This window comes from Dipodomys spectabilis, unplaced genomic scaffold (genome assembly GCF_019054845.1).
Source record: "Dipodomys spectabilis isolate Male_0828 unplaced genomic scaffold, ASM1905484v1 ptg000230l, whole genome shotgun sequence".
Taxonomy (NCBI): domain Eukaryota; kingdom Metazoa; phylum Chordata; class Mammalia; order Rodentia; family Heteromyidae; genus Dipodomys; species Dipodomys spectabilis.
The window spans coordinates 4080031-4148928 of NW_024870907.1; the positions used below are offsets into that span (position 1 = coordinate 4080031).

At 55.9% G+C, this 68898-nt stretch overlaps 3 protein-coding genes across 5 annotated transcripts; 1 reads left to right on the top strand and 2 right to left on the bottom strand.

Moving 5' to 3' along the window:
* Positions 1-9621: 9621 nt before the first annotated feature.
* Creld2 (cysteine rich with EGF like domains 2) lies at positions 9622-19223 on the bottom strand. Of its 2 annotated transcripts, none has more exons than XM_042698068.1 (10): positions 18990-19223; positions 18453-18535; positions 17601-17711; positions 16717-16803; positions 15658-15839; positions 13862-13957; positions 12486-12569; positions 11416-11511; positions 10909-11049; positions 9622-9877 (listed from the first exon to the last, which is right to left on the bottom strand). In XM_042698068.1, exons 1-10 carry the CDS (start codon positions 19113-19115, stop codon positions 9828-9830), a joined length of 1056 nt encoding a protein of 351 aa, XP_042554002.1. In that variant the 5' UTR covers positions 19116-19223; the 3' UTR covers positions 9622-9827. The 2 variants fall into 2 exon arrangements, with proteins under 2 accessions (XP_042554002.1, XP_042554001.1); XM_042698067.1 differs by having other exon boundaries at positions 15658-15834; positions 16712-16803; positions 18990-19222.
* A 342-nt stretch (positions 19224-19565) lies between these two features.
* Positions 19566-29306, top strand: Alg12 (ALG12 alpha-1,6-mannosyltransferase). Of its 2 annotated transcripts, XM_042698053.1 has the most exons (10): positions 19566-19611; positions 20871-21060; positions 21138-21270; positions 23707-23880; positions 24120-24314; positions 25262-25365; positions 27309-27532; positions 28024-28238; positions 28413-28488; positions 28639-29306. In XM_042698053.1, exons 2-10 carry the CDS (start codon positions 20896-20898, stop codon positions 28868-28870), a joined length of 1518 nt encoding a protein of 505 aa, XP_042553987.1. In that variant the 5' UTR covers positions 19566-19611; positions 20871-20895; the 3' UTR covers positions 28871-29306. The 2 variants fall into 2 exon arrangements, with proteins under 2 accessions (XP_042553987.1, XP_042553988.1); XM_042698054.1 differs by lacking the exon at positions 19566-19611 and having other exon boundaries at positions 20766-21060; positions 28069-28238.
* Positions 29307-33104: 3798 nt separating this feature from the next.
* Zbed4 (zinc finger BED-type containing 4) lies at positions 33105-60210 on the bottom strand. The gene is made up of 2 exons (XM_042698032.1): positions 60171-60210; positions 33105-38106 (listed from the first exon to the last, which is right to left on the bottom strand). The coding sequence occupies exon 2, from the start codon at positions 37760-37762 to the stop codon at positions 34304-34306; it is 3459 nt and encodes a 1152-aa protein (XP_042553966.1). The 5' UTR covers positions 37763-38106; positions 60171-60210; the 3' UTR covers positions 33105-34303.
* Positions 60211-68898: the final 8688 nt, after the last annotated feature.

Sequence of the window (68898 nt, forward strand, 5' to 3'; positions counted from 1 at the left end):
TGCCTGGGGCTCTGCCGGAGACACTGGGGGCTGGCACTGGCCTGGCGCGGGCTGCGGGACAAGGGAGGCCGTTGTGTGTCGGCAGCTGAGCTGGGTGGCACGGTTCACCTGGGGCAGCAGGCTGGTGGCCGGCGCTGCCACGGCCCGGGAGGGAGGGCAGGGGACAGGACGCGGCAGGGGGCTAGGCCACGTTGGGGGGGGTGGGGGAGGCCGTGGGGTGGCACTGTGACTTACAGCCATTTGCTCTTCGGAAAACAAGCATTGTTGTTTGCCAGTAGTGGTTTCCATGGAAGGACCCAGGGGAGCTCATGTGGAGTGCAAGACAGCCAGGTGTCCAGGCCGTACACTGGAGACCCCAGGGGAAGGTGGCTGAGCCTGAGCAAGGGTGAATAGGATGCAGCCTCAGCCCCTCAGCCCTCAGCCCTCAGCCCCTCAGCCCTCAGCCCTCAGCTCTCAGCCCCTTATCCCTCAGCCCACAGCCCCTCAGCCCCTCAGCCCTCAGCCCACAGCCCTCAGCCCCTCAGCCCTCAGCCCTCAGCCCCTCAGCCCTCAGCCCCTCAGCCCACAGCCCTCAGCCCTCAGCCCTCAGCCCTCAGCCCCTCAGCCCTCAGCCCCTCAGCCCTCAGCCCACAGCCCTTTAGCCCCTCAGCCCTCAGCCCACAGCCCTCAGCCCCTCAGCCCTCAGCCCACAGCCCTCAGCCCCTCAGCCCTCAGCCCCTCAGCCCTCAGCACCTCAGCCCACAGCCCCTCAGCCCTCAGCCCACAGCCCTTTAGCCCACAGCACTCAACCCTCAGTCCCTCAGCCCTCAGCCCCTCAGCCTTCAGCCCTCAGCCCCTCAGCCCTAAGCCCCTCAGCCCTCAGCCCCTCAGCCCACAGCCCCTCAGCCCTCAGTTCCTCAGCCCACAGCCCTTTAGCCCCTCAGCCCTCAGCCCCTCAGCCCACAGCCCTCAGCCCCTCAGCCCACAGCCCCTCAGCCCTCAGCCCCTCAGTCTTCAGCCCACAGCCCTCAGCCCCTCAGCCCACAGCCCCTCAGCCCTCAGCCCCTCAGTCCTCAGCCCACAGCCCTCAGCCCCTCAGCCCACAGCCCCTCAGCCCTCAGCCCACAGCCCTTCAGCCCCTCAGCCCACAGCCCCTCAGCCCTCAGCCCTCAGCCCTCAGCCCTCAGCCCACAGTCCTCAGCCCACAGTCCTCAGCCCACAGCCCTCAGCCCTCAGCCCACAGTCCTCAGCCCACAGCCCTTTAGCCCACAGCCCCTCAGCCCTCAGCCCACAGCCCTCAGCCCCTCAGCCCTCAGCCCCTCAGCCCACAGCCCCTCAGCCCTCAGCCCCTCAGCCCACAGCCCCTCAGCCCTCAGCCCTCAGCCCACAGCCCTTCAGCCCCTCAGCCCACAGCCCTCAGCCCACAGCCCTCAGCCCCTCAGCCCACAGCCCCTCAGCCCTCAGCTGCAACCTCTGCTCTGACTGCAGCTCATCCCTGGAATGTCAGAAACTTCAGAGCTCTGCTAGTGAAAGGTCAGACCCCTCCCCAGCCCACCAAGGAGGGGGTGGCAGCCGCCTGGTCTAGGCCCCAGCCCACCAAGGAGGAGGTGGCAGCTGCCTGGCCTCAGAGGGGACCCCCCATCCCCACGCATCGTCCGGGAGTCGGCCTGGACCTGACCAGGTGTGGACGTCCTAGACACCAGCCATCTGCAGGAGGTGCTTTCCAAGAAGACCACGGCCTGGCCATGGTGATCTCTCCCGGGAGGGGCTCAGGAGTCCGGGCAGGGGTCCCAACCTCACCCCACCCCACCCCACCCCTCCCCACCGATGTCCCCCCACAGCCAACCCTCCCACCAGCACCCCATCCCTCCCCACCCGCGTCCCCCCACAGCCCCACCACAGCCCCCACCCCACCCCTCCCCACCTGAGTCCCCCCAGAGCCCACCACAGCCTCCACCCCACCCCTCCCCACCCGAGTCCCCCCAGAGCCCACCACAGCCTCCACCCCATCCCTCCCCACCCATGTCCCCCCAGAGCCCCACCACAGACTCCACCCCACCCCTCCCCACCTGAGTCCCCCCACAGCCAACCTTCTCACCAGCACCCCATCCCTCCCCACCCATGTCCCCCCAGAGCCCACCACAGCCCCCACCCCACCCCTCCCCACCCATGTCCCCCCAGAGCCCACCACAGCCCCCACCCCACCCCTCCCCACCCGAGTCCCCCCAGAGTCCACCACAGCCCCCACCCCACCCCTCCCCACCCGAGTCCCCCCACAGCCAACCTTCCCACCAGCACCCCATCCCTCCCCACCCACGTCCCCCCACAGCCCCCACCCCACCCCTCCCCACCCGAGTCCCCCCAGAGCCCCACCACAGCCCCCACCCCACCCCTCCCCACCCGAGTCCTCCACAGCCCCTCACCAGCACCCCACTCCACCCCTCCCCACCTACATCTCCCCACAGTCCCCACTTCACCAGCACCCCACCCCTCCCTACCCGCGTCCCCCCCCCCCCGCGAGCTCTCACACCTCACCCACGTCTCCTCTACCTGCATCTTCTACCCCCTCCTCACTGAATGCCCCCAGAGTTCCCACCCATGTGCATCTCCCCAGAGACCCTTCTGCCCTGCCCACACCCTCACCCAAATCTCCCCACCCCACTCAGGTTTCCTCCCACTCCACCCACGTCCATCCCCCACCCACGGCATTTCCCTAGAGACCCCCCTGCCCTGCCCCATCCCCCACCTGCATCCCCCCAGATCCCCACCTCCAGGTCCCCCACCCCACCCCGCATTCCTCCTTGGGAAGCCTGCCAGAGCCTGGGCACCACCCCTTCCAGGAAGCCTGCCACAGTCCAGCACCACCCCTTCCCGGCAGCTCTGCCTGCTTCCCGCCCAGGGAGACCCAGGCTTGGCCCCGGGGTGGACAGCGTGCCCCCACTGGGCCAGATGGCCAGCAGCAAGCCTGTCCCAGCAGGGTGGCGGGCTGCAGAGAGGCCTCTGGATAGACACAGACGGGTGTGTGTGCGTGTGTGTGTGTGCATACATGCATGCGTGTGTGCAAGTGTGCTCACACATGTGCCTTTGTTTCCAAACTCAAGTGTGCTCACACATGTGTGCATGCACGGTGTGCTTGAATTCAGGGTCTCTCTTGCTTGGCTTTAAGTGCTCACGGCGAGCACGCTACCACTTGAGTCACAGCACCACTTTGGCTTTTTGCTGGTTGGTTGGAGATAACAGTCTCAGACTTGTCCACGCCTCTTCCGCCTGAGCTTGCTGGGGTTCCCCGTATCCTTGGGGGGCAGGGAGGAGGTCACGGGGGCAGGGGCAAGTGGTGCAGGCCCAGGGCCCCAGGCTGGTGCTGGGACAGGGAGGGACCTGAGGAGGACATGAGGAGCGTGTCTGGGACCCCCACGGGGCTGGACCTCAAAAGAGCCCCTGCGGAGGGGCCCCTGCCCTTTCTTGAGTACCTGTGGAGGTGTCAGCTCTGTCACAGCCTGGGACCCTTCCAAAGGACCCCATGGGGTCACTGCCATCGGGAGCTGGTCCAGAGCAGGCTGAGGCAGAGGGCCTGCGCTGTGGCCTAGCAGCTGTGAGGCGTAGCACTGTCCCTGAGGTGGCCGTGAGTGTGGGCAGGAGGGGGCGCTCTCTCCAGGAAGGGGAGACATGGTGCCTTCCCAGAAGGGCACACTCCTCCTCAAGGGCTCATGACCTGAAACTTCCCTCTGGGACATGCAGGGCTCTGGGTGATGACAGGGTTCCCCGTGCCGCCCAGGCTGGCCTGGGACTCAGACTTCTGCCTCTGCCTCCTGAGTGATGCAGGGCAGGCCTGCTGGGCTCCACCTGGCAAAGGTCCAGCCCTTCCCAATAGTGCCAAGCTGTGGACAAAACCTACAGCACCGGGCCGGCGCCAGTGGCTCACGCCTGTCATCCCAGCTACTCAGGAGGCTGAGATCTGAGGATCGTGGTTCAAAGCCAGCCCAGGCAGGAAAGTCCATGAAACTCTTTTTTTGGGGGGTGGGGGGTGGGGTCCGGTCGTGGGGCCTGAACTCTGGGCCTGGGCGCTGTCCCTCAGCTCTTCAGCTCAAGGTTAGCGCTCTCCCACTTGAGCCACAGTGCCACTTCCAGCTTTTTTTCCTGCTTATATGATGCTGAGGAATCAAACCTAGGGCTTCAAGCATGCAAGGCAAGTGTACCACTGAGCCACGTTCCCAGCCTCCTATGAAACTCTTTTTTTTTTTTTTGGGTCTGGTTGTGGGGCCTGAACTCTGGGCCTGGGCGCTGTCCCTCAGCTCTTCAGCTCAAGGCTAGCGCTCTACCACTTGAGCCACAGCGCCACTTCCGGCTTTTTTCTTTTTGCTTATGTGGTACTGAGGAATCGAACCCAGGGCCTCTGGCATGCAAGGCAAGCGCTCTACCACTGAGCCACCTTCCCAGCCCCTGTGAAACTCTTATCTCCAATAAACCACCAGAAAACCAGAAGTGGTGCTGTGGCTCAAGCGGTAGAGTGCTAGCCTTAAGCTGAAGAGCTAAGGGACAGCGCCCAGGCAGAGTTCAAGCCCCATGTGCGACAAAACAAAACAAAACAAAACAAAATCCTACAACACTGGGCCGTGGGGGACAAAGAACACGATCACAGTACACTGCGCGGTAAGGGCAGAGAGGCGTGGCCTCGGGCTGTGGAGGAGCTCTGGAAAAGATACTGAAAATAGGGGCAGACAGGCCAGAGAGCAAACATCTCTGCCCTGGAGAGCATACCACGGAGGGCATGCACGGAGGACACGCCACGGAGGACACGCCACGGAGGACATGCCACTGAGGACACGCCATGGAGGACATGCAGAGGACACGCCACGGAGGACACGCCATGGAGGACATGCATGGAGGACATGCAGAGGACACGCCATGGAGGACACGCCATGGAGGACACACCACGTAGGACATGCCACAGAGGACACGCCATGGAGGACATGCATGGAGGACACGCCATGGAGGACATGCATGGAGGACACACCACGGAGGACATGCCACGGAGGACATGCATGGAGGACATGCATGGAGGACACACCATGGAGGACACGTCACGGAGGACATGCATGGAGGACATGCATGGAGGACACACCATGGAGGACATGCATGGAGGACACACCACGGAGGACATGCCACGGAGGACATGCCACGGAGGACATGCATGGAGGACACACCATGGAGGACACGTCACGGAGGACATGCCACGGAGGACATGCATGGAGGACATACATGGAGGACATGCATGGAGGACATGCACGGAGGACACGCTATGGAGGACACGCCACGGAGGACATGCATGGAGGACACACCATGGAGGACACGCCATGGAGGACACGCCATGGAGGACACACCATGGAGGACACGTTATGGAGGACATGCATGGAGGACATGCATGGAGGACACAGCACAGAGGATGCACCACAGAGGACACACCACGGACCGGCGCCCAGGGAAGGTTCTTAGAGAGACGGAGGCAGGTGACTGGCGGTCATAGCCGATGTGGGAGTCTCAGGGCGGCTCTGTGACAGTGGTGTGGATGGACGTGGATGGAAGCACAGTGCCGCCCTGGCTGAGGGATGTGATGGCGAACAGCATTGACCTGGGACCACGCGGGCTGTGGAGAAGGTTTGCAGAACACAGTGTTCCTTGGAGCCGACACACGGCCAACCAGAGACCAGCCTACGGCATGGAAATTGAGGATGCGTGACGAGAGGCCAGGGCAGTCACCCGGGATGGAGACATGGCCCCTGCCCAGCTTCCAGACCCGAGCCTGGTCTCAGACCCAGAACCCCCAACTACAGAGGAGCCCACGTCCCTGGTCAAGTTTGGCTGGACAGAGGAACATGGGTGCTGGGCTTAAGCAGATGCTGATGTGCGCAGGCCTGGCGGATGGTAGCCTCCACCCAGCGGTGGAGAGCCAGTGCACCCGTGGTCATGCGGACATGCCCAGCCTCCGGACAGAGCAGCGCAGCCCTGTTGGTGGACTTTGACCGTAGCTGTCTTGACAAGGAGGTCCAGGCGGGTTCCTGAGAGGGCCTCATGGGGAGAGTGAGCCAGGTGTGCGCTGTCCTGGGGCAGCAGGGACGCGGTTGAGGGCCCAGAGGATGGGGGGGCCTGGGGTACCTCTGGTCATCCACTGATCTGACCACTGCAGACGGGGGAACGGGGGAGAGTCCACACCACAGAAACAGCCTCATCCGAGGGCAGGGTCCTGCTTTCCCCGCTCGGGGTCAGTGCACACACTGGGCATGTCCTCAGTGACCTGCAATCTGCAGGAAGGAGAGGGAGCGTGGTGCCTTGCCCCTCCACCCCACGGGTGCCCGGTGCTGGACGGCAGGTCAGCGAGCAGCGTGTGCCCACCCAGGAAGTCTGGGGCCTGAGAGGGCAGCTCGGAATGGGGCAGAGCCCAAGGGGGCACACCGGCTGCCACCCCGTGGATGGGAGGTCTCACGGCTCCGTGGCTGTGGACATCACCCATGTGGCATGGCCACTCGGCTCACAGGCCTGCTGAGAGCTGGTACAGGTCCAGCCAGGGTGGACACGACGTAGCTGGCAACAGGACACTCCAGGACTTTGTGCCTGGACGCGCCACCGGCCCTGGCTCTCGGACCTGTCCTGTTGTAAGGCCTCATCATCTCTAGCTGGGGCAGACCCAACTGGCATTGGCCCCAACACAGGGTGCCCGCCACTCACATCAGCAGTGCGTGGACCAGGCCAACAGCGCTCAGAGGCATGGCACGTGGGGAGGGCACCGTGGGCTCCCGCTCAGGTGGAAGGGGAAATGGACTTGTGGCAGGTGACGGGGCTGGCGGATGTGCGGGCTGGCAGGTGTGGGGAGGAGGAGGAGACGGAAGGGGGGGAGGGGGGAGGGGGGAGACAGCAGCGTGGACGTGGGCAGCCCAGTGGGAGAGGAAGCTGCACAGATGCAGTGGCTTGGCCACGTGACAGCAGCCCCACTGCGGCCGGCACGAGCAGCACGGGAAACACAGGCGGCAGGAGCCCTGGCCTGCCAGGCCCGAGCTGCGCCCAGCATGGCACCTCCGGGGCCGATCACAGCCCATCTCATGGAAGGACTGTGTGCCCTTCTATTTGGCTGAAGCCAGGCTGCCTGAGGGCATCTGCGTGGACCCTTAGGGTCCATCTGTGCCTGGCGTCCTGTCCTGGGCACAGGGCAGCGCCGCGGGGGCAGCCTGGCCTCACCCTCCCCACCGGCTCCCTTTGCCAGTCAGACATTGTGCTACCTACCGTGAGAGCCCAGAGCCGAGAGCCACCTGCAGTGCCCCACTCCGAAGGCAGGCGTCTGCAGTGGTCAGCGCTCTGTCCCCTGCTAGGGGCAGGGGGGCTGTGCTGGGCGTGCTGAGCCCAGAGAACCTTTTCACTCTGCAGGCCGGGCTTCCTCACGCTGGACAAAGGGCTCCTAGCTTGCGCCTGGCTCTCAAAGCAGCCTCCTCCCTTCCCCTCCGAGGCCCAGGAAGCTGAGGGGAGGCGGGGGCGGGGGGGGGGGGGGGGCGGCACATAGGGCCTTGAGGGCAGCTGAGGGCAGAAGCACCAGTCAGGTGAAGGTTCATCTGACCCAGGTGAGTCATCCCTTGGGCAGGGGCGTCCCAGCGGCCCGCAGCGCCCCCTGCTGGCAACACACCCTTGGCCAGGCCCCAGCTGGTGTCTGGGGCAGAAGGCAGGGCACATCCCAGCGCCAGGCGTGAGCGCGGCCGCCTGGACCCTGACCCACGGTGCCCCAGGTGCAGGTGTCCTGTGTCCCGCCCTCAGGGTGTGGGGGTCTTCGCCACCCCACCTGATGGGAAGGGCCGGCCCGGTCACCGCTGGGTCTCGCTGAGGCTCCCACCCTACCTGGTCAGGAGCGCCACAGCCCTCTGTGCTCTGCTCTGAGTGACGGGGCCGCAGGTGCACAGGCCCAGGTGGACACGCCGGCCTGCCTGGAGCTGTGTGGTCAGGGGAGCTAGGCTGTCTGTGCAGTGGCCTCCTTGTCCACCCAGGGCCCACGGCCAGTGTCCAGGAGCAAATGAGCACGAGAGTGGACAGCTGGAGGGGCGCCAAGCCCTCACGGGGACGGGTGCATGGTGGGGGTGGGGTGAGGGTGGCCAAGTAGGCCCTAGCACCTGCAGGGGACCCTGCAGGCCAGAGCCCTGTGGGACAGCGAGGAGCAACCATCAGCCAACCCTGGGGACAGGGAGGGGTGACGGTCAGCCCACCCTGCAGGCCAGAGCCCCGCGGGACAGGGAGGGGTGATGGTCACCCCACCCTGCAGGCCAGAGCCCCGCGGGACAGGGAGGGGTGATGGTCACCCCACCCTGCAGGCCAGAGCCCCGCGGGACAGGGAGGGGTGATGGTCAGCCCACCCTGCAGGCCAGAGCCCCGCGGGACAGGGAGGGGTGATGGTCACCCCACCCTGCAGGCCAGAGCCCCGCGGGACAGGGAGGGGTGATGGTCAGCCCACCCTGCAGGCCAGAGCCCCGCGGGACAGGGAGGGGTGATGGTCAGCCCACTGTGCAGGCCAGAGCCATGGGGGACAGGGAGGGGTGATGGTCAGCCCACCCTGCAGGCCAGAGCCCCGCGGGACAGGGAGGGGTGATGGTCAGCCCACCCTGCAGTCCAGAGCCCCACGGGACAGGGAGGGGTGACGGTCAGCCCACTGTGCAGGCCAGAGCCATGGGGGACAGGGAGGGGTGATGGTCAGCCTACTCTGCAGGCCAGAGCCCCGCGGGACAGGGAGGGGTGATGGTCAGCCTACTCTGCAGTCCAGAGCCCTGCGGGACAGCGAGGAGCAACCATCAGCCAACCCTGGGGACAGGGAGGGGTGATGGTCAGCCTACTCTGCAGGCCAGAGCCATGGGGGACAGGGAGGGGTGATGGTCACCCCACCCTGCAGGCCAGAGCCCTGCGGGACAGGGAGGGGTGACGGTCAGCCCACCGTGCAGGCCAGAGCCATGGGGGACAGGGAGGGGTGATGGTCACCCCACCCTGCAGGCCAGAGCCCCGCGGGACAGGGAGGGGTGATGGTCAGCCCACCCTGCAGGCCAGAGCCATGGGGGACAGGGAGGGGTGATGGTCAGCCCACCCTGCAGGCCAGAGCCCTGGGGACAGAGAGGGGCTGGAACAGGGTCCTGGAGATGCCCCCGAGTCGCAGCCTCTCTACTGTGGGAGACAACGCTGACCACGGTAGGCCTGCCTAGGCCTGCCTGTCAGCTGCTGCTTAAAAGAATCTGAGATAAGCAACGTGCGGGCAGTTGTGGGGTTTCCGTCCATGGCTGGTGGGCCCGCTGCGGGAAGCACACGGAAGGCTCATCTCATGGCCACAAGGGAGGAACGGGGAGCAAGGGGCCAGGGGCCAATGCCCCTGTGGGACTCTGCTGGACCAGTGAGTCCCGGCTCCGCCTCCGCCCAGCACCACAGCTGGAGCCCAGGCCTGTAATGCAAGCATCTTCTGCCTTCCCCACGGGCGGCCCGAGGTGGAGCCCCACAGGCAGGGCCCGCTGGCTGCCCGGTCCCTGCAGATTCGCTCCTTCTCCCAGTGCCCTGGGACTGGTGCAAGACCAACGGTGTGAAAAGCCCACCAGTTCTCAGTGAGACAAACGCAAGCGTCTCGTTCCTGACTACCTTCAACGGTCCATTTTATTATAAAGAACAGTAGCAAAATATACAAGTCTGTGTAACAACCAGGAAATGCAGCTTTTCCGAGGGCCGGTGGGGGTCAGCTGTTCAGGGCAGGCAGCCTCTCCTGAGGCGTCCACGGCTCCGCTTCCCACAGGAGGTCATCTCAATCATTTAGAGGGAGTCTGGCTTCTGAGCCTGGGAGGACATCACAGGTCCTCCCGAGAGGGTGGCTCTGTGGGATGTTCCTCGGTGACTTCTGTCGGAAGACACACAGGTCAGGAGTGACAGCACTGCAGCCGAGGGGAGGGCCTAGCTGGTGTCCTGAGACCCATCAGCGGGCCCACACCGTGGGGACTGCATCAGGCCTCCTCCGGACGCAGTGGCCTCCAAAGACAGCTCGGGACAAGCCCAGCACTCAGTCTCCCGCGGCGGAGGTGCCATGGCAGGGCCACAGCAGGGCCGAGGGGTAGGGTGGGCACCGCGGGCAGGGGAGGCAGGCGGGGCAGGAGGCAGCCAGCTGCTGAGCTTGCGAAGCCCCTCCCCAGCCCATGGCGCCCAGGTGGCATGTGGTTTCTAGAATCTATCTCCTCCGCATTTTTTTTTTTTTTGGTCTGTCATGGGGCTTGAATTTAGGGCCTAGGTGCTGTCCCTGAGGTTTTTTTTGCCCAAGGCCAGCACTCTACTACTTTGAGCCACAGCTCCACTTCGTTTTTTGTTTTGTTTTGTTGGGTTTTTCTGGTGGTTAACTGGAGGTAAGAGTCTCACTGGCTTTCCTGCTGGGCTGGCTTTGAACCACAATCCTTAGATCTCAGCCTCTTGAGTAGCTGGGATTACAGCGTGAGCTGTCGGTGCCCAGCTCATCTTATTCTTTTTGACAAACTCTGGCCACTATCCCTGTGGGCATCGCCCTGTCCCCTCACCACACCCCAGAACTTCTGCAAGATGTGTCCCAGAGATTAGCCCCGAGCTGGCAGCTGAAATGGGATCTCTGCAGGTGAGGAGGCGGATGGAGTGCCAGGTGGCCTTATGAAGGGGAGGCCGGCCAGAGACTGCGCAGCAGACCACGTGGATTGGGAGGGACGGCCGCCGGCTCACCCACCAAACGCTGGCCCATGCAGTGGGGCTTCTTGGCTTGCAAGTGCGCTGCACTCTGCACTCTGCCCCCTTCTGGACAAGCCAAGCACTCTCTCCACTGACTTTTCTTGGCATTTCCTAACCTGAGCAGCGGTGCCAGGCAGGCCCGGCCCTGGAAGGACAGGCTGCGTCCACCGGGAACATGCCACTCACCGCCCTCTGCCGTCCGCACACATGCATCTTTGGTCTCTTCAAACCCTTCAGGACACACGCAGACAAAACTCCCTGGAGTATTGTAGCAATTTTCATCTTTCCTCCTACATGCTTTTTCTGCTAGCGAGCACTCGTCTATATCTGAAATAAATACTAAAATTCAATAAACTGCTTCATTTAGCAAGCATGCCCATGACAGATTACAAATTCACTCATAATTCATTCACTGAAGCAGTGAGCTCAGGCTCGCATCAGAAAAAGGAGCGGAGGTGGGGCGACTCTGAGGGAGGGCCTCTTGTCTTCCAAGGCCGGGCGGCTAAGCGACAGAGCAGCAGGCTCAGGTGACCCTGCGCCATGGGGCTGAGGCCGGGGCTCCTGCGTGTGTCTGAGCCCGCACACAGAATCTGAGCTGACCCTTGCCCCCCGGGGAGATGGAGGCGCTGCAGCTGCACACAGAGCAGGACAGCCCCCGCTCGGAGGCGGCCACACCTCCATGTGCACACTGACCTGTACACTGTCCACTCTCCTTGGTGTAGCCGGCGACACATTCTTTACAATTGGCTGGGCCTTTCCCTGTGCAACCCACACAGGTGGAGTCACATTCTAGAGAGAGAGAGACAGACATCAGACCACCTTCCCTGCAGCAAGTGAGTCTGGAGTTGGGCTTCTCCGTTGTAAGCACTAGTACCCTCCAGCAGATGTGCCCACTTCACCGTCGACACAGGGTCCAGGAGTCAGGACAGGGCAGCTCTGCACCTGTCCTGTGGGGCGCACACTTCCTCAGAGCCACATCCAAAAGGCGGCAGCCCCAGCCTGGTCTGTGTCTGCACAGGGAGTATGGCAAGAACCCCGAGGGGGGGGCGGGGCTGCCTGAGGCCCTGGCCTGGGTCTCAGGCGCAGGGAGGTACAGAGGCAGCCACATCCCCTGCTGGGACAGGAGGGGGCCGGGACAGGAGAGGGGGGAGGGGGGCTCTCGACAGCAGCCCAAGAAACCAAGGTGAAAGCTGTACTGAGAAGGCAGTGAAGGTTTACGAGGGTGAAACGTTCAGTTGACTTAGATGCCCAACAACAGACTGCTCAAAAAAGTATGAAATCATGACATGCTCCAAAATCACTATTGTGATGAGAAAACCACGATGCACAGAGAGGTCTGCTTTTCCTGCAGCCAGTGTCTGTTACTTACATTTCCATATTCTTTTTTTTTTTTGGTGCCAGACCTAGGGCTTAAACTCAGGGCCTGGGCACTGAACCTGAGCTTTTGTGTTCAAGGCTGGTGTTCTACCACTTGAGCCACAGTCCACTTCCAGTTTTTGGGTAGTTAATTGGAGATAAGAGTCTCCTGGTCTTTCCTGCCTGGGCTGGCTTTGAACCTCTATCCCCAGATCTCAGCTTCCTGAGTAGTTGGGACCACAGGTGTGAGCACCAGCGTCCAGACACATGAAGTGTTAAGGTGGATAGAGTACTAGCATCTCTGCTGAGAAGCCACAGAGTTTAAGAAGGAAAACACAGAGCCCTCGCAGGCCGCACGAGCTCCCGCCCCAGAGCACGCGTGACAATGCACGCCGCGCCCAGGCCACCTTCACACGTGTAGGAGCCACTGACGTTCTCACAGTACTGCGCGTCGCCGCAGGGAGGTGTCTCAGCCGCACACTCATCCAGATCTGGAAGAGAAGAGCACAACTGCGAGTGAGGAGCACCTCAGACAGGAGGGAGGTCTCCACATGGAGGGCCGCCTTCCCCACCGGATGCTTCCCCACACCGTCCTCAGGGCACAGGCCAGGCGGGGCAGGACGGAGGGGCTGCAGTGAGGACCACGGCAAACAGCCGACACGCAAGCGCTCTGTGCTGCCACACAGCTCATGCCACAGCAGGGCCTGCCTGCCTTGCCCAAGATTGGAAGCCAGTTTGGGGCTGGGGGCCTGCCTGCCCGGCCTGAGATAGATAGGAAGCCAGTTTGGGGCTGGGTCCCGTATTTGCATAGCCTCCCCTGCCCCCCCTCCCCCGCACTGCTGAGGCTGAAACTACAACCAGCCCCAGATCAGCCACGAGCACCTGGGCCGCAAAGGCGGGGCCAGGCTCCTGCCAGCCCCACGGAGGGCCATAGCAGCAGCACCTTCAGGCAGAGGGCGCCACACAGAAGCAGGGGTGGAAGGACATGCAGCAGCCCAGCCAGCAGAGCCAGGGCAGGGCTGGGACTCCTGCCTGCAGCACGGGATTGGAGGCCAGCGCCTCCTGCAGGTGGAGGGCAGGTGACGGGCCTGGGCTTCCCTGGCCAGGCAGAGCCAGCCCCAAGGAGCTCAGAGTCAGGGTGTTGGCACCTTCACAACTACTAAAGTTCCTCCGCAACCACCTGCTGGCTCACAGTTCCCTGCAGAGAAGTGCCTCAGTTTACCTTGTGCACCAGGCACAAGGTAGATTTGGGTCCCCCCTTGAGACAGAGTGGGTTTTTGTTTGTTTTTGTGGTCACTTTTCCAGGGCAGCATAGACCGGCAGTCTCTAGCCACCTGGGCTCCCAACAAGGCCAGCTCTGATGAGGAGCCCGCTGGAGCAGCCCAGTCCTGCTGGGAGCCTGAGAATGGTTGGGGTACACATGGGCTACAGGCAGAGACAGAGCAATGGAAAGGAGCCAGCAGCACGCATGCAGCCCCCCCCACGCGGCGTTCCCACCGGTGCGGGTGCTCCCCACGCAGTCCCCCTCCACAGGAGGTGCCCTCCCCATGCAGTCCCCCTCCATAGAGGAGGTGCCCTCCCCACGAGGCCCCCCTCCCCACGCGGCGTCCTCACCCGTGCAAGTGCCCTCCCCACACAGTCCCCCTCCATAGGAGGTGCCCTCCCCACGCAGTCCCCCTCCCCACACAGCCCCCCTCCCCACGCAGCGTCCTCACCCGTGCAGGTGCCCTCCCCACGCAGGCCCCCTCCCCACGCAGCCCCCCTCCCCACGCGGCGTCCTCACCCGTGCAGGCGCCCTCTATGCGCAGCCAGCCCACTTCGCACTCGTGGCAGTCTCTGCTGGTCGGGCCTGAGCATGTCTTGCAGGACTCATGGCACGCTGTAGGCAAAGGTGGCTGCCTTAGGAAGGGCTCACGTTTCCCACAGAGAGACACTCAGTTTAGGAACGAGGGACTCAAGTTCAGTGGGAAAATAGTAAACAATGAACAAAAAATTCCTAGCAGAAAAACAAAATCAGCTCCTGAGACTGGAATCATGGCTTAAGAGCTCACACACCTGCCTAATGTGCACAAGCCCTGAGCTCAAACCCAGAGGCTGGGAAGGTGGCTCAGTGGAAGAGCACTTGTCTTGCATGCCTGAGGCCCTGGGTTTGATTCCTCAGCACTACATAAGCAAAAAGAAAAAAGCCAGAAGTGGCGCTGTGGCTCAAGTGGTAGAGCGCTAGCCTTCAGCAGAAGAGGTAAGGGACAGCGCCCAGGCCCCAGAGTTCAGGCCCCACGACTGGACCCAAAAAATAAAAAAAATAAAAATTATTACAGGGCTGGGAAGGTGGCTCAGTGGTAGAGCGCTTGCCTTACATGCTCGAGGCCCTGGGTTCAATTCCTCAGCACCACATAAGCAGAAAAAGCTGGAAGTAGAGCGTGGCTCAAATGGTAGAGTGCTAGCCTTGAGCTGAAGAGCTGAGGGACAGCGCCTAGGAACAGAGTTCAGGCCCCACGACCAACAAAAAAAAAAAAAACAAATCACCCAGCCCTCAGGAGAAAAGCTCCATGCGGGCCACCTTGTGGAGCACGATGCCCACCAGTGCTCAATCCCCCTCTCAGGCTCTTGGTGTTCTCACAAGCAGGAAGAACAGCAACAAACTGTGGCCCCCACTCCATGGTGGGAAGCCATCTTGCCACCACCCCTCCTGAGTGACCCCAACCTCGGCGGGGGTCAGTGAGAGACCCAGCCCGCCTGGCTGGGCAGTGACAGGAAGGGAAAGCACCACACAAGGGGTGTGTGCAGGCTTTTAGCTGGGGACGCCGTCCTGCACACTCACGCCAGCTGTGGAAGACCAGGAGGTGGACATGACTGTGGTGCTGACAGGCAGATCTGACCTCACTCGGGAAGAGCCAGGTGGGCTGCTGGCCCTAGCCCTGGGCACTGACAATGTCAGGGTGAGGCCTCTAAGGGGCCTTCTAGTTTTCAGATGCACCTGTCCAAAGGGCTGTGCCCATCCCAGCTTTCACACCCCATACTCTGACCTCAGAGTACCTGGCAGGGTGCCTGAGACCCTGCCCACCAACCACAGGAGGAAGCCTTTTGTAGGAAGGTGCTAGGGAACCAAAGGGCGTGGCCCAGTACCAGGAGCCAGGTCACGGAAGCAAGGACTGTGCTAGAGGCATGGCATCGGTGGAGAGTGCTAGCTAAGCAAGCACGGTGAGCAAGCAGGAGGCCTGGATTCAAGCCGCAGCACAAGCACACACCAAGAGCTGTTGCTCACACAAATGTGGTAGAAAAAGAGTTGCCTACTAGAATGTGTGGCTCAAGTGGTAGAGAGCACTAGTGAGGAGCGGGGGAAAAAAAGCTATCCAGAGCTCAAGGCTCTGATCAAGACCCCTGCCCCCAGTCCCCACAGAAAACCAAGGACACGTATTGTAGGAGACAGACCCATTTCCTATACAGCTAACCTCAAACCTTTCTGGAGGGCCTTGGGAAGGGATCCTGAGCTCTCAGGACCTGGGGCTGTCCCACACCCAGCTGTGCAGCTCTTTTGGGCCTGCTCCACGGCTGCACTGCTGGACGCCCAGGGCCTACCTTTGCAGACGCTGTGGGTCTCGTTCTTCAGCAAGCTGAAATAGCCATCCATGCAGTCCGAGCACAGTGGGCCCTTGTACCCCAAGTGGCACTGGCAAGACCCGTCCCCTTGCCGGGTGCCGTCTCCCCGGCAGTGGCCGTTCCCGCTGCAGGGCCTCTCGGCGCCACCCTGGCAGGCTTGGGGAACACAAACCCACACTTAGCACACCACACATGGGCAGCAGTCCTTCCCACTTAGGGGAGGACACCTGGCCTGCCTACACAGGAGCAAGCTGCAGCCCCAACTTCACGACAGCCTCACCAGAAACAGACAAGGAGAATGTTTATCAGGCAGGTGGGGCTGCTAGTTAGCACACAGGGCCGGTGGTTCCCATTTAGAATCCTAGCTACTCAGGAGGCTGAGATCTGAGGGTCAAGGTTCAAAGCCAACCTAGTCAGGAAAATCTATGAGACTCTCATCTCCAACTAATCACCAAAAATCCAGAAGTAGAGCTGTGGCTCAAGTGGTAGAGTATTAGCCTTAAGCACAAAAAGCTCAGGGACAGTGCCCAGGCCCTGAGTCCAAGCCCCAGGACGGGAACACAGAAAATGAGACAGGCAAAGAGCAGCCATCTAATGCGCCTTGACAGGCACAGTTGGCTTCTGTAGCCCGGCAGGAAACTGGCTCCAGTGGAAAGGCACAGAAGAGATGGCCCAGCACACCACCACCCTTGACCCTTGACGATTGGTCTTTGCCACTCAGTGTATCTTTACAATAGGGTGGGTTACACAGTCTACCATCCCTTCATGAGAGCCACAGTGGTCTAAGTTCTCAATGGTCTCCGCCCACGTGAGAATTCCCAGAGCCCAGGAGGTGCCCAGATGCCAGGAGGTGCCCAGATGCCAGGAGGTGCCCAGATGCCTCAGAGAAGAGAGCAGCCATTGCTGTCCTAGGGAAGAGGCCGGGAGCTAATACAGCCCAGGTCCCCTGTGTGCCTTTAAAGGTGAGGGAGTCAGAGGGGGGAAGGGAACAATGCAGACCTGGGGCTGTTTTCCCCCCCAAAAAAAGTAGTACCTCGACAGTCTGGCCCATAGGTCCCCTGAGCGCAGCACACCTTCAGCGTCCGCACACAGAACCACTCAAATAGGTCAGGATGTGCATTCTTCCTAAGGATTTGGAAACATTCATTAAATCTTAAGTGGTGTGTATGTGTATGTGTGTGTGTGTGTGTGCACGCGCTGGACAGCCAGGGCATTATTAACCTCAGGGCCTTGCACCCTTGCTGAGATTTCTTGCTCAGCTGATGCTATACCACTTGAGCCAGGCATCTACCCTGGCCTTCTCCTGGTTAATTGGAGACTCATGGACTTCTCTGCCCACACTAGCTCTGAATCTTGATCCTCCAGATCTCAGCCTTCTGTGTAGCTAAGCTTACAGACATGGGCCACTGGTGCCAGCTTCAAGTGACTGATTTCTTTAAAACGAAATGATGGCTCGGTGGGAGGGCACTTGTCAGCTCCAAAGAACACAAACAACACAAATGCAACATAATACAATGCAGCCATCTCTCCCACATCTATGGGGGTGTTGTTCCAGGCCTGTGACTGAAGCATGGGGCAATCAGACTCCAAAATTGCCAGAGTGTACACAAGCATACCTATAAGTTCAGCTTACAAAATGGAGGAACATTTACCATAAAAATGAACAGATATAGTGATACTCTGTAATAAAACTCATGAATAGTTTACCCTTGGGATTGTCTGTGACTATCTCCAACTAGAAGTGGGCCTGGGGAACTAGAACTCAGGCAGAGCACTGGGCAGGGCACTGACTGTACCCTGCAGGCCAGTGTCCTGGACATTGTGCTCTGGTAATAAAAGACTGGGTGAGGGGAAACGGGACGGGACTGTACGGTGGGCAGGAAGGCACAGCCAGTTTGTGCAGACAGAGGGGTGGGACTCACAGCTGCAGCCACCAGTCCTCCAGCTGCTCCTCATGCTCTTCTAGCATCTGGTTGCACTCGAAGTCACTGCTCTCGCAAAGGCCCTCCAGGATCTCCACGAGCCGGACCTCACTGAAACATACCATCAGCACCTCCAGGCGGCCATCAGCACCTCCAGGCAGCCATCAGCACCCTAAAGCCCAGTCCTCTCTCTCCCTCTCAATCTTTCTCAACAGTCCTGGGGCTTGAACTCAGGGCCTGGGCACTGTCCCTGAGCTTTTATGCTCAAGGCTAGTGCTCTGCCACTTGAGCCACAGTTCCACTTCCAGCTTTTCAGCTTTCTGTGGTTTATTGAAGAGTCTCAGGAACTTTCCTGCCCGGGTTGGCTTTGAACCTTGACCCTTAGCTCTCAGCCTCCTGAGTAGCTAGGATGACAGCCGTGCCCAGCTCAGTCTGCTCTCTTTACAGAGGTCTTCTGAGGTCAGCCTGGGGCAGGTGGGGAGCACAGCCACTTACTGAAGACACACCTGAACCATCACAGCCCAGTCAGTGTGGGGTTGGGGGTGTGGGGGGCAGGGAGGGGATGGGCTAACCAAGGGGAGAAGGAGAAGGCAGTCAGGCACCTCAGCAGGGCTGCGGTCTGGTTAGGGAGGGGAAGGGGCCTCTTCCACGGGGGAAGGGAGGAGGGCAGGATCATCCACAGATGGCCTGAGGCTTTACAAAGGCCGTCCAGTGTGGCCATGGGCCAGTAAAAGACCCAGGCCGGGGCAGAGGTGGCACAGCCGGCTTCCAAAGGGCCCCAGGGCTGGCGCGGGTCCCCAAGGCCACGCTGGGCTTCTCTGGGCAGAGCCGGCCAGGCACGGCAGGGCTCACCTGAACTCGTACTTGGACAGCGTCTTTTCCTCCCAGGCTGTGTTGCCGCCGCCGAAGTTCTTTTTGGCCGTGTTGGCCATCCCCTGTGGAGGAGGTGGCAGCGTCGGTCACCGCGGTGACACGAGCCCCCGGGGGTGGCCCTGCCACCCGGCCAGGGCCACGGACCCCAGCCTGGTCCACGGACCCCGGCCTGGCCCACGGACCCCCACCTCACCACCCGGCCAGGTGCACAGACCCCGGCCTGGCCCACGGACCCCGGCCTGGTCCACGGACCCCCGCCCCACTACCTGGCCAGGTGCACGGACCCCGGCCTGGCCCACGGACCCCCACCTCACCACCCGGCCAGGTGCACAGACCCCGGCCAGGCCCACAGACCCCGGCCTGGCCCACGGACCCCGGCCAGGCCCACGGACCCCGGCCAGACCCACGGACCCCCACCTCACCACCCGGCCAGACCCACGGACTCCGGCCAGACCCACGGACCCCCACCTCACCACCCGGCCAGAACCACGGACCCCGGCCCCGCCGGCCGCCCACCTGCAGGAACTTGTCCACCAGGTTCCGGCACTGCTGGCAGGGAGTCGGCTTCCGGGTAGTGCCGGCTGCGGGCGACAGCAGCAGCAGCAGCAGCAGCCCGAGCGAGGCCCGGGGCGGCAGGCGCATGGCGGGCGGGCGGGCGGGAGGACGACTCCCGGCGAAGCGCGGCGGACCGTTCGGCCTCCGCCCCCCGGGCCAGCACGCCGGCCGTTCCCCCGGCTACTAGAGAGTCCCGCCGAGGCCCCGCCCAGCCCGCGCGCCGCTATTGGCTGGGAGCATTCGTCCCGGCTTGATGTGGCCCAATTCAAGCTCGCCACGAGAGGCGGCCAATGGGAAGGCCCCGGGTCAGCGTCCCGCGAGAAGGGGGCGGGCCTAGGAAACCCAGTCTCCTTTGGGCCCGCCCTCCCAGAGCCCCGCCCCGAGCCCCGCCCCCGCGGCGGCTCGTCGCGGACATCTTTACTCCGGGCGGGGAGGGCACCCCGCCGCCGGGCAGCCTGAGTTCGGGCGGCCATGAGACGTTCTGGCAAGGGCTTCGCTTCCACATCCTGTGTCCGTCGCGCCGCTTCCGGCCGGAAGTAGCGCAGGCAGCGGGGCTCGGAGAGGCCGCTGCTGGTCGGGACAGGTTAGCGAGCGCTGCGAGGCCTGGGCTTTCCGAGGGTGGCGCGGCCGGGCGCCCGGGGCCGAGCCTGCGGCCAAGCCTGACCCGTACTGGGCTCGGGGCTGGGATCGGGCTCCTGACCTGGCGTCCGGACCTCACCTCGCCTGGGCCCCAGCTCGGGGCTGGGCCCCGGGCCCCTCCCCTGCGGGGACCCTTCCCAGCGGGGACCCTCCCCAGCGGGGGCCCTCCCCGGCGAGGGCCGTCCCCCGTGGGACCCCCTCCCCTGTGAACTCCCTCCCCTGAGGGACCTTCCCCCCGCAGACCCCCTTCCCCCTGGAGCCCCCTCCCCGGCGGGACCCCTCCCCCGTGGAGCCCCCTGCCCCTCGGAGCTCCCTCCCCCGCGGGACCCCTCCTCTGCCTTTGTAGTGGGTGAGGAACCTGAAGCTCCATGTGTGCCAGAAGCAGTGTACCCACACTGTCAAAAATAATCTAAATGGGGAATAGTAGAAGTGCGCCCTGGCTGTAAAGCAGGCCTGTCTGCGGGTAGGGAAGGGCTGTCTTCAGTACCAAGAGGGCAGTTGTGTCAGGTTTGTGGTTGGCAGCAGGTCTCATTTGTAGTTGGGTCGTTTGAAGAGGTGACCTGAAATGTTTCGGTAGAGGCCTTTGGAGTTGACAGGGACAAGATGATCTTTGGGGCTATTTCTACTCTGAGATGCCAAGAGTCTGGTCACCTTTGTCAGTGCTGGTCCTGGGCCTGTCTAGGTTGTCAGTTCAGAGGGCAGCAGGCATCCACAGCTCCGTCCACTATCCTTGGGGACACAGCCTTGTGGCTGCCTCGGCCCCGAGTCACTGCCAGTCACGCAGTGCTGGGCCTGCTGCCCCCATGCTCTTCCTTTGTCCACCTTCAGTGCTTCTCCCAGCCTCTCTGTCTCTGAGCCCAGATTTTGCTCGACTTGACTCTCTAGCAGAATTGATCTGAGGGCCGGCCTGGCTCATGGCCACTATGGGTCTGGGAGTCCATATCTGTGCACAATGTTCTCCACTAGTTCTGAGCCAGTGGCTCTCACCAGACCTCAGGGTCTCCATGAGGGAGCTGGTTTGCACAGGAAAGCCGCTCAGATTGACTTTTAACTTCCCATTTTGGCAGGTGCAGGAGTTAGGAGAGCAGCTCATAGGATTTCTGCTTTCTCTTCCCTTGTGGTCTCTAGAACATTTCTGAAACCTGGGACCCGGGTTCTCATGTGTCATTGCTAATGGTGGGTGCTTCTCACCTTTGGTTCCAGGAAGGAGCTGAGGTGTACAGCCCCCATGGCCAGCATGAGGTCATGGGGCAGACAGCCGCTGCTGCTGCTGGGGCTGCTGGTCACAGTCGCCTCTGTCCACCTGGTCACCTGTCCATATACCAAGGTGGAAGAGAGCTTTAACCTGCAGGCCACACACGACCTGCTCTACCACCGGCTGGATGTGGACAAGGTGAGGGCCCTGTTGCCTACGATGCAGATCTTGGTTTGGCCCCAGGCCTCTGTGCTGACAAAGTGTTCTCCTTTCAGTATGACCACCACGAGTTCCCTGGAGTTGTCCCCAGGACGTTCCTTGGGCCCCTGGTGATTGCCGCCCTCTCCAGTCCTGTGGTCTATATGCTTTCGCTGTTGGAGCTGTCCAAGTTCTTTTCTCAGCTGATAGGTAAGGAGCCTCCGGCTGGGATGGCCTCACAGGCGCTTCCTCTCATTTGGAGCCCAGCTCACATTCCTGCCTGCCCTTCGTCCCCTTAGCCTCAGTCAGACTTGGACAAGATGTGCCCCAAGCCTCTGCGCTCCACCATGTCCAGGCGACAGAGTCTTCCAGCAGGGCTAGTGGGAGAGCAGGTGCTAAAAGCCCGGGGTTCTCCTGCTGTAGCAGCACCCCTGAGCAGGCAGCATGGCAAGGGACTCTCATGTCTCCAAGATCTCTGGTTGGCCTGAGTACAGACCCTTCTGGGCCTCTCCAAGCCAGCATGAGAGTTTTTTACGACCTCCAGTTGGTAAATGGTACCTATATCTATTCCTACTCAATAATTCGACATGTGACTAAGACATGTAATGATCGAATTAGGGCAACTAGCATTCCATCTGAGACATTTAGCCTTTCCAGGCTTTGGAAACCTTGTTATTTCACTTTTATTTATTTGTTTATCTGACACAGAGTCTTTTGGTGTAGCCTTATCTGGCCTAGAACTCTAGCTCCTCTTGCCTCAGCCTCCCAAATGCTGAGGTTGCAGGCATGCTCTACCACGCCTGGATCTTCTGGTTATTTTCCTGTTGTAAACAGTTGACTCTCCCATGTTGTACACCACCAGACCCAGACTTTAAAACTAAACCAGCTGAGGACATTCTACCCATGTTGCTCCACAGCCTCGCTTGTTAGTCAACAATCACTGTTTTTCCATTTCAGTAAATTCTTACTGTGTTACATGCAGATCTTATTTCAGTTTCTCTGCATTCCCGCAGCCAGGTTATCCTGCCTGCATTAGAGATTTTAAAAATGTACAGTTTGGCCAGGTTCTGGTGGCTCATGCCTGTAATCTTAGTTACTCAGGATGCTGAGATCTGAGGATCAAGGTTGAAAGCCAGCCTGGGTAGGAAACTCCGTGAGACTCTTATCTCCAATAAACCGCCAGAGAACTGGAAGTGGTGCTATGGCTCAAAGTGTTAGAGCACTAGCCTTGAGCAAAAAGCTCAGAGACAGCCACCGAGGCCCTGAATTCAAGCCCCACAACCACCAAAAAGAAAGAAAGTGAGGTTTGGCGAGGCGAGGTAGCCCCTGCCTGTAATCCTAGCTACTCCAGAGGCAGAGAGCAGGAGAATCGCAGCTCAAAGGCAAGCAGGGCCAAAAAGTTGAGCAACTCCAATAAGTGAAGAGATAGATGCTGTCATCCCAGCTGTGTGAGACGTATAAGTGGTCCAGCTGTTAATGAAAGATCCTATTAGGAAAATAAAATTTAAAAAGGGCTGGGGGGTGGAGCTCAGGGGGTAGATCACCTGTCTCCGAGTGCAAAGCTCTGAGCTCAAACCCCTGACCTGTCACAAGCAGCAGCACAATTTGTCTTCTTGAGGGGGTAGAGTAAGGCACGGGGAACCCCAAGCAGGGGCTGCGGCCTGGTTTGGGGGGCGCTGTGGGGCTTGGCCTGCCTCAGCCGCAGTGTGGGAGGCCCACGCAGTGGCTGTTCTTTCACCTGAGACAGTCTGGAGTTTCTGGTCTTCTGGGTGCCTGTCGGAAGCCACAGTAAGTCTGTGGATGGTGACAGTGTCACCCTGAGACAGGCTGTGTCCTCGCTGTCCCTGCTAGCCCTCCGCCAGTCCCACTGGGAGGATGGGAAGGCGGGGACTGAAGGCACCAGAGCAGGGCCTGCAGCAGCAGCCGGAGCAGCGTCCAGCGGCTGGGCCTGTGTGCCGTGGCAAGGCCTTGAGTGCAAATCCAGCCACAGGGAGCAGAGGACAGCCTGCTGCTCACGCCGGGTCTGCTGTGATCACAGGGTCGGCCTCTGGAAGTCTCCAGCCCTCCTGTCAAGGCTGTGCCTATAACTCCTGCACTGGCTGTGCGGTCCCGGCCTTTGGGGGCTGCTGGGGCAAGCTGTCATGTGCTCTGGTGTCAGTCTGACCAGCAGGAGGTGAGATGCATTCCCTGTGGGGGAGCACTCTGCCCCCCATAGCCACGTTGGGACGGCTCATGTCAGGCTCCCTGTCTCCTGGCAGTGTCCCCCACAAATCCCTCCATTCTGACCTTGGTCCACTGTTGGCATTGTCGCTCAGGGTTGGATGATGGGTGTCTCCCATAAACCCAGACCCTTCCCACCCTGGTTGGGCCAGAGCCGGGTGGGCGGGTGGCTATGCCAGAGCTGGGCCGGTGGCTGTGATGGAGCCAGGGCAGGTGGCTGTGCCGGAGCCAGGGCAGGTGGCTGTGATGGAGCCGGGCAGGTGGCTGTGATGGAGCCGGGCAGGTGGCTGTGATGGAGCCGGGCAGGTGGCTGTGATGGAGCCGGGCAGGTGGCTGTGATGGAGCTGGGCAGGTGGCTGTGCCGGAGCCAGGGCAGGTGGCTGTCCTGTGAGCCGGCCCCCGCATATGACTGCCATTATTTTTTAGTGAGAGGCGTCCTTGGGCTTGGCGTGATCCTTGGACTGTGGACGTTACAGAAGGAAGTGAGGAGACAGTTTGGGGCCACGACAGCGGCCATGTTCTGCTCGGTGACGGCCACGCAGTTCCACCTGATGTTTTACTGCACGCGGACGCTGCCCAATGTGCTGGCCCTGGCCGTGGGTATGTAGCTGGCTGTGCCTGGATCCGCTCACCTCCGGGCACGTGTGTCCTCTGCCTGCTCCCCTCTCGTGCTGCCAGCGATGGGAACCGGGTTCTCTCTCCGGGCTGGTGTCTGCCTCTGCAGCCTGGAGCGGCTGCCCGTCTCCGGGAGTTACTCCGTGTGACCCCGGTGAGAGTCCGGCCCCCTCCCGGCCCTGGGTTTGCGTGGCGGTGACCGCGGGGGCCCCCGTGTCTTGCAGTGCTGCCGGCCCTCTCGGCCTGGCTGCGCCACAGGTGGGCCCGCTTCGTCTGGCTCTCAGCCTTCGCCATCATCGTCTTCAGGTCCGAGCTCTGCCTGCTGCTGGGCCTCATGCTGCTGCTGGCTCTGTACGCCCGGAGGATGTCCGTCGCCACCCTCCTGCAGCACGCTGTGCCCGCGGGGCTCCTCTGTCTAGGCAAGTCAGCCTTGCTGGGGTTCTCCGTGGGTCACTTTGTTTGACAAAGATGAAGAAAAAAGGGAATTTTAGCAAATCAAGCAAGTTACCTTAACTTTTGGCACAGTATTAAAATGTCAGTGGAGGAGGTGGAGCTGTGGTTCAAGTGGTAGAGCACCAGCCTTAAACAAGCTGAGTGAGAGTGTGAGGCCCAGACTTTAAGCTCAGCACCAGCACGCACACACTCAGTTGAGAGGTTCCATGTAGTAACTTAGTGGTTCGTGCCTGTAATCCCAGTTACTTGGGAGATAGACACTATTGGATCCAGGTTTGAGGCCAGCGTGGGCAAGATGTTGGCAAGACTTCACTTCAGTAAAGAAGCCAGGTGGGATGGCACATAGTTGTAGTGCCGCTGCACAGGAAGTTTGTGTAGAAAGCTCTGCAGTCCAAGGCTACCACAAGCAAAAAAAGCAAGAGACCCTATCTGAAAAAGGTATCTGGCACTGATAGCTCACGTCTATAATCCTAGCTACTTAAACTGAGATCTGAGGATCATGGTTTGAAGCCAAGCCAGGCAGGAAAGTACATGAGACCTCTGTCTCCAGTTAACCACCAGAAAACCAGAAATGGCTCTGTGGTTCAAAGTAGAAGACGCTATGCTTGAGCAAAATTGCTCAGCAACAGCGACTAGGCCCTGTATTCACGCTTCACAACCAACAAAAAGAAAAAAGTATCAAACACATAAAAGGAAGGGAGGGGGTATGAGCATCAGCTTAGCAAGTGCTGGGCCCTGGCTCAAACCCCAAAGCAAGAAGTCAGTTCCAGGTCTCCACGCTGCATTCTGGAGGGGCTGCCTGGGAACCTCCATGGCTGGTCTGTCCTTGGCCAGCGTGGCTGGGGGGGCACCCCTCCCCCCACGGGTGGAGGCATGCTCACCACCCAGATGCTTTTGCTTTGCTGTGTTTTAGGACTGACGGTGGCCGTGGACTCCTATTTCTGGCAACGCCTTGTGTGGCCGGAGGGCGAGGTGTTCTGGTACAACACCATCCTGAACAAAAGTTCCAACTGGGGCGTATCCTCTGTGGTTGTTTGGGAGGCGGGGTCACAGCCCTGGCCCCTTACCCCAGGCCCTTCCCTCCCGTGGGAAGCCAGGTATGGGGGAGGGGGAGGTTGGCCAGCCTGGCCCAGGTGCAGGTCCAACCAGCCGCTTCCTGCCCATGCTGCTGAGCGTGGAGTCCTCTCCATGGGGAGCCTTGCCTCTGGGCTTTCCGATGCCCACAGACCAAGTGGACGGCACAGTCATGGCTGCCTGCCACGCATGGCACCCGCAATGGTGTTCTTACTGGGAAGAGCATGGGGCCTCTGTGGGGCCTGGTCGAACCGAGCTGGGCTGGGCCAGGCTGTTCATCACCCCCCCCACGTGCCCCGGGCCCTGCAGCCCCGTCCCCACTCACCATGGCCCCGCGCCCAGCTGTCCCGGGCCCTGCAGCCCGGTCCCCACTCACCATGGCCCCGCGCCCAGCTGTCCCGGGCCCTGCAGCCCCGTCCCCGTTCACCGTGGCCCCACGCCCAGCTGTCCTGGGCCCTGCAGCCCTGTCCCCACTCACTGTGGCCCCGTGCCCAGCTGTCCCGGGCCCTGCAGCCCCGTCCCCGCTCACCGTGGCCCCACGCCCAGCTGTCCCGGGCCCTGCAGCCCCGTCCCCGCTCACCGTGGCCCCGTGCCCAGCTGTCCCGGGCCCTGCAGCCCCGTCCTCGCTCACAGTGGCCCCGCACCCAGCTGTCCTGGGCCCTGCAGCCCCGTCCCCACTCACCATGGCCCCGCGCCCAGCTGTCCCGGGCCCTGCAGCCCCGTCCCCGCTCACCGTGGCCCCGTGCCCAGCTGTCCCGGGCCCTGCAGCCCCGTCCCCGCTCACCGTGGCCCTGTGCCCAGCTGTCCCGGGCCCTGCAGCCCCGTCCCCACTCACCGTGGCCCCGCGCCCAGCAGCCCTGGGCCCTGCAGCCCCGTCCCCACTCACCGTGGCTCCGTGCCCAGCTGTCCCGGGCCCTGCAGCCCCGTCCCTGCTCACCGTGGCCCCGCGCCCAGCTGCCCCGAGCTCTGCAGCCCCGTCCCCACTCACCGTAGCCCCGCTCCCAGCAGCCCCGGGCCCTGCAGACTCGTCCCCACTCACCGTGGCCCCGCGCCCGTCCCCAGCTGTCCCGGGGCCTGCAGCCCCGTCCCCACTCACCGTGGCCCCGCGCCCAGCTGCCCCGAGCTCTGCAGCCCCGTCCCCACTCACTGTGGCCCCGCGCCCAGCTGCCCCAGGCCCTGCAGCCCCGTCCCCACTCACTGTGGCCCCGCGCCCAGCTGCCCCAGGCCCTGCAGCCCCGTCCCCACTCACTGTGGCCCCGCGCCCAGCTGCCCCAGGCCCTGCAGCCCCGTCCCCACTCACTGTGGCCCCGCGCCCAGCTGCCCCAGGCCCTGCAGCCCCGTCCCCATTCACCGTGGCCCCGTGCCCAGCAGCCCCGGGCCCTGCAGCCCCGTCCCCGCTCACCGTGGCCCCGCGCCCGTCCCCAGCTGTCCCGGGCCCTGCAGCCCCGTCCCCACTCACCATGGCCCCGTGCCCAGCTGTCCCGGGCCCTGCAGCCCCGTCCCCACTCACCGTGGCTCCGTGCCCAGCTATCCCGGGCCCTGAAGCCCCGTCCCCACTCACCGTGGCCCCACACCCGCGCCCAGCTGCCCCGGGCCCTGCAGTCCCGTCCCCACTCACTGTGGCCCCACGCCCAGCTGCCCCGGGACTGCGCCCGTCCCCACTCACTGTGGCCCCACGCCCAGCTGCCCGGGGCCCTGCAGCCCCGTCCCCACTCACCATGGCCCCGCGCCCAGCTGTCCCGGGCCCTGCAGCCCCGTCCCTGCTCACTGTGGCCCCACGCCCAGCTGCCCCGGGCCCTGCAGCCCCGTCCCTGCTCACTGTGGCCCCACGCCCAGCTGCCCCGGGCCCTGCAGCCCCGTCCCCGCCTCCTTAACTGCGGACCCAGACCTCCCCGCTCTTGTGGTACTTCTACTCGGCCCTGCCCCGCGGCCTGGGCTGCAGTCTGGTCTTCGTCCCCCTGGGCGCGGTGGACCGGAGGACTCACGCGCTGACCCTCCCTTCGCTGGGCTTTGTAGCTCTGTATTCTCTGCTTCCGCACAAGGAACTGCGCTTCATCATCTACACCTTCCCTGCCTTCAACGTGGTGGCTGCCAGAGGCTGCGCCTGCTTGTGAGTTCCGCCCCGCCTCCCCGTGAGCTCCGCCCTCCATGGCTCTGCCCCCTCCAGTGAGCACCGCCCTCCATGGCTCTGCCCCACCTCCCCGTGAGCTCCGCCCTCCATGGCTCCGCCCCGCCTCCCCGTGAGCTCCGCCCTCCATGGCTCCGCCCCCTCCCGTGAGCTCCGCCCTCCATGGCTCCGCCCCACCTCCCCGTGAGCTCCGCCCTCCTCCCGTGAGCTCCGCCCTCCATGGCTCCGCCCCACCTCCCGTGAGCTCCGCCCTCCATGGCTCCGCCCCACCTCCCCGTGAGCTCCGCCCTCCATGGCTCCGCCCCACCTCCCGTGAGCTCCGCCCTCCATGGCTCTGCCCCGCCGCCTTGTGAGGTGGCGTCGTAGGCACCGTGGCTGGCCACAGACACACACGGCTGGTGGCTGAGGGCTCCGCAGGCCATGACCTGGCAGAGAAGCAGGCAGGCTTCGGCTCCAAGTGACTTATTTCCTAGGCACTTTGGTCTTCCTGCTGCCAAGTGTCTCACACTCCCCCCCAGGCTGAATAACTACAGAAAGTCCTGGCTGTACAGGGTGGGGGCCGTGCTGGTGCTGGGCCACCTCGTGGCGAACGCTGCCTACGCGGCCACATCCCTCTACGTGTCCCACTTCAACTACCCCGGCGGCGCTGCCATGCGGCGGCTGCACGAGCTGGTGCCTCCCCAGACAGGTCAGTGGCCCCGCCAAGCTCCCGGGGGTGGGTGGGGCTGCCACGCCCCGGGCCACACCCCCAGATCACACCACGCCCCCATTGCTACACCCTCCCCCCCTCCCCCACGCCCCTGGGTCATGCCACGCCCCCAGGGCCCCGAGGAGCTGCCCCTGACCAGGCGCCTGTTCCTAGATGTCCTCCTGCACATTGACGTGGCGGCTGCGCAGACTGGTGTGTCACGGTTTCTCCAAGTCAATAGTGCCTGGAGGTGTGTCTCCCGCATAGGGACATGTGTATTGCTTTGGGTACATGAGTGTCGGGGGTGCACACGTGTTGCAGGTGCCTAGTGCGCTCCTAGAGCGTACCCACGGCCCCCTGGCAGCACTGCGTGGCTGGGACACGGGCTCTTCTCTCCCAGGTATGACAAGTCGGAAGATGTGCAGCCGGGAGCGGCCCGCATGCTGGCCTACACCCACATCCTCATGGAAGCAGCCCCTGGACACCTCACTCTCTACAGGGACACACACCAGGTCCTAGCCAGCATCGAAGGCACCACTGGTGTAAGTCTGAACCTCACTAAACTGCCTCCCTTTGACGTAAACCTGCAGACCAAGTTGGTGCTCCTGGAGAGGCTTCCCGGGCGGTCCTGACGGGGAGAGCAGCCCACAATACCCCGATCTCCGGGGCTCCATGCACGTTTGGCTCTCTGGCACAGCTGAGACAGCAATGTGCTCCTGATCAGCACCCATGGGGCAGACGTGGTCCTGCCACAGCCACCCTTGCACGTAACTGAGAGCAGAGGGACTGGGGCCTGTGTGCACCCCAGGAACCATCGGGCAGGGGTGATCCTGGCCCGCATCTGGTCAGGATAATTTGGGGGCAGACTCATCATCATTCATAACCAAGACAGGAGAGTGGATCAGGATGGGCCTCTGGACACCCTGGCTGCTGGTTGCACTTGCCCTAGGCTGCCTGCCCGGGAGTAGTGTTTCCTGCTGTAGCTGGGGAGACCACGGCCCAGGGTCACAGGCACTCCACCTCCGTGCGTCCAGGCTAGGGAAGGAATAAAACGTTAAATGTTTCTTTGTGGGGCGTCTTGTGGCCAGTTACCTCTGGAGACGGCCTCTGCCTTGGGGCCACTGGGGCACCGCCACTTCCACTGAGCAAACACCATGTGACACTTCCAGCAGTACGTATGTCTAGATGGGCTGCTTGGTACACAGAGCATGCACCGTGCATGCAGGCCACGGGTACATGCTTGCCATGTGTACATGCATGCATACATCAGTGTGTGTGCCACATGCACAGACACATCAGGCAGTATGTGCATGGTCCAAACGTGCGTGCACCCCACGCTGTACACGTTTTTCTGAGCCTCTGAGAGCAGGTTGTTTACAGCGGGCCTTGGCCTGAGCCCCTCAGGTGCCTTTCCAAGCGGTGACAGGTTTCCTTTACATCTCAGATGCTTCCCAAGGCAGTCCCCCACAAGGGCTAGGGAGTGGGCTGCAGATTTCCTGGCTAGCTGCCACACCCCCACCGCCAGCACAACACTGTCCCAAAACAGCATGCTCACTCCTCTTCCTGTGATCACCAGTGTTGCTTATTCATGTTTGTATGCCTGTCTTTATTCTTGAACCCATCTATATTTATCCACGCCTGTGTTACATCATTCCTAACGCCTGTCAACCTGCTCTGTCTCTGACACGGCCTCCTTAGTGCTTCCTGTGTTCCGTGCCCCTCTGGGCTTCTGGGATCAGCCTTATCTGAGCAGTCTTGGTTCTTTTGGGTGGGGAACAGTTTTAGTCCAAGGTTGAGGTCTGTACTTGTTGCTCTCAGTGTGTGTGTTTTAGGCACCCCTGTCGTCCCAGCTCCAAGCAGTAGCCTTGTGTAGGTGGATCATGGCCTGGGCATGCACTCAAAAGAAAGCAAGACCGTCTCAAAAATAAGCAAAAAAGGAGGGCTGGAAGTGTGGCTTATTAGTAGTAGAGTGCCACCCAAACAAGTGGGAGGTCAACCCCCCCCAAAAAAAAATCAGTAAAAATTACCTCCCAAAGAGATCTGAGGATTGTAGTTCAAAGCCTGCCCAGGCAGGAAAGCTTGTGAGATCATCTCTGATTAGCCACCAAAAAGATGTGGAGCTGTGGCTCAAGTGGTAGAATGCTAGCCTAGCACAAAAAAATCTCAGGGGGCTGGGAAGGTGGCTCAGTGGTAGAGTGCTTGCATTGCATGCATGAGGCCCTGGGTTCGATTCCTCAGCACCACATAAGCAAAAAGAAAAAAGCTGGAAGTGGCACTGAGGCCCAAGTGGTAGAGCGCTAGCCTTGAGCTGAAGAGCAGAGGGACAATGCCCAGGCCCAGAGTTAGGGCCCAGGACTGGCAACACCCCCCCCAAAAAAAATTCTCAGGGACAGCACCCAGGCATGGAGTTCAAGTCCCAGGACTGGCAAAAAGTAAGTTTTGAGTCCCCAGCAGTGGGAGAGTGCTAACCTTGAATGAAAAAGCTGAAAGCCCAGCCCTGAGTTCAAGCCCTGGAACTGGCACAAAATTTTTTTTCTTTTTTTTTTTTTGGGTCTGGTCGTGGGGCCTGAACTCTGGGCCTGGGCGCTGTCCCTCAGCTCTTCAGCTGAAGGCTAGCACTCTACCACTTGAGCCACAGCGCCACTTCCGGCTTTTGTTTTTTGCTTTTGTGGTGCTGAGGAATCGAACCCAGGGCCTCAGGCATGCAAGGCAAACGCTCTACCACTGAGCCACCTTCCCAGCCCCACAGAAATTTTTTTTTAAAAAAGCTGGGCACTGGTGGCTCACGCCAGTAATGCTAGTTACTCAGAAGGCTGAGATCTGAGGATGGTGGTTGAAAGCCAGCCTGGGCAGAAAGTCCATAAGACTCTCACTTCCAATTAACCACCAGAAAACTGGAAGTGGTGCTGTGGCTCAAATGGTAGAGTGCTTGCCTTCAGGGACAGGGCCCCAAGTTCAAGACACACAGCTGACCAAAAATAAATAAAAAATAAAACGAAAATTCAGATGCCAAAGGACCAAGGTAAATTTCGAAAGGGTGAAGGGAAGGGGTACCATAAGACCCCTGGGATGCCATGAAGTTTAAGGCACCTCAGCGTCTAGCCACAGGCCAACTCCATGAAGCACAAGTGGTAGCAGGGCTCTTTCTCTTGGTGGAGGCAGCAATGGCCACTGGGCATACACCAGGCCCACACCCTCACTGTATGTTCCTGGTACCCATTACAGCCTGCAGGGTCTGTGGGGACGTGGCTGGGAAAGCCTTGCTTTCCTGAGGGAGCTGTGGCTGTCCTCTGCACTCATTCTGTGCTTCTGGGCTGTCCATGAGCCCAGCACCCTGCCGGCTCCAGTGGGGGACACAACAGATGCGGCTGTCCGTTGCACTCATTCAGTGTTCCTGCGCTCTGCTGTCCATGAGCCCAGCACCCTGCCGGCTCCAGGGTCCAGTGGGGGACACACAGATCTCAGACCTGAGCAGAGGCTCTGGCAGGAGACGGCATTCAGATGGCAGGTACTTGGCCGCCACCCTTCATACTTCTCTTGCTCCTTTCCACCCTTTGCTTCCCTTCCCTATATCACTTGGGCAGCCCTGAAAGCAGCTATGTAACCCAGGCTAGATGTGAACTTGCAATCCTGCTCTACCTTCCGAGGCCTGTGATTCTGAGTGCACTGCTGACTTGCTCAAGTACAGAGGGAGATTCCCAAAGTCCAATATCCAAAAATCCAAACAGTTGTACCTCTCAGAATAGAGGCCTAAGAGAAGCAGGACGGGCAGCTGCTGCCTGCGCTGAGGGCACAGGCCAGACCCGCTGCACCCAGGGGACGTGAGGCCCACTCTGACCTGCACAGTCAGAGGCTGGCGTGAGAGGAGCTGCTGCAGACGTCCTCAGGCGAACACACAGACCTGGAAAGTTCCAGTTGCGTTACCATCACCAGAAATGCGGTTCAAGACCCAGGCATGGTGATCCAGGCCTATCGTCCCAGCTACAAGGGAGAGAGATCAGGAGGCCCTCAGTCCAATGCTAGTGGCGGTGGGCAGGTCTGGAGGCGTTAGTGAGAGCCCTACGGCAATGGCAGCGTGTGCATGAGGTCCTGGTGACGGATGAGGCTGCAGAGGGGGAGACCTGTGTGAGGCTGGCCTTGGCTGGGCAGAAAACATGTTATCTGAAAAACAACTGAAGAAAGACTGAGTTGTGACTCAAGTGTTAGCACGCCGACGTCACAGGAGGAAGACTCAAGTTCAAAACTTAGGTCTGGAAGGAAGGGAGGGAGGAAGGGAGGGAAGAAGGCTGCGGGAGAGTGCTGTTTTGGGGCTGGGAATATGGCTTAGTGGTAGAATGCTTGCCTGTCATGTATGAAGCCCTGGGTTCAATTCCTCAGTACCACATAAACAGAAAAAGCTAGAGGTGGTGCTGTTGCTCAAGTGGTAGAGGGCTAGCCTTGACCACAGAGAGGCTCAAGGACCTGAGTTCAAGCCCCAGGACTGGCTAAAAAACAAACTCAGCCTGGCACCAGCAGCTCATGCCTGCTGTCATCCTAGCCACTCAGGAGGCTGAGATCCGAGGATCACGATTCAAAGCCAGCCCGGGGCAGGAAAGTCCATGAGACTCTTATCTCCAATTAAGTACCAGAAAACGAGAAGTGGTGCTGTGGTTCAAAGTGGTAGAGTGAAAGAGCTCAGGGACAGCGCCCAGGTTCTGAGTTCAAGCCCTATGGACCACATCACCAAAAACGAATGCTGTTTCTAATCTGAAAGGCCAAGAGGCGGCACCTCGAGTGCTGTTACTGTTCCCACACATTGGCCCACAAGGATTACACCTGTTTTATTGCCCTAGAAGACAAACTCAAGTGTTCACCAGCACTAGAAAATTGCAAATAAAAAGTTTAATTTCAGAAACTGAGTTCACCATTTATAAATACACTAAAGCATAGTCCAGGCAAATTTCATTGAGCAGAGGTACAGTATTGTAACACAATGACTTGTGAAGGTCATGGCGGGTGAGTGATGAGCCTCACTTGGACTATGTGACTGATGTGAAATGAGAAAATAAAGACATTGTTAAGAGAAGCTGACAAGGGCTATCTCATCGGACGTCTGCTGGATTCTGGGTTCCCCAGTGATGGCTGCTTTTCCGGTCACAGAACTAAGTCCGAGTGCATTAGCCATCCCCAGTGCACACTTTCCCTGCCAAGAAGCCCTGGCCCCCGGGGAGCCTGGGGCTGGATCTGAGCACACTGGGGTCAGTGCACACACTGCTGTATCACAGCACAGACGCATCACAGGCGTGGAGGTCTGACCCACAGGCGTCCGCTGTAAACGTAGCGTTACCACGCACTGGCTAAATCCTAGGTAGAATTTACCGACGCGGATCCAATTTCAAGGAGCTCATGATAAATAGTTGGGTTATCTCTGAGTTACCTGTAAAACCTGAAGGTAAACACCTGTGATGGGGAGGTGCTGGGACCAGGCCACCACTCCACTGGTGCTGCACGTCTAAGCTCAGCTTTGCGTTCAAATGCTGTGTCATGGCTGCAGCACACATCAGCCCCCTCCACACACCCGGGGGCCTGCGGTACAGAGCCGCTCAGGACGGCCTCATCGCCACCTCCTCCAGCTCACAGGGTTTGTCTGACAGCAAAAAAAGCTGTCTTGTTGCAAACAAAGCGACATTGAACTGAAATACAGCACCTGATTTGGTTTTTTTTTTGCTTTTTTTTTTTTTTTTTTACACAATTGAATAAAAAGCCTATAGAATAAAATTATTTACATCTTCTCTGCATTCTAGAAAACAAATGACTATCCTTAAGTTTTAAAAATCTTTACAGTTAGGAATTAAAACCTGATCATCCTATTTCATAAGGGACAAGACAGGCTGTGTCTAGTGACGTCTGGAACACGGCACGGCGACACCTGGCCCACAGGAGGAGTAAGGCACGTGCGGATGGGACGGCGGCAAGTGGCCTGATGCCTGGTCTGCGGCCTCCATGGCCTGCTAGGCAGGCCACAGCCTCGGTAAAGCAGCCAGCGCTACTTAGAACACCTCCAGTCTGCAGGTGCCATGGCGAGTTCAATACTGGAAGTATATCAGGGGGAGATTCACTTTCAAGAAGATGAGTTTTTCAAAATGCTCTGTCAAGAGCCTGGGCTGGCCGCAGCCACCAGCCTCCGTGGGCGTGCTGAACAGCTTCTCCGAAGGGACGGTACTTGGGGGACAGCCCAGAAACCTGACCGCCAAGGTGGACAGCCCAGGCCAGGAGGCGCGCTTCAGGCCCCAGTAGGTAAGTGGGTCACAGCTGTGATCCAGCACCTCCTCCTCCAAGTACGCCAGCACCATGTCTTCAGGAAGCTTCTCCCTCCCATCTCTCCTCTCCACTTTGGCCACCAGTGACCACAGACTCTCCTCCCCGCTGCAGTCTTTCGATGGGGACCCTGAGTCACAGCCATTGGAGGTAGCCGTGTCCTCTGAGGTAGAATTCAGTATTTCTAGCTCCCTGATTAAGTCTTGCCTGTACTGCTCCGCTTCCTCCTCTGTGAAGAGGGAGGCTTTGTAGCGAGGGTCCAGCAGGGTGGCGAAGACGTACCTGGGGTCGTGGAGGGTGGCGGACAGGCGGCTTGCCATGGCTTCCTTCAGCGACTTCAGCATGGTGTCAATGCCCATCGTCTCCCCAAACAGCATCTCCACCTTCCTGCTGAGGATGTGGATCATGGGGATGACCTGGCTCAGCGTGGACACGTGGGCGCTCATCTCCTGGCTTGCCGTGTCGAAGGGCCGCAGTGCGTGGCACACGGACTGCATCACCTCCCACTGGTCGCAGCTGATGAGCTCTCTGAAGTTGCACTCAACCGACATCTCGTTGACGGCCCTCTTCTGCTCGATGAGCCGCTCGAGCATGTGGAAGGAGGTGCTCCACCGGGAGGGCACGTCCTGGATCAGCGGGTGCGGTGGCAGCTCGTACTCCTTCTGCAGCTCCGCCAGCTTCTCGCGCGCCCTGGGCGAGCGGTGCACGCGCTCGCAGAGCTTCCGCGCAGTGCTCAGTAAGTTCTGCACCATCCTCTGGCTCTTGATGGCCTCGCTCACGATCAGGTTCACCGTGTGGCTGAAGCACTGCACGCTGGAGTGCTCGCCCTCACTCAGTGTCTTGCCGATGCTGGGGTTGTCAGTGACGGTGATGCCAACCCGGAGGCCGATGGAGGTCACCCAGGCTTCCCACCAGCACTGCAGCTGCCTGCGGATGCCGCTGCCGCTGTAGTCGCAGTCGATCTGTGACACGTCCAGCAGAGCGGAGCAGTGGTGGTCCTCACAGTGCGAGTGGGCGGAGGGCGCGAAGGTGACCCAGTGCGCAGTCAGGGTCAGGTACTCGCGGGTCTGGCTACTCATCCAAATTCCCGAGGTGAAGTGGACCACTCCGCTCTCGGCCTCCTTCAGATGGGACATGATGATCCGCTTCACACTGTCGTACATGCCCGGGATGGCTGTCCTGGAGAAGTAGGACGGGGAGGGTAATGTGTACTGGGGTTCCAAGTACTCGAGCAGCCGGTTAAAGCCCACATTGTCCACGAAAGAGTATGGCTGGAGGTCAAGTGCAATCATTTCTGCTATGAGACTTGTGATTTTTTTGGCAACTGGATGAGAGTCATAAAACTTCTCAGCAGGCTTGCTGAGGGAGGGCTCCGAGGGCTCCATGCTCGGGGGCGCGCGGACGCCAGGGGGACGGGGCTCCGCAGCCTCGGGGGCGTCGGCCTTGAGCACGTGGCTGTGGAACCGCTGCAGGTGGCGCAGGAGGCAGCTGGTGCCCAAGTTGGTGGGCTTCTTGCCCCTGCTAATGGTCCGGCCGCAGTGCAGACACACCACCTTGGTGGAGTCCGCGGAGCAAACCGAAAAGTGGTTCCACAGCTTGGAGGTCTTCTTGCTGCTTACGGGGAAGAGGAATGGGCTATTTCTTCTGGCCGCTGTCGGCAAGTCTATCCGTTTGGAGGCTCTTTCTGCAGAAGCCAACGTGGCATACGGAGGGTTTGCCAAGCTCGCACCCAGGAGGTCCTTCTGGCCCCCCACCACCTCTGGGTGGCGTCGGTACAGGTGCCGCATCAGACAGCTGGTGCCCACGTCCCCTTTCTTCCCTCGGCTGATGACGCAGCCGCAGTACCGGCACACGGCCTTCAGACTGTCCATAGGGGCCAGCGAGAAATGGTGCCACACCTCCGACTTGAGCCTCCTCATGACCTTCTTGTTCTGCTGGAAGATCCCCCCCGGCCCCTGCCGGGGACTCACCGGGCCCGCCGGCCGCTTCTCCAGAGAGGACAGCAGGGATGCCTCGGCGAGCTCGTCAGAGGACGACAACACAGACACGTCCCCGGGGTCCTCGCCCAGCCTGTCTGGGGAGGAGGCGGCAGAAGGGCACCCTCTCACCAGCTTCCCCAGCGACAGCACCCCCGAGCTTGGATCCGCCTCGGGAGGCAGCAGGGTGGGCAGGAGGGTGGGGGGCGCGGGGTACAGGGGCGGAATGCTGGCGCCACCCCCGTTCTCCTGCAGCGCGATGGAGCGGTGGGCCCTCCACATGTGCCTGATGAGGCAGCTGGTGCCCAGGTCCTTGCCGTTCTTCCCGCGGCTGAACTCGTTCATGCAGTGCACGCACACCGCTTTGGAGCTGTCCAGGGGGGACAGGTAGAAGTGCTTCCAGACGGCTGACCGCCGCCTGGACCCCGACGAACCCTTTGGAAGGGCCAAGCTCCTCTCGGCCATGTTCTCTGCAGCTTCGTCGCCATGGAGTGCGGGGAGGTGGGGGAGGGCCCCGGCCAGGGCCTCATCTCGGCCATACTTCTCAGCGATGGCCACATCGGAGGAAGCCTCCTCAGAGAAGACCACAGACACGGACTCCTCCTTCACTCGGTCAGGGGATGGGATCTTAGGGGCCATTTTCTGGACGAGTCTGTTGGGCGACAGTGTGGTGCCAAGGTCCCCACCGTCGGTGGGCGGGGGTGGGAGCAGGGCCGAGGGGGAGGGGCAGGCGGCCCCCGACGACAGGCTTCCGTCCTCCTGCAGGAGCTTGGTGGGGTGGGCCCGCCTCACGTGCCTCATGAGGCAGCTGGTGCTCAGGTCTTTCTCGTTCTTGCCCCGGCTGAACTCCTTCATGCAGTATGTGCATATCGCCTTGGTACTGTCTCGAGGAGAGATGAAGAAATGCTTCCAAGCGGGAGACTTCTTCCTGGAGCTGGCGTGCCGGCTGGAGAGGAGGCTCTGGGCCACGGCCTCCATGGCCACGCTGTAGAGCGTGCTGCTGTACTGGGAGAAGAGGGCGCCGCAGTCATCCTCGCTCTCGGGAGGCGGCCGGCAGGCACAGTCTGCCTGCATCCCGGCCAGCTCCCCACGGTCGGCCTGCCTCGGGTCCTCCGGCTCACTTTTAAAGTCTGTTCTTCCCATGCCACCACCGGGGTTTTGGTTGTCATCGTCCTCCTCTGGTTTGAAGTCTCCTTTATTGGAAATAAACCCCCCATCCCCTGGGGGACAAGCTTCCCACAACTTCTCCATGGCCAACCATCCCTAGCCCGGCCCCCTCATTGTGGGAGTAGCTCAGCTCATAAAAACCCGGCCAGATTCCTTCTTGTGCCCCAGACACAGATTTCTTCACCTTTTCATCGCCACTCTGTCTTTCAGGATATTTCTGTGAACACGGCCGGTCACCACCAGCACTGGAAGGCAGGGCTTGTAGCTCATAGGAGCACATTGGCTCGGGGCACGTGGCGGTGCCCTCTGCGCCCGCTCCGACCTAACTCTTCACGCATGGGCACATGGGTGCAGTGCAGACTTGCTTCTAGCCTTGAAGACAGGGTCCCCAAAATCTTGACAAGACGTACTCGATTGTTTTGGGTTTCCTGTAAAAGACAATTATCAAAGTAAGCCAAGTAAGCCCAGAACTGAACCACACATTTCAAATCTATACTGTCGTGGCCTTACCTGCCAGAATACATATAGGAGGAAGAAACTGAAAAACTCATTTCCGACAGCTGTTTTTGTTTTTGTTTTCCCCCCAAATACAAAAGTCTATTTTGCACCTAACACTGAAAAATCAGCAGAAAGTAAATGTTGAACTCAAAATCAAATGGGGGCCTGGGAAGGTGGCTCAGTGGTAGAGTGCTTGCCTCACAAGCATGAGGCCCTGGGTTTAATTCCTCAGCACCACATAAACAAAAAAGCTGGTAGTGGCTCAAGTGGTAGAGTGCTAGCCTTGAGCTGAAGAGCTGAGGGACAGTGCTGTGCCCAGGCCCAGAGTTCAGGCCCCATGACCAAAAATCAATCAATCAATCAAATGGGCTCTTAGGAAGACTGGGGAAAGGAATAAAAAGCTATGCTGACATTAAGTAGATTTACACCTTCACCTTTCAGTTTGCCAGAGGTATGTAATAGCTGAATTCCTGAAAATATTTAGAACACTCCAACTAAAACTGGGTGCTGGTAGGTTCGAAGCCAGCCTGGGCAGCAAAGTCTATGAGACTCTTATCTCCAACTAATACCACCAAAAAACTAGAAGTGGAGCTGTGGCTCAAGCTGTAGAGCATTGGCCTTGAGCAAAAAAGCTCAGGGAAGCTGGAAGGTGGCTCGGTGGTAGAGCGCTTGTCTTGCACGCATGAGGCCCTGGGTTCTATTCCTCAGCACCACATAAGCAGAAAAAGCCGGAAGTGGTGCTGTGGCTCAAGTGGTAGAGTGCTAGCTTAGAGCTGAAGAGCCAAGGGACAGCGCCCAGGGTGAGTTCAGGCCTCACAACTGACAAAAAAAAAAAAAAAGCTCAGGGACAGTGCTGAGGCCCTGAGTTCTAGCCCCAGGACTGGCATAATGACCCCCCCCCCCAACAAAAACAAAAACCACTCCAATTAACCAATTTAAGAACCACTTAACAGCTAACCTGGCTTGGAACCCAAAGGAAAATAAGGATGTGGGGTGGGAGTGGAGTAATTTAGTAATAACAAAAGCTAACGTTGGCATCTGAGGATCTCGGTTCAAAGGTAGCTTAGGCAGACAAATCCTTGAGTCTTATCTCTACTTATATAGCAAAAGTCAGAAGTGGGGGTGGGGCCCAAGGGGGAGAGTGCCAGGCTTGAGTGAAAATGCCCAGTGAGGACATGAGGCCTTGGGTTCAAGTCCCAGGACTGGCACAACTGCGCACTGGCCATTTCCCTTTCCTTGCGTGAAATCTAGTCAAACATTTCATCCTTTTTTTTGGTTTAACTGAAGGCCTTGTATTTGCCAGGCAGGTGCTCTACCACTTGAGCCATGCCTCTAGCCTCCTTTTATGTTATTTCCCAGGTTGGGTCTTGCTTTATGTCTGGGCTATAACCCTCCTCATGAGTCCCTGTCATGGGGGATGGGCACTGACCACTGTGCTGGCCTGCACTGATATTACAGGTGTGTGCTGCTGTGCCCGACACTGGTTACCCAGGCTGGTCTCAAATCACCTCTTCCACTACCCTCCCAGGCAGCTGGGATTACAGGCTTGAACCACAGTGCCTGGCTCCACCCACCTTTATATTTGCTTATGTATTCACTGTAGTAAGTTTTCCTGCTTTGTTTTTTGTCAGATGTAGGGTTTGAACTCAGGACCTGGGCGCTGTCCCTGAGCTTTTGTGCTTAAGACTAGTGCTCTGCCACTTTGAGCCACAGCTCCACTTCTGGTTTTCTGGTGGTTGTCTGGAGATACGAGCCTCAGCTATGTCATGTTTTTTAGGTCTAGAGAAAATTTGATAAAAATCTGTCTTTCTGAGCTTAACTCTGTTGCTCAACATGATAATCCTCAGCACCATTTTCCTGTAAACAATGTAATCCCATGAGTTTATACATAGTACATTAAAATCTTAGCCAGGAGCTAGTGGCTCAGGCCTGTAATCCTAGCTACTCAGGAAGCTGAGATGTGAGGATTGCAATTTGAAGTCAGCCTGGGCAGGAAAAGACCACGAGACTCTTGTCTCCAATAACCGGAAAAAAGCAGAAATGGAGCTGTGCTCAAGTGGTAGAATGTAGCAAAAGAAGCTCAGGGACAGCCCTCAGGCCCTGAGTTCAAACCCCAGGACAGGGACAAAAAAAAACCCCAAAACTATTCATCCTTTGATAGTCACCTAGTATAATTCCACAGCCTGGCTACTCTGAGTAGAGTTGCAATGGTATATACTGACTTTTCTTCATATATATGCTCAAGTGTCACCACAGTGTCATTAGGGGTGCGTGTGTATGTGTGTGTGTATGTGTGTGTGTGTGTGTGTGAACGCGGGCATGCATGCGTGCGTGCAGGACTTCTCTCTCTTGCTTAGTTTTTTGCTCAAGGCTAGAGACTGAGGGCTGGGAAGGTGGCTCAGTGGTAGAGCCCTTGCCTTGCATGCCTGAGGCCCTGGGTTCGATTCCTCAGCACCACATAAGCAAAAAAAAAAAGCCAGAAGTGGCGCTGTGGCTCAAGTGGTAGAGTGCTGGCCTTGAGCTGAAGAGCTGAGGGACAGCGCCCAGGCCCAGAGTTCAGGCCCCACGACCGGACCCCTCCCCCCCCCCCCAAAAAAAAAGAAAAAAAAAAAGGCTAGAGATTGAGCCACACCTTCACTTCTGGCTGGTTAAATGGGAGACTCTTCAGCTCTCAACCTCCTGAGAAGCTAGGATTACAGGCCTGAGCCACTTTTTTAAAGGATGCACTAGCTTGCATCCCAGTGTCGGGTGTGTGTGCCAGCATGTGCCACGCGCTTTCTTGGGAGTAGAGCTATTCCCACTGGGGTGAGAGGCAATCTTAGTACTACTGTGATTTGCATGTAACTTCCCCATAAGGATATTAACACTTCATGTATTTATTTGTATTTCTGAAAACTGTTTATCCATGGTTTAAATGGATTATTTGTGGTTCTGGTGTTCAATTTTTGACCTCATTATATATTTTAGGTATTAATCCCATGTCTAGCGGATAGGTGGCAAAGATTTTCTTCTAATCTGTGGGCTTTTTTATTCCGGTACGTGTTTTCTATCCCTCCCCCACCCTCATCATGGGGCTTGAACTCAGGGGCTGTCCTTGAACTCCCTGCCCAAGGCACTTTGAACCACAGTGCTACTTCTGGTTTTCTGGTGGTTAACTGGAGGTAAGGGTCTCATGGACTTGTCAGCCTGGGCTGTGAGCCTCAGATCTTAGCATCCTCAGTAGCTAGTATTACAGGTGGGAGCCACCAGCACCTGGCTTGTTTCTTACTCTAATAATGGTGTATACTGAAGAGCAAAGTTTCTTTCTTTTTTTTTTTAAATTTAATTTAATTTTATTTGTGAACATACTGTACAGAGGAGTTACAGTTACATGGGCAGGATAATGCGTACATTTCTTACCAAGCATTGCAGCCTCCTCCTTTGTTTACCCTTCACATCCCTTCCCAGCCTCCCCCCTCCCCCCCAATCCCAATCCTTCTCCTCCCCCTCCCCCCCCCCCCCCCCCCCCCGCACTAACGTTGTAAAGCTCGTTTTGGACATGACAACTTGTACTTCTCATTGTTGCAACAGGTCCACCTGTATCCTTAAACAACTGGTTTTTCCCCATCTCCTCCACAAGTTATACTGACATCAAATATAGTGAAAGCAGGGGTTATACTGTGGGGGAGGGACATACAAAGCAACAAAGAGATAATCTTATAAATGTGTTAGAAACACATGCATGAAAAAAAAAAACATTAAAATACACATCTAAGGGTTCATTTTCCTGACATCACATTATCTGACCTTTTCCGCTTGACTCATACATATACTAGATATTACAAATAAGGGAAACCATGGGACCTACGTTTCTTTGGGCCTGGCTTACTTCACTTAATATAATTTTTTCCAAGTTTTTCCATTTCCTAACAAATGGGGCAATGTCATTCTTTCTGATGGAGGCATAGAATTCCATTGTGTATATATACCACATTTTCTTGATCCATTCATCTACTGAGGGGCATCTGGGTTGGTTCCATATCTTAGCTATGGTAAATAATGAAGAGCAAAGTTTCTTAAATTTGACAAAGTCCAATCTGTCCATTTATTTTCTTTTTGGTGTCGTATCTAAGAAATCTTTGTTTAACCTAAGGTCCTAGTGACTGTGTTTTTTTTTCGTTTGTTTTTGGTCAGTCATGGAGCTTGAACTCAGGGCCTGGGCACTGTCTCTGAGTTTGTTTTGCTCAAGGCTAGCACTCTATCACTTGAGCCATGGTGCCACTTCTGGCTTTTTCTCTGTATGTGGTACTGAGAATGGAACCCAGGGTTTCATGCATGTTAAACAAGCACTCTACCCCTGAGCCACCTTCCCAGCCCAGTGACTGTTTTCTTTTAGAGGTTTTTGTGGACTTTTATGTGGAGATGGGTAATACTACGGCTTGTACTTAGCTTTTTTGCTCATGGCTAGTACCCTACGATTTGAGCCCTGCCTCTAAGTCCTGTCTTTTTTTCTGGTAACTAGAGATGGAGTCTTGGGGATTTTTCTGCCTGGGCTGGCTTTTAGGCCAGAATCCTAAAAGAGATTCTGGTAGCTAGGATTATAGGTGTAAGCTATTGGGCTTGGTGTTTGTTGTTTTTTTGGACAGTCTATGTTGTCCAAACTGGCCTTGAATTTGCAATCATCTGCCTCAATCTGCCAAGTATTGAGATTACAGCTTTCTTTTACAAGTTTTATAGCTTTACATAGTTTCAGAACTTTGAAGAATTCACATTCATTTTTTCTACCTATGGATATTTGCTCTAACACCATTTGTTAAAAAGATTATCCTTTCTCTACTAAGTGCCCTTTTAATTTAGTTGACTATCAGTTGTCCATATGGGTTTGAATCTATTTCTGGACTCCGGTTTCTCCTACTGATTTCTGCCTATATTTTTCTTTATGTCTTCATATAACTCAGTCCTTCCCCTTCCAATTATGACCCAAGAGAAATGAGATGCAACATAAACCAAGCTCAAAACAATTGTACAGAGTGGAAATCTACCAAAGAGCAGATTGGTAGCCACTAAGGCCAAATGGCAATATGTGTGTATGTGTGTGGGGGTGCTCTTGCTCACATTCTCTGTCTCTATATACTCTTGACTTTTGACTGATGTAATAGCTTGACACACACGTGTACCTGTATACACATGTCAGCATGAAGAGTCCCACACAGACTTCATAGCAGCTATTCATATAGACATACATTCTCTGATACATTTACCTATCAGATTATATACTTTACATATGTAGACTTTATTACATGCCAATTAGACACAAAGTTGTCTTTTTAAAGGCAAGAATTATCAGAATGGATAAAAAAGCAGGACTAATTGTATGCTTACAAGAAGATTCTTTCGACATAAAGACACCACCAGTAACCCAAGGATGAACGAGGAGAATGCTAAGCGTTATATGCATGCAGAGGAGTTCAGGACAGCGCACCAGGGTCAGTACACCTAGAACACCCAGGCCCACACATGCACACACCCAAAGCACGCAGGCCCATATGTGTACACATCTGCCCAGACTTGCAACTCAAACCTATGGTCAGCTCTAGGAGAGCCCAGGCCATTCAGTACAGGGGCAGAGTTTACTTTACCTATCAAATGGTTTGAATAAATAAGGACATGGAAACAGGACTTAGGCAACTCTATTATCAATGTTGACCTGACATCGACTGCACAACCAACCAGGAACGTACATACTATTTACAAGTGCACAGAAAACACTCCCCAAGGTTCTGTTTTATGGATGATATAAAGAATCTTTTTTTTTTTCCCCTGTTGTTCGTGGGACCTGAACTCTGGGCCTGGGTGCTGTCCCTCAGCTCTTCAGCTCAAGGTGAGCGCTCTACCACATGAGCCACAGCGCCATTTCTGGCTTTTTCTGCTTATGTGGTGCTAAGGAATCAAACCCAGGGCCTTAGGCATGCGAGGCAAGCACTCTACCACTGAGCCACCTTCCCAGTCCAATGTAAAGAATCTTAATGTGTCTGCCTGTCTGCCTGCCAGCTACCTACCTATTTAGCCATCTGTGTGTATGTATTTTGAGATAGGGTCTTACTATGTAGTCTAGGTTGGCCTTCAACTCAGGACCCTCTTGCCTCAGCCTCCTGAGTGCTGATTACAGACACACTATACTCAGCCAGACTCTAAATTCCTGAATCCCTCCAAAAAACAAACCCAAGAAACAGAACTATGAAATCACAACCCCATGGATGACATCAACGATGAAATAAGACTGTCAGCTGAGCACTGGTGGTTCACACCAGGGTCCTACTCAGGAGACTGAGATCTGAAGTTCCAGGTTTGAAGTCAGCCCAGGCAGAAGCGCTTACCAGTCTCTATCTCCAGTAACCAGCAAGTAGTGGAGGTGTAGCTCCAGTGGTAGAATGCCACCGGTGAACAAGCAAGCTAAGTGATCTTGAGGACCTAAGTTCATGCCTTTGTACAAAAAAAAAAAAAAAAAGGTGGGCACTGGTGGCTCACGTCTGTAATCCTAGCTACTTAGGAGGCTGAGGTCCAAGGATCACAGCTCAAAGCCAGCTTGGACAGGAAAGTCTGTCCATGAGACTCTTATCTCCAATAAGCCACCAGAAAACTGGAGTTGGTGCTGTGGCTCAAGGTAGAGCACTCACCTTAAGCTGAAGAGCTGAGGGACAGCGCCCAGGCCCAGAGTTCAAGATCCATGACTGACCAAAAAAAAAAAAAAAAGTCTGAAAACTATTTCCAATACAGCACCGAATGGCAGCTATTTCAGATGCTGCTATCCTCAGCCAACCAGGACTCACTGGACACCACTTCCCCTATGCTGGATAGACATAGAACAAGCCAGAAAACCAGCACAGACATGCAAGACTTGAGTAAACCATCAACCACTTGACCCAATGGATGTCCACAATAGACCACCTGGCATATAAAACCCCATATAGCACCATTTGCACCCTAGGCCACAATGCAAGCATTTACGACATTCAAAACTGGACGATCTGAAACTATACAAGGTCTCTAACCACACAGGAGTTATGTTATAAACCAAGTTGAGGGTGTGGTGATGCCTTCCTGTACTCCCAGCTATTCAGAACACAGAGGCAGGAGGATTGTGAGTTCAAGGTCAGCCTAGCAAGCGTAGTATAAGTCCGTATCTTAAAAATGAAACAAAACCAAATGGACTGGGAACAGAGTTCAAGGGGTAGGGCATTTGCCTAGGAAGTGTGAGGTCCTGGGTTTAATCTTCAGTTCAGGAAGGAAGGAAGAAAAGAGGAAAGAAAGGAAAAAAGGAGGGAAGGAGGGAGGGAAAAAAGAAAGGGAGGGGGAGGGAGGGAAAGAAAATGGCACATATCCTAGTATAGTCCCTGGACTTAGAGAAAAAGATCTGTTGGATTCTTAGGCAAAACAAAGTCATTTCCAAGAGCAAGAAAACAAACACTCTATTTTGACAGAAGAGCTTCAAGCTAGAAGATGAAGGGAATTACATGTTTAAAACACTAAAGGAAAGCAAACGTCAACCAGAAGTGTTCAGAACAAAGGAGAGCTGCCTGCCATCTGTGTGCAAGCCCGCAGGAGCTGAGGCTGTGTCCCTCCTGAGAAACACCCCGAACAAAATCTCAGCCAGAGAGAGATGGGATCTTGGCACTGGTGTCACATCACTTAGCATCCAGGTCCCGGCTGGAAGAGCACAGCAGGCAATGGCTGTGGACACATGCCGCACAGGATGGCTACAAGGGAGGAAGGGGAGGACGCAGAAACCTCTGCGTGGTTCCAGAAGGGACACAGGGAGAGCTGGCACTGGCATGCTAATGTGTGCAGGGGAGAGAGGGGACGGGCAGTGCTTGAGAGCAGATTCTTGGTCTCCTACATCTGAGAACTAAGACTAATGGCAAAAGTGAGACCAACAAGGAAGTGGGAGGCGTGTCGCCACCCCCCACTGTAGCGTACAGATGTGTGATGGCTCTGCCCGTGGGCAAGGCCAGGGAAAACAAGGTGCAGCCACCACAGCCAGGAGCGCCTCAGAAGCATCTCTTCAAGACAGAAGCCAGGGCTGAAGAAGTGGGCAGGAAAAAGACGGAGTGAGCCCAGAACACCTTGGCTTGCCAGGTGCAAGGGTCGGCTGAGAGCACGAGGACTAAGTCCAAGGATCTGGATCCAATTTGTAAAGGTTCCCATGGTCCAGGGAGGAACTGCACCATGGCAAGGAGCTGCCAGGATGGTAAGAGCAACGCATTAACGCACGCAGTGTGGAAACTCAAGAGCTCACTGTACAAAGAGAAAAAAAATCCCATTTTGGTCACTGCTAGTTTATGTGTAATTTAGGAGTCTCTCAAAGCTCCACGTGTAAAAGTTTGCAGCAGGACTGTGACCCTCAGGAGCTGAGAGCAGGCACCCTGGGGGGCTCAGGCCTACTGTAATCAGGGGAACTGTGCAAGGCTTCAGGCTGGCACCAGTGGCTCACGCCTGTAATCCTAGCTACTTAGGAGACTAAGATCTGAGGATTGTGATTTGAAGCCAGCCTGGGCAGGAAAACTCAGGAAACTCTTATCTCCAATGAACTACAAAAGAGCTGGAGTAGAGTCGTGGCTTAAGTGGTAGAGTGCTGGCCTTGAGGACGTAAAAACAGACAACAAAACGAAACAACTTCAAGGACAGTGCCCAGGCACTGAGTGAAGCCCCAGAACGGACAGACAAAACAAAGAAGTGAATGGGAGCACACCTCCCCCAGCAGCTGGGCACAGGGCCATGTGCTTTCATCTCTGAGACATAGGGAAATAAAACAGGATGGCAGCCCAGGCCTAAAGCAAGACGCTATCCCCCAAATAACCAATTCCACAGGGGCTGGCAGAGCGGCCTGGGAGGCAAACACAGGAGAGCTCTACGGGACAGGGCGGGCTCCCGGTCACTGAGCTGTGCCCTCAGGGGCACTGCGGTCCTCTCTGCTCCTCCGGGGGAGGGGCGAACACCTTCACTCCCAGCCACACGAGCACAGGTGTCCTGCTGCCCTCACACAAAGCAGGACAGTATTTGACACTGATTGGTAAGTAGGAAGATGGAGCACTTAGCTTGTTTCCCTCACAAGCTGCAACCCCAGGCACACCCGGGCCTGGCCAGAAGAGGCCAGGCCTCCAACACGGAGGAAGCAGGAGCCCAAGGCACCACCAGCAGTTCAACCCTCTTCTGGATAACACCTGCGGGGACAGCACCCACAACTGTCAACATCGAGACGAAGGTGCCATTTTGTTTTGTCTTGTTGAGACAAGATGGTGCTACGTGGCCCAAGCTGGCCTGGAACTCATAATCCTGCTCTGGGCCTTCTGAGCGCTGGAGTTACAGACATACGAGCCACGCCTGGCTGTGGGGCCTTCCTTCTGTGCTTTCAGTCCTGGGGCTTGTGCTCAGGGCCTCAGGCTCGCTTAGGAGGAGGCAACCTGTCACCTGAGCCATGCTCCCTGCTCTTTCCTACTTTTTATTTTAGTTTTTGGGTCAGTTGTGAGGCTTGAACTTGGGGCCTAGGTGCCAACTCTGAGCCTCTTCATGCTCAAGGCTAGAACTCTAGCACTTGAGCCACAGCGTCACTTGTGGCTTTTTCTGAGTAGTTTATTGGAGAGAAGAGTCTTACAGACTTTTCTGTCCTGGTTGACTTTGAACCGCAATCCTCCAATCTCAGCCTCCCGAGTAGGATTATAGGCGTGAGCCACCGGCACTGGGCCCATTTGTTTTTTTTAACTGGGTTCTTGCCTTTTATTCCCAGGATGGCCTGGACCACAATCCTCTCATTTACAACCATGGGAGAGAGGGGGTAACAGGTGTGTGTCCTCCCAGCCAGCTTCACTTGGCAACTTTTTGCCTGGGCAGTCCTTGTCCAGCCATCCTCCCGAGCAGCTAAGACCCAAGTCATGAGCCACCATGCCTAGCTTATGAGGTGCTGCTTCTGGTGGCTCTGGGGTTTGAACTCAGGGCCTTGTACCTACTATGCAAGCCTTACTCTACTTGCTGAACCACACTTCTAGCATGAGAGCCTTTTTTTTGGTCATGGGGCTTGAACTGGTTTTCGCCCTCAAGACTAGTTCTTTACCACTTTGAGCCACAACTCTACTTTCAGTTTTTTTGTGTGATTAATTAAAAGAGTCTCATGGACTTTTCTGCCTGGGCTAGTTCTGAACCACAATCTTCAGATCTCAGCCTCCTGCATATCTAGGACTATAGGCTGAGCCACCAGCGCCCAATATAAGGTACTTCTTCAAATCAACCTTTTTTGTTATTGTTGTTGGTCATGGGGCCTGAACTCTGGGCCTGGGTGCTGTCCCTCAGCTCTTCAGCTCAAGGCTAGCATTCTACCACTTGAGCCACAGCACCACTTGGAACTTTTTCTGCTTAGGTGCTCAGGAATCAAACCCAGGGCCTCATGCATGTAAGGCAAGCATTCTACCACTGAGCCACCTTCCTAGCCCCTATAAGGTACTTCTTGATAGAGCCACATAAAAGGAATCATATTCAAGGTCTACCATGAATCTGATCAGGCCTCTAGACCTGTCTATCATGTACAGTGAGCCAGAGGATAGGAAAAGAGCAAAGTCACCAGTGAGCAGAAGGCCTCGGGACACTGAACTATCATTAAAATCCTCCGGCCAGGTGGGGAAAGAAAAGCAAAATGTAATATACACATCTGAAATATCATGTGAAACCCCTTGATACAAGTAGTACATCTTTAAAAATTTAAAAAAAAAAAAAAAAAGACAAGCTGGGTGCTGGTGCCTCACGCCTGTAATCCTAGCTAATCAGGAGGCTGAGATCTGAGGATTGTGGTTCAAAGCCAGGCCGGGCAGGAAAGTCTGTGAGAAACTTATTTCTAATAAACTACTCAAAAAAGCCTGAAGCTGGGCTACGGCTCAAGTGATAGAGCACTAGCCTTGAGCAAAAGAAACTCAGGGACAGCACGCAGGCCTAGAGTTTATGTCCCAGGACTGACAAAACAATAACAAAAACAAAAACCATAAAGGAAGACTTGGCGTGGGCTTGGCATGGGCAGGCTGGGGAGCAGGGGAGCTGGGGAGGGAACGCAGTGTGGGGACATAGTTTGCACACGTGAAGGCCGTGGAGATTGACTTAAGGGGGACTGATAGAAGGGTGGCGTGGGTGACATGGTGTGTACACGTGGGGTAGTGCCCCTGTACGATGGACATAGCCTAATAAAAACAACTAAAACCAGGCCAAACTTGAGGGACTACCTAAGGAAGAAACAGCCACACAGGTCAGGCCGGGGCCCCTTCCCTGGGAGGCCAGAGGCCGGGTGTGACAGGAGACAGCGCCAGTCAGGGCCAGGTGACTCACTAAGCCATCCCTATTTACTCAGCTTCACCACCATGCTACACTTCAAACTGAAACAGGCTTAAAATCTCTCTTCTGAAGCGAAACAACAAGGTCTGTAGAGCACTGGAACCAAACCAACAAAGGGACTGGGGGTACAAGACATTTCACAACAGTGATGCGGCACAGGGCTCAGGCGGAGCAATGGTGCTAGGTGCTAGGTCAATGCCATGTTTGAATATAGCTTGTCCCCACTGATACTTACCTTGAAATTAAATCCCAGTTATCAGCTAGCTATTAAGAGGCGTACCAGGTGGCACCTCTGAGAGGTGATGGGGGCTCTGTCCTTGTGAATGGGTTAATCCACTCATGCGATTACGGGATTACTGGTCTGCTATAAAAGCCAGTGTGGTTAGGGCTCTTACATTTCCTGCCTCTAGCCATGAGATGGTCACATACTACCCACCACAGACACTACCTGAGACACACCACCCAGCACAGACACACAGACATGAGACACCACCCAGCACAGACACACAGACATGAGACACCACCCAGCACAGACACACAGACATGAGACACGGCTCAGCACAGACACACAGACATGAGACACCACCCAGCACAGACACACAGACATGAGACACGGCTCAGCAGCCAAATGCTTATAAAGCTTTGTGGCTGGGCCAGGCCACAACACAAAACAGCGTGCTGCTTCTCCTGCCACCGAACGCGGCCCACATTGCCCAGCAGTTGCGCTGCTCAGTCTGTTTCTGCTGCTGTGACGCAAGTCCACGAAGTGAGTTAGCTTAAAGACAAGAGGCATTTCCTCTCAGTTTTAGAGACTTGGAACCCCCTCCACGGAGCTGGGACCTCCGGTGTCTGCTTTGGCTCACGTCCTGGCTCACAGACAGCACCTTCTTAGAACAGGTGCTTAGAACTGCTAAAACATTGCTAAAAACATTGACTTCCTTGCCTCCATTTTGCAGTTATCCCTTTTGCTCTTCTCTCTCCAACAGTCACCTTGGGTTCCCAGAAGGACAGAACTGACGGATAACATCTTTACGACAAGGGATGGAAACTACCTCCAAGCAACATTGGAGCCTCATGGGGACAGGTGGCCCCCAAATGACAATTACCTATAATAAGAGACTTACCCCCCCCCCCACAACCAGTAGGAATAACCCTCTCAAGAGAAGATAGAACCAGAACTGAGATAAAAATCCACCAGGCCACACTCTGCCTGGGACCACTTAATTATGCATAGTTCTCACCCCTGCCCCAGTTCAGTCTCTGTTTAAACCTAAAGCTCATGTCAGTACCCTGAAGATGGCTGGAATACTTAATTTGCCTCTTACTGAGGTGGTTCTGTGCCATATAACGAACTTTACTCTAATTCATTCATTCTTTCTCTCTGTAGTACTCAGGGCCTCGCACTTGCTAGGCAGACATTCTACCACTTGAGTCATGACCACAACCCCTTCTGCTTTTATTTTGTAGGTGGGCCTCACGTTGACTCTAGGAGTGGAATGCCAGCCCTAAGTAAGAAAGCTGAGAACCCAAGGCCCTGAATTCCAGTGCCATCACCAATGCACACAGTTGCACACACCCTAGAAGCCACCTTTGTGTCCATTAAGAGCTGACAGCTTTTCCTATCCTGCACCCCATCCTGCTGAGACATCGGGTGGCTTGATCCCCAGGTCCCAAGGCCAGCCCAGCAGGAGGGCTGCACTGCTTCCGCTACACAGGGCACCTGGGGTCAACAGCGTACCTGCCCATAAGCATCTGGAAGGTCAAGTTAACTATGGAAATTAAGGAAGAACTTTGTTTTCCTACTGCTTGACTACTTTTGTACTTTTTTTGTTTTGTTTTGTTTTTGGTTGATTGTGGGGCTTGAACTCTGGGCCTGGGCGCTATCCCTGAGCTCTTCAGCTCAAGGCTAGCACTCTACCACGTGAGCCACAGGGCCACTTCTGGCCCTTTCTCCTTATGTGGTGCTGAGGAATTGAACCCAGGGCTTCATGCATGCAAGGTAAGCACTCTACCAACTGAGCCACTTTCCCAGCCCCCAATTCATGGTATTTAAAGACTACATTTGCCTGGAGCTGGAAGGTGGCTCAGTGGTAGAGTGCTTGCCTTGCATGCATGAGGCCCTGGGTTCGATTCCCCAGCACCACCTAAGCAAAAAGAAAAAAAGCCGGAAGTGGCGCTGTGGCTCAAGTGGTAGAGCACTAGCCTTGAGCTGAAGAGCTGAGGGACAGCGTCTAGGCCCAGAGTTCAGGCCCCACAACTGGACCCCCCCCCCAAAAAAAGAATACATTTGCCAAGCATCAGTGGCTTATACCTGTAATCCTAGCTACTCAGGAAGCTGAGATCTGAGGATCGAGGTTCAAAGCCAGCCCAGGCAAGAAACTCAGTGAGACTCTTATCTCTAATAAACTACTCAGAAAACCGGAAGTGGTGCAGTGGCTCAAGTGGTAGAGCACTAGCCTTGAGCTGAAGAGCTGAGGGACAGTGCCCAGGCCCAGAGTTCAGACCCCAGGACCAAAGCTTTGTTCACCTAAAGGGCTACAAGCAATAATATACAAATGTAGGTTAGGGGTACACCTCTTGGGCAGTCTCTTTGACTAGCATCAAAAGGCGTTGGCTTCTATTCTCAGCACTGAAAACAAAAACTAATCTAAACCAAATTAATAAAATAAAATATATAAAGCTACCTTTCTTCACTAATAGAAACCAAAGCACTGAAGAAACGGCTGGTTGTAGGTCTGAAAAAGAGCAGGGAGAGACAGGCAAGTAGCGTGTTGAGTGAAGAGACGCAGGAGCGGCTCTGGAGGGTCTGGCTGGTCACACACTCCCAAGGCAAAAGACATCTGGTAGACTGAGGCTGTGAATGAGTAAAGACCAATTAGCATGCCTTGTTATTCAAAGAATAGAAGGAAAAGTAATTCTTGGCATGAGAGAAGTAGCGGTTTCCAAACACTGCCTGGAGGCTGGTCCTAAACAGAAAGAGTAAACGTGTGGTCTCCGGACTCGGAAGGAGAGCTCAAGAGAAATTGCGGGGAGGCCGGTGCTCACAAGTCCACAGGTTGCTGGCCCCGGGAAGGAGCACAGAGTCCTAGGCTGATGGGATGTGTTCCCCAGGAGAGCTCACCTGGTGCTCACACGGGGTCCCATGGGGCTGCACAGGACAGGGCAATCTCAGACGCAGTATCACCCATCAGCTGTGCGCCACCTAGACACACTGCCAGGACACAGAGAGCAGACTGGGCAAAGAACACCTGCTGAGATTAGAAAAAATCAGCTACTAAAGACATGGGCAACAACTGGGCCATGGAGACTGGATGACACTGGGGCTCCGTGTCTGTGTCCACAGCACCCACAAAGGGACTGTGAGTACAGAAGCGTTCTCTTCCCTTTTAGGAGGAAAGGACTCTTGGAGTGAGGTGTCTTCATGTCTACAATTTGTTTCAAAAGGGCCAAGCGTGGGCTGGGCCCTGGCTCAGTGGCCAAGTGCCTACCAAGCAAGTGCAACATCCCGGGTCCCTCCCCAGTACAAAAAAGAAAAGACAGAAACAGCCAGGCGCCGGTGGCTCACGCCTGTCATCCTAGCTACTCAGGAGGCAGAGATCTGAGGATCGTGGTTCAAAGCCAGCCCGGGCAGGAAAGTCCGTGAGACTCCTATCTCCAATAAAGACCACCAGAAAACCAGAAGTGGCTCTGTAGTGCAAGTGGTAGAGCGCTCACCTTGAGTAGAAGAGCTGAGGAACAGCGCCCAGGCTCAGAGTTCAAGCCCCGCAACTGACCAAAAAAAAAAAAAAAAGAAAAAGAAAAGACAGAAACAGCCAGCCACACTGAGACTTCGTAACACAACCTCTGAAAACCTAATGACATTCCCACTTTCCACTGGGGACCTGTGACCCTCAAGGAACACACCTGGGGACAAGCCGACCCTTAAGGAACACCAGGAACTCTTGATCTCCAGGTCAAACCCCTGCCTGGCTCACACCAGGAGAAGGATGTGAATTCAGGCCAGGACTGTGCCTGAGAGCAACCTTAACTACCACAGCGACTCCCACATCTGTGGGGTTAGCAATAGCACCAAGAGCCCAAACCAGCACCGCCACAGGAATTCTGCACCCACGCAGAGAAAAACTGCCATCCTGCCCGGGGCCAACCTGAGACGGAGTACTGGAAGCTAAAAGCCAGAGGCAGCGGCACAGGGTTAAACTTCAGAGCCCCAGAACCAAAGCTGTGTCATAGGACAGCTTCGGAAGCCTGATAAGGCTGTCTTGGAAACAAAGCACACTCCACTGCAGGCAGACAGCATGTGAAGGTCATGAAGGTCGCTGGCTCCTGACGTGCTAGGGCACACCCCAGAGCACCCAGAGCACCAGCTGCTCAGCACCCTCGCCACCTCACAGTGTTCACCAGGAACAGCCCTGAAAATGAGGCTGGGGCTGAGAACTGCTGGAATTCCTCAACGTCTATTACTACAGATTAAGGAACCCACTCCCTGAGGCAGGCAGGTAGAGAGAGCCCGCTGTGAGTCTGAGCGGGCAGCTACAGGCGCAGGACGCTCTAGATGAAAACCGGCCTCTGACAACATGTCTGTGGAAATGATATAGGGAGACACAGCAGTCCAGCAGCTGTGGGGCCACCTGGCCAAGGGGCTTTCCGCCCAGGACTGGGGAGCAGGCAGCTGAGCAGTCAGGAGCGCAGGACGGAGGCAGCAGCCCCAGTCCAGTCTCAGCCGCCGCTGAGACTTGTACAACAGGGGCCATGGCTGCGGGGGGGGGGGGGGGGGGGCGGGCACCCACTGGTAGAGGTTGGAACTAAGCTCACACTGTGTTGGACAGGGGTGCAGCTTTTCCAGCCCATGTAACGTAAAGCTACATGTCCACATGTATTCCTAAGGAGCTGGGAGTGGGCTGCAGCAGAGGAGCCTGGCTGCACCGTTCTGACGGCTCTCGGAGGGCCCGTGCCTCTGTCTGGACTCTCCAGTACCCATTCCTAGCGGAAGTGTTCTAAAGCACACTCCTCAGACAGAGACCCAGCACCAACTCTGCCTTCACCTGCTGGCATTTCTCCTTGAAGCATTCATTAACTTTCTTCCTTCCTCTCCTCCTTTCATTTTTGCTCAGGATGGCCTTGAACTCTTGGGCTCAAGTGAATTTCCTGCTCAGCTTCCAGAGTAAGAGGGTTACAGGCACAACAGCTATAGGGCTTGTTCTCTGCTTTGCTTGTTCTCTGCTTTACATGGACCCCCACTACTACTTTGGTTATAAAGACACTGTTGTAAGAATGACATGGTACATAGAGCAAAGTGTGTCTCCCCAGGTGCCCTCTCCTCAGAAACAGGGAAGATTTTATTCCAGAAATGTCTCCCACTACTTAAACTACCAACAGCACATATCAGATAATACGCTGGCACCGTACCTCGAGTCTCCTGGCTCTCCTCAGGTCACCAGGGCGTCCCTCTTCACCCTCCATTAGAGCTGATCTGGTTTGTTGAGGTTGTTTTTTCTGCTTTTTCTTTGCTTTACTACCTTTGTGGCTCAGTTATCTAATAGTGTGAAGTGTATTCAAGGCTGCAAGGTCTTGGGGACACGTGTCCTCCTGCAGTGGCTGGCTTTCTAATGAAGACTCCTGATTTAACTCTCAAAATGTGGCTGCTCTGTATCTTGTGGTCAAATTCACCTATACAACTGTCACATCGCATGGAAAACCAGGCAGCATTCCCACTGAGGAGCAAAGAGAGGAGCTGAACGGGACTGCTGAGGAAAATGGCATCCTGAGTGACGGCATCCACTATGCTCTGGGAGCTGATGGTGGTCCTTACAAACACGCCCCGACAACCCAATACCTCTCCCTAAAGCACCTGATAATTTACTTAAAGCCTTCTGACGTTTTTGGGGAAATGGATAAGAGCATCCTTTCCACAGTGAAATTCCCTTTTCTTCCAAATTGTCTTCTGTACTTTGTGGTGAATCATAGACTCTCATTCCTAACTATATTTCTTTTCTTTTCTTTTTTTTTTTTTTTTTGTTGGTCATAGGGCTTGAATTCTGGTGGGCCTGAACACTGTTCCTCAGTTCTTCAGCTCAAGGCTAGCGCTCTACCACTTCAGCTACAGTGCTACTTCTGGTTTTCTAGAGGTTTATTGGAGATAAAGAGTTTCATGGACTTTCCTGCCCAGGCTGGCTTTGAACCGCGATCCTCAGATCTCTGCCTCCTAGTAGCTAGGATTATAGGCATGAGTCACCAGCACCGCTTCTAACTATATTTCTCTAATCCTTCTCCTGGCCTTTGTGATCTAATAGGGTTTGGGATGATTAGATTGATTCATAGGCACACATACACACAAAAATTAGCTCAAGGACTGGGTGTGGTGGTACACACGTGTAATACCAGCTATTCAGAAAGCAAAGATCCTAGTTCAAAGCCAACCCAGGCAAAAAGTAAGGCTCCATCTCAACAAGCAAGCTGGGCACAATGGCATGTACCTGCAATGCCGGCTAGGAGTGATACACAGGGAGAACTGCGGTCCAAGACTGGTCCAAGCAAAAACACGGGTCTCTGAAAATAACTATAGCAAAAAAAGGCTTAAGGACATGGTTCAAGGAACACAACACCTGTCTAGCAAGTACAAGGCCACAGTTCAAATCCCAGTATAGAAAATAAGTAGCAAGTAAATGATTTAGGGTATTCTGGGAGAAAGAAAAACCTAGGCACTGAAAAGCAGGGCACAGAAGGCTGGGGTATAGAAAGCAAGAGCCCCTGAAGGGCAGTAAGCCTGGCATACTGGTGCACTTCACACACAAGAAGGTCAGAGTGGAGGCACTCAGAAAGGGTAAAGCTTACACACACACCGAGACTCTTATGAAGAATTCAGAGACATACGAACATCCAAACATCTGTATGTGGGAACCATACATTCCTACATGTCTTCATGCCTTGAAAATGCTAATGACGGGCTGGGAAGGTGGCTCAGTGGTACAGCTCTTGCCTTGCATGCCAGAGGCCCTGGATTTGATTCCTCAGCAGCACATAGAAAAAAGCCAGAAGTGGCGCTGTGGCTCAAGTGGTAGAGCGCTAGCCTTGAGCTGAAGAGCTGAGGGACAGCGCCCAGGCCCAGAGTTCAGGCCCCACGACCGGACCAAAAAAACAAGAAAATGCTAATGACAGAAGAATGACAGTTGGTGAAGAAAGTGTTCTGGGCAGACACTTAGAAGGAGACAATGCTGATAGAAGAGTCTGTGGCTTAGCCTCCGACTTCAGGGGCCTCCGCCACAGGGCTAAGCACCAGCTACCAAGCACTCACTCACCTGCTCCCTCTTACCAACCCGCTACTGCCCAGTCAGGTAGCAGTTTGTCACGAGCCATGGGGAAGTGAAAAGGAAACTTAAAATGGAAGATGAGATCACAAGGTCTCAAAGTGAATGTTTTAATGAGACTTTCCAACTCACAGGTGACCTCAGTTCTGCAGACTGGACCGAGGGGCAGGAATTTCTCACAAGCAATCTGAAAATAAGTACTCAAACTCCAAAGCTAATGCTATCCTGCTCAACCTCAAGACACACTTTCAGTCTTTGGAAAGTATATTTGTAACAGGCACTTAACAACTGGTTTGTTACATTTTGTGTTGCTGTCATGAATTAAAAGCAGGAAATTAAAAGCAGGAGAAAAACCTGGCATCTCGGACTCAACCTGATATTTGTCTTTGCTCTAGGCCATTAAGTTTTTTTTTTAAACTGTGATTATAAAGGTGATGTACAGAGGGGTTACAATTACACAAGTCAGGTAAAGGTTACATTTCTTTTCTTTTTCTTTTGTCTGTCGTGGGGCTTGAACTCTGGGCCTGGGCGCTGTCTCTCAGCTCTTCAGCTCAAGGCCAGTGCTCTACCACTTGAGCCACAGCACCACTTCTGTTTTTTTTTGCGTAGTTTATTAGAGATAAGAGTCTCACGGAGTTTCTTGCCTGGGCTGGCTTTGAACCTCGATCCTTAGATCTCAGCCTCCTGAGTGGCTAGGATTACAGGGGTGAGCCATTGGCACCTGACAGAGGTTACATTTCTTTTTGGACAATGTCACCCCTTTAGGCCATTCTTTTAACAGTCACCTTGCAATCACTTTGGCTTTAAGGAAAGGGGAGACTAATCAATACTGTCTTTATGACAAGGGACTCAACCTAAACTAAAAGAACAGCAGAGCCTGTAGGACAGATCACCTTGAAATGAGGACAATTACTTAATGAACAGCCTGCACCCTAGAGCTGGAGGAATCTCACAGAACCAGACTACTTTACTTCCTGTAATTGACGACAATGGCAACAACTTCTCTGGAACTTGGGAGAACCAGAACACAGATAATAACGACCTGTCACCAGAACTTTTTTTTTTTTGGTTACTTATGAGTCTTGAACTCTGGACCTGAGTGCTGTCTCTGAGCTCTTCAGCTCAAGGCAAGCTCTCTACCACTTGAGCCACAGTGCCACTTCCAGTTTTCTGGTGGTTAACTGGAGATAAGAGTCTCACAGACGTTCCTGCCTGGGCTGGCTTTGAACTGTGATCCTCATCTCTCAGCCAAATGAGTAGCTAGGATGACAGGTGTGAACCACTGGTGGTGCCCGGCAACCAGAACTCTTCAAGTATGCGTATTTTTGTCCCCTGCCACCCCATCTTCCTCCATCTAACCCCAAGTCTTTACCCTGGAGATGGCTGAAGATTAATGACGTGCCATCTTCCTGTAGCACATCAAGCCACAGAAACATCTCCTTCTGCTGCTGTATTTCTTTCTTACCACTTTCACTATATTTTAGGTCTTGCCTGAATTTACTCTGGGCCAAGCACTGAGATGACCACAGTAACAGGACCATAGCAGAAACTGAGGTAGCTGAAGCCACACACAGACAAAATGCAGATCTGAAATGAGGAAAATGCACTGACTGTGGACTGTTAACTGCCTTTTGCTTCCAGAGCTCCACTTCCCAGTTTTCCTCGCTTTCAAACAAACTGGAGGCCCACATAACTTTTATTAGAGAAACTATGCTCATCAGCTGCCTGACATAGGTAGAAGTCAACCACCTGCCCTCATAATTTAGTCTCCTCCAAGGTCTTGGAGGACAAGTATGTTAACAGTTTTCACACCCCCAAACACACCACCTTCGGTAACAAATTGTAAGAGTCCTGTAGTAAATTACCTGTCAGATGGACTACGAGTCTTAGCTGCTCTTCCCCACCAATATAAGAGACTGCTCTCTGCCTAAAACTTAGGTCTCTGAAGCTCGGGATCTGTGCTGCAGTGGATCTTTTCTGGAGAAAAAGCTAGAGTGAGGAGCGGTGTGGTCTGCCTGAAGGCTCACAGTTGGTGCTTTCCTCAGCTTTCAGCTTGTGTTTGAGACCTGCGGGATGCAGAATTGGATGTGGAAAGTTCGGTTCCTCTCTCAACACAACCATCTGGGAGGGAATGAGCTCACAACCAATAAAAAATCAACCTCCAAACCCCAGCCGTGGGACCCCAGCCCCAGGATGGACAGGAGCCCAAGTTGAAAGGCAGCAGGTCTTGGTGGAGAGCCACCGGGCCGTCTCGCTGCTGGGTGGGCAAGCCATGCACCCTGTCCAGCCCCCCCCCCCCCGTCACAGACCACTGCAGGATGTGCACCGTCCAACAGCCTGCGGGACATGCAATGTCCAGCACCTGATCACAGACCACTGTGGGGCGGCACCGTCCAGCACCCCGCCCAGCACCCGATCACAGACCACTGCGGGGCGGCACCGTCCAGCACCCGATCACAGACCACTGCGGGGCGACACCGTCCAGCACCCGATCACAGACCACTGCGGGGTGGCACCGTCCAGCACCCCGTCCAACACCCGATCACAGACCGCTGCGGGACACGCACCGTCCAGCACCCGATCACAGACCACTGCGGGGCGGCACCGTCCAGCACCTGATCACAGACCACTGCGGGACGACACCGTCCAGCACCTGATCAACAGACCACTGCGGGGCGGCACCGTCCAGCACCTGATCACAGACCACTGCGGGGCGGCACCGTCCAGCACCCCGTCCAACACCCGATCACAGACCGCTGCGGGACACGCACCGTCCAGCACCCGATCACAGACCACTGCGGGACACGCACCGTCCAGCACCCCGATCACAGACCACTGCGGGGCGGCACCGTCCAGCACCCCGATTACAGACCATTGCGGGGCGGCACCGTCCAGCACCCGATCACAGACCATTGCGGGGCGGCACCATCCTGGTCCTCGACGGCGCCCCGGGCTGCCGGCGGGGCGAGCCGCGCACCCCGTCCATGACCCCGTCCACCACACGCCGGTGCTCGACGGCGCCGCCCCCACCTCCGCCCGGCTGCTCCGGCGGGACGGCGCTTGCGGGACGGCGGCCCCCGAGGGCGGGCGTGCGGGACGCCCAGGAAGGGACAAAAGGAGCGCAGGCGGCGCGGGGCGGCCCAGGCCGTGTCACCGCGCCGAGGCGCTGTCCCGGACGCCACGACGTGGCGGGGCTCGGCCCCGTCAGCCGGCCGGGCGGGGAGGCCGCTCCGGCCCGGCCCGGCGCCCCAGCGGACAATGGCGCGCCCCCTCCCCCGCCCCGCGGCGGCGGCGCCCGACGGTGGGCGCAGACCGCGGAGGAAGCACCCGAGCGCACTCACCTGGGCGCCGGCTGGGCGCGGCGCGGGCCCGCAGGCAGCGGACGGCGCGGAGGGCGCGCCCATTCATTAGCCGCTTTGTCTGCCCCCGCCGTCCCTCCCGCCACCCCGGCCCCGCCGCCCGCGACGCCGCCGGACGCTGCGCCCCTCCCAGGGCCCCGCGCGGCGCGGGGGCGGGGCCGGGGCGGGGCCGCCGCGCGCAGGCGCAGTCCGCCGCACCTGCCCCGCCCGGAGCCCGCGCCCGGGCCCGGTGCTCCAGCACGCTGCGAACCACAGGTGGGGCGGGGCCGGGAGGGCCCGCGCAAGCGCCGTTCTGCCCTCTCGCCCCGCCCCCGCTCCACAGACAGATCACGCATGCGTAGTTCTGCGCGTCCCGAGCGCCTCCGGGAGGCTACGCAGGCGCAGTCTCGCGCTCCGCCCCTCGTGCCGGGCCCCGAAGAGCGTCGTCCTGCGCCGCTGGCCAAGCGCGCTCCACCCGGCTCTCCACCAGCCGGCCGCTGGGCTTCCGAGCTGGCGGGCCGGGCGGGCGGAGGGCGTGCCCCCGCTGAGGCTCCGCTCGGGCCGCGGGCCGCCCCGCCTACCGGACGGAGATCCAGGGCGTGCGCCGGCCCGGGCCGGCTCTCGGGGCGTGTCGCGTGCGTTTTGCGGCCGTAGGTCGGCGCTCGCGGTGTGCGCGGGGTCCCGCGGAGGCTTCCTCTCTGCCACCGGAGTTCGAACTCGGGGCCTTGGGGCCACCGGACGGGCCGCTTCTGCCACCTCGCTTTGCGGTACGCGTGCGCGCCTCGTCCCCGAGCTTCGTGTGCCCGGCCCCGCCCCGCCCTCGGGGGCGCGCCGGAGGCGCAGTGCCCTGCCTGGGTGCCGGCCTCGGCCCGCCGTCCGCGCTTGAGCGGCGCGCGCCCGGCCCGTGGTGCCGTCTCCGCGCGCGCGCAGATAAACCGCTACGCCGTGGTCATCCTCTTCCTCCCAGCGCGGCCCGCGGACCCCCCACCCCCAGCAGCCACCTGTGCAGGCCCGGTCTGCGCTCCATCCCAAGGACCGCACAAAAGACTTGGGTTTTGCTCTTGTGGCAGGGATCGGATGGTGGGGCCGCTTTACGGGCTTGTGAGTGCCCCTGGCTCGGTGCGCTGTCCGACGCGAGTTGCCTGGTGTGACTGGTCATCTCGCGGCGTAGACAGCTGGGTATCTTGTTAGAAGTCACCTAAGCACGTGAGGGGTGCGCAGACAGAGGACATCCCGGCCCACTCCCACGGCGGTCCAGTTTTCAGAGCCTTTGCCTTCCTATGCTGATCTGTTGTATTCACCCTGTGCCTTACTCTGCAGGTACTGCCTCAGGGGCGAGGCGCTTCTCACTTTGCCCAGAGCTGCTGAGAGAGGACGGAGGCTGGTGTGAGGCAACCTCTACCACAGGTCCTGCTTTGTCCCTGATGACTTCCCCAGGGTTGGTGCTTAGGGACCTGCCTGGTCTGCTGTTGGCGATGCTCCTGCCTCCACCCTGGCCAGCCTGCTTCCCAAGCACAATTCAGAGTCCTGTAATTGTCTGTGGTGTCATTGAAAAGTTGTACTTAGCTGCAGGAGCAGGGAGGACTCAGTCTTCATCATCTAATCCTGAACTAGCAGTCTCTAGTATTTTCTTTTTCTTTTTTTGTTGGTCATGGGGGTTGGGCGCTGTCCCTCAGCTCTTCAGCTCAAGGCTAGCGCTCTACCACTTGAGCCTACAGCACCACTTTCAGCTTTCTGATGGTTTATTGGAGATCAGAGTCTCATGGACTTTCCTGGCTGGGGTGGCTTTGAACTGGAATCCTCAGATCTCAGCCTCCTGGGTAGCTAAGATTACAGGCCTGAGCCACCGGTGCCTGGCTCTAACTTTTTCTTTATGTAATTATTTATTCAGTGTATTTTAAAAGGTTTCATTCAGATGTAACTTTCACACCACCCAGCTAGCCTGAGCATGCAGCTCTTGGTTTTAGTGTATTTACAGGATCGTGTAACCTTTTCCACACTCAGGCTTAGAGCAGTTTCATCATCCACAAAAGACGACCCACAACTGCCCACAGTCATTCACCATTTCCTCCTCAAGTCCCTGGCACCTAAACCAGCCTTCCTCCCTTCCTTTTCCTCTTTTCTCCTCCCTTCCTCCTCTTTCTCTCTCTCTCTCTGTCTTGCTTGGCTTTTTTGCCAGGGTTGACATCTACACCACTTGACTTTTGGGTGGTTAATTGTAGATAAGAATCTTACAGGGATTTGTCTGTCCAAGCTGGCTTTGAACTGTGATCTTCAGATCTCATATTCCTGAGTAGCTAGGAATATAGGCATGAACCACTGGCGCCTGGCCAAACCTGATGTAGTCCTATGCATTAGTCCATTTGACGATTCTGGTAAGTGAAATCATACAGTAGGTGTTCTTGTGAATGTCTGCTCTTGCTGAGCATATTTTCCAAGTTCAACCATGTTTCAGTATGTGCCAGTTTGCTTTTGTTTTTATTTTGTGTTCTTTATTTTTATTTTGGAAACATGCCCCAAATCCACTGTGTTTGGGTTTTTGGGTTTTGTGTGTGCTGGTGCTGGGGCTTGAGTTCAGGGACTTGTACTCTCACTTGGCTTTTCTCCTCAAGGTTAGACTCTACCACTTGAGTTGTTACAGAAAGGCTGACTGGCAAGAATCCCAGGGACCCTAGGGGAGCTACACCTCTACTTCTGGCTTTTTGCCAGATAAGAATCTCTCAAAGGGCTGGGAAGGTGGCTCAGTGGTAGAGTGCTTGCCTTGCGTGCATGAGGCCCTGGATTCAATGCCTCAGCACCATTTAAGCAGAAAAATCCAGAAATGGCACTGTGGCCCAAGTGGTAGAGCTCTGGCCTTGAGCTGAAGAGCTGAGGGACAGCACCCAGGCCTAGAGTTCAGCCCCTATGACAAAAAAAAAAAAAGAGAGAAAGAACTCTTAGAGCAGGGCACTGGTCGCTGACATCTTAGGATTGCAGCTCAAAGCCAGCCCTGGCAGGAAAGTCCGTGAAACTCTTTATCTCCAATAAACCACCAGAAAATCGGAAGTGGTGCTCTGGCTCAAGTGGTAGAGTGCTTGCCTTGAGCTGAAATGCTGAGGACAGTGCCCAGACCCAGAGTTCAAGCCCCACGATCGACAAAAAGAAATAAAAAGAATCTCGTAGATTTGTTTGTTTGGTTGGCTTCAAACTGTGTCCTCAGATCTCAGCCTCCCGAGTAGCTAGAATTACAGGCTATTGCAACTTTATAGTAATCTGAGCCACTGGTGCCTGGCTGCATTTGTTTTTATTTTATTTTATTTTATTTTATTTTTTTATTTTTTGGGTCCGGTTGTGGGGCCTGAACTCTGGGCCTGGGCGCTGTCCCTCAGCTCTTCAGCTCAAGGCTAGCACTCTACCACTTGAGCCACAACACCACTTCCGGCTTTTTTTTTCTGCTTATGTGGTGCTGAGGAATTGAATCCAGGGCCTCAGTCATACAAGGCAAGTGCTCTACCACTGAGCCACCTTCCAAGCCCTGCATTTGTTTTTATAGTCATACAATATCTGTGGATGTACCACATTAGTCATTCTCGCTATTAGGTTACTGTGACTAGTGCAGCTATGAATCTTCACATACAACTCTTACATGAGACATGGATTTCTATTTCTTTTTGGAATGCAACTGCAGCATCATGCATTAACGTCATGCTTAGCATTTTGAGGAACTGCTCACTGTTGTGCAAAGCAGCTGTGTGAAGGTCCTGGTATCTTCATGTCTTGATCAAAATTTTCTTCCTGGGTTTTTGGTTCGGGTCTCCCTGATGTGCAGTAGCATCTTTGTAATCCCTGGGTTGGGGGAGGGGGCTTGCAGGTCCCTGGGGACTCATTGCTCATTGGCCCTTTGTCTCCTTTGGAGAAATATCTATTTAAGTTGGCTCTGTGTGTGTATATGTGTGTATGCATGTATGCATGTATGCATGCGTGTGCTTGGTTGCATACCTCAGTCTTGAGGCTTGAACTTTAATGGCCTGGGCACTTTCCCTGGGCTTTTGCACTCAAGGCTAGCATTCTACCACTTGAGCTACAGCTCCAGATATGAGGCTCAGGGACTTTCCTGCCTGGGCTGGCTTTGAACTGATTCTCAGAGCTCAGCCTTCTGAGTAGCTAGGGTTACTAGTATGAGCCACCAGTACCCAGAGCTAAGTTGCCCATCGTTAGTGGGATTGTTTATTTTCTCCTTCAGCATAAGGCTTTGACTTTCATTCTGAGGAGTATGGGAGCGGGGCAGTTCTCAGAACAGGAGTGACAAATCATCTGGGCTGCTGCATAGAGATAGACGGGGATTGGTAGCCTCTGGGGTAATGGAGGATGGATGATCTAGGGCTGTTTGGGGTGCACTGTGAAGAAGGAGCCTACAGAATTTGCTGTGGGTTCCCTGTGAGCAGTGAGGTTGCCACTTGGAGAGCATGAAGATGTCACTAACTGACCCCATGTATTCATGTTCTCAGCTATTGTGATAAAGACTACAAGCTAGGTGTCTTAAAGCAACAGAAATGGATTGTCCTACCCTCCGGAGGCCAGAAGTCTGCAGTGAGTGTCAGAAGGACTGCCTCCTCCTAGGATCCTTCCCGCCTCTTTCAACTCCTGGTGACTGTCAGTCCTTTGCATCCTTGGCTTGTGGCTGTTCACTCCAGTCTCTGTGTCCACATGGCCGTCTTCTGGGACACTAGTCACAGGGTTAAGGCTCAGTGACCTGATTTTGATTAGATGTGTGAAGTCTGTTTCCACACAAAGTCAGGATTCCTAACCATGGCTCAGGACTTGGAGACATCTTTTACAAAGGGGGCAAAGTCTGAGAGGCTTTTTAGACATGGAGAGCAGGTGCTGAGGGCGTAGCTGGATTCAGGAACTGTGAACGCATAATTTTCAAGAAGTTAGAAGCATGACTCATAGCTTGTGTCAGGGACTTACTTAATAATCACAGTGAGGAAAGCCAGTACAATGGCCAGGCTGCTTCAGAGACCAGACAGAGGGAAGTATTTGTAGGGACTGAAAAAAGCTCTCTGTCTCTGTCTGTCTCTTTGTCTCCCCCCTTCCCCTTCCTTCTCTCCCCTCTCTCTTTCTCTTTCTCTTTCTTCCTTCCCAGTCTTGGGGCTTGAATCCAAAGCCTAGGCACTGTTCCTGAGCTGCTTTTGTTCCAGGCTAGTCCTCTACCACTTGAGCCACAGTGCTACTTCTGGCATTTTCTGTTTTTGTGGTACTGAGGAATCTAACCAGGGCTTCACCCATGCTAGGCAAGCACTCTACCCCTGAGCCACATTCTCAGCCTGACAAAAAAGCTTTCTAAAGTAAGCTTACTGATCTGTATTAAAAAAGAAAACTTGAGCAGGGTACTGTGGTTCACGCCTGTAATTCTAGCTATTCAAGACGCGGAGATTTGAGGATTGTGGTGCAACACAGCCCAGGCAGGAACATCTGCAAGCCAGCAATGGAGCTATGGCTCAAGTGGTAGAGTAGAGACTATCCCTGAGCAGAACAGGAACAGGGTCCAGGCTGAGGACTAGCAAGAAAAACAACAAACTTGGTTTAATGCTTTTACAGGGTCTTAAGACTGCCATTCCTTTTGCAAATGAATCTTTTCTTCCAGTCAAAAGAAATTTCTAACACAATAGTGAGCAAAATTCATTTGCAATACTATCAGACAAGAAAAGTCTGCCCAAACCAAGTTGTAAACTGTTGTAGTCAGTAGTACATAGCAAGTTGAATGGTGTCCTCCTGGGAATCATCTTCCAGGCAGGTCTGGTCTGCTGGACCTCTCCAGGACACTGCTGAGAGGACACATGCTACCCTTTGCCCAGCCCTAAGTTTTAGTTCTTTGTTACTGTTGGCTTCAGAAAGCCACTTTTCTTGTGTGCTGATCTGATTCATCTACACAAATGTTGTAAGAAGTGGTAATTAATGTGGATGAACCTTCTTGTTATGTGACACATCTAAGTTGTATGTTATGAAAGACCAAGACCAGAAAATCCACTCAGTCTAGAGGTGTCATTATGAGGACTGCAGGGCTGGCTGAGCCTCCTACGTCTGAGGTGATTGATTCTAGTTTCCTCTGCTATATCTCAACTAGGAAGTGGAGCAAACTAACCTCCCCCGCTGTTGCCTGCCTTTCTCATGCATGGAGGTAAGGTTTTTGTTGTTGTTGTTTTTTGTGTTTTTGTTTGTTTTGCCAGTCTTGGGTCTTGAACTCTGGGCTGTCTCTGAACTGCTTTTGCTCAAGTCTAGTGCTCTACCACTTGAGCCACAGTGCCACTTCTGACTTTTTGTGAGTGATTCATTGGAGGTAAGAGGCTCACAGACTTTCCTGCCCAGGCTGGCTTTGAACCACGATCCTTTGATCATGAGTAGCTAGGATTACAGGCATGAGCCCCTGGCGCCCAGATCTGGAGGTAAGTTTGTTCCTAACCTCTCTTGGGCCTCAGTGTCTGCCAGGGTTCTTGGCAAGAACCTTGCTTACTACTTGTGGGGCTGAGACACTGTCCATCAGAGCACAGGGCCTAGCCAGTGTGGGCCCTGTGATTCAACACTGGCTCCTTCACCATGGGTGTGTCATGAATTTAGTATCTAGAATAAGTTATCCTTTATTTAGCCAGAGTGGGTCTGGCTCACATGAAATTTATTCTTACAATTTGATAGTCTTATGAAAATAAGGACTAACGTCTATTAAGAGGCAAGGATGTTGTAAAAACTATTTCCCCCAAATTCTTCATTAAGAAAAATAGTATCTTAGAATGTTTCATGTGTTTGGGAAAACAGACTATTGAATTAAAGGTTAGAGATCTATTAAGAAAAAAGACTATCTTATTCCTGCTAGAAAATAGAACCTTGAAACACAACCCACAGCCTGCTCCCTGCCCTTGCTGTGTCTGCTTCCAGCAAGCAGATGGAATGTTCCAGGGAAGGCGGGGGCAGTGAAGTCCACAGAGCTGAGCTTTTGACTGGCAAACATGGGGGCAGTGTGATGTGTCTGGGCAGCCCAGAGTGGGTTTCATACGGGGCTGCTCTGTGAACGCATAGACACCTCTCAGGGTTGAGTTGTCAGAGGGGAATATGGGATGAACTCCATGTTAGAATGGAATATGAACTTGAGGTTTGGTAAAAAAGCAAAACACGCGTACTTGAGTGTGTATATGTGTGTACTTCACATTTCACAGCTCTGTACACTCAGTAGTCTTCTGTGAGTGGCTTCTTCCCTTTAGCATTATGCATTTGAAATGTAGCCACATGGCTGCAGGTGGTGCGGCCCCCCCCCTTCACCCCCCCCACCCCCCGGCCCCGCAACCCCCAAGACTGGGACTTGAATTCTGTAGCTGATGTTTTGCTGGTGCTCTGTCATCTGAGCAGTGCCTTCATTTTTAGTACTGTGTACTCTTCATTATATGAAAAGACTTCATTTTTCCATTACAGTGGGCATTTGAAAATATTAGTTGTTTGGTCATTCATGCGGTGTCTCCTGATGAAAAATATGGAGGTTTCTCAGTGTACACCGTGGAGTGGAACGTGCCTATGAGTATGTGTGGACTCAACCCTAAACCTCGGTAGGCAAGCCCACCAATGTGGCTGGCATCTTCCCCCATACAACATGTGCCTCTTCAATTGTGACTTGGACACTTGTGCATCCCAGGGGAAGTATGTCCGCATTCAAGTGTGACTTGGATACTTGTGCATCACAGGGAAGTGTGTCTAGATTTAAGGGGAGTGTGGGGCACACAGACTTCACTGAGTTTTCTCACGGAGTGATTCTACTTTCAAATTACTTGTTAGGTCATTGGCCTCTTCATGCTCTCCTATGCAAGGCAGCTGATTGTGGCACTGAAATCTTTGCTCCTTGTGGGTTTGGCCCACCATTGTAGTGACTGGTTTGTCTCTTAATAGTTCTGAAAGTGTTCTTTAGGGCTGGGAGCGTGGCTTAGTGCTAGAGCGCTTATCTAGCATGCGTGAAGCTCTGGGTTCGATTCCTTAGCACCACATGAACAGAAAAAGCCAGAAATGGCACTGTTGCTCAAGTGGTATAGTGCCAGCCTTGAGCAAAAGAAGCTCAGGGACAGTGCCCTGGCCCTGAGGTGAAGCCCCAGGACTGGCCAAAAAAAAAAAAAAAGTATTCTTTGTAAATTCAGGGTACAGCTGGGTGCCAGTGGCTCACACCTGTAATCCTAACTACTCAGGAGGCTGAGATCTGAGGATTGGGTTTGAAACCAGCTTGGACAGAAAAATCCCTTAAGACTCTTATCTTCAATTAACCACCCAAAAGGTGGAAGTGGCACTGTGGCTCAAAGTGGTAGAGTGCAAGCCTGGAGAAAAAGAGCTCGGGAACAGTGCCCAGGCCCTGAGTTCAAGGATACACCATTTGCAAGCTGTGTAAGTTGTAAATATGTTCTAGTTTTTCATTCTCATACATACATTCTCCAACATCTTCCCCACTACCTCCCCCGCCCCCTCATGCCTTTGGAGTTTGACCTCAGGATCTGTTGGTATGGAGACAAACAAACTTTTCTTCCCTTTTATCTTCCTAATCTTTGCCTCCCAAGCACCTAGGATAGCAGGCACTCACCACCCAGCTTAGCCGTTGGCTGAGAAGTGAGCTAAACTTGAATCAAGATCCTCCTGATCTTAGCCTCTCAAATAGCTGTTACAGGCTTGAGCCACTGACACTTGTTCTACACTGCCTTTTGAGAAAATGAGATTCATACTTTGT

Coding starts and splice junctions, on each gene's coding strand:
- Alg12 (XM_042698053.1), top strand. CDS start 20,896: ATGGCCAGCATGAGGTCATGGGGCAGACAGCCGCTGCTGCTGCTGGGG. Junction 21,271..23,706: donor GTTCTTTTCTCAGCTGATAG/GTAAGGAGCCTC, acceptor ATTATTTTTTAG/TGAGAGGCGTCCTTGGGCTT. Junction 28,239..28,412: donor GCTGGTGCCTCCCCAGACAG/GTCAGTGGCCCC, acceptor GCCTGTTCCTAG/ATGTCCTCCTGCACATTGAC.
- Creld2 (XM_042698068.1), bottom strand. CDS start 19,115: ATGCGCCTGCCGCCCCGGGCCTCGCTCGGGCTGCTGCTGCTGCTGCTG. Junction 18,536..18,989: donor TGGTGGACAAGTTCCTGCAG/GTGGGCGGCCGG, acceptor CCTCCTCCACAG/GGGATGGCCAACACGGCCAA. Junction 13,958..15,657: donor GACCCACAGCGTCTGCAAAG/GTAGGCCCTGGG, acceptor CTTTGCCTACAG/CGTGCCATGAGTCCTGCAAG.
- Zbed4 (XM_042698032.1), bottom strand. CDS start 37,762: ATGGAGAAGTTGTGGGAAGCTTGTCCCCCAGGGGATGGGGGGTTTATT.